Genomic DNA, 57,158 nt, shown 5'->3' with positions numbered 1-57,158 from the left:
CACTGAAGGGGGTAGGGAAGGGGAAGAGGAAGTGGCTGCGGCAAACGCCCCCTAGAGGGCAGAGCGGCCCCTGGCTGGGGGCACTGACCCCCGCCTTACTCTCCACCTCCCGCCCTCGCCCTCGGGAAGGACACTCACTGCAGGGCAGCCTGTAGGCGTGGAGTCTGCACTGTGAGCTCCTCAGCCACACAGGTGAGCAGGGAGGTGGCCGGGAGACAGGGACATCTGGTGGAGCCGCAGCCCCTCCTCTTCTGCTGGGGGCAGGGTGGGCCAGCTGCCCCCCCAGGGCTCTGGCTGGGCATCCAAAGAGCTTGCAAGAGACCACGGGGAAGGCGGGCTCAGGCCAGCAGTTTCTGAGCTTGTCTCCACCACGACTCCTTTTACTATTTGCACAACTCTTCCCCTCCCACCCTGCCCTCCCTGCGTTTCAAAAAAAACGATGGTCTATCAGGAAAATGACGCCAGTGAAGCAATATGCAAACAACCAAAGTTCCATGGCACTGGACTGATGCGATCCTGACCCCAAACAGGAAGTTTCGCCCTCTTGATTTGCCTGACTCACCTTCTTTTAGGTCAGTGTGGGGTTTCTGCTGAGCTTCCTGAAGTACGTAACACAGCCCCCAGCTCTTATCTATTAGGTTTTTCTGTTACAGGTACAGCCCAATTCTAACTAGTGTAGGAAAATGAAAAGGGCTGCAGGCAGACTTCAGGTGAGACTGAAACCAGGTCCCTGGTGACAGTCCCCCAACATGGCACCCTGGGGCTCTCTGTTCTCTTCTGGCTTCGTCCTCAGGTCCCCAGACAGCTGCCAGCAGCTCCAGGGCTACACCCCCTCTGGTCCGAGTCCAGAGAGATGGAGTCGCGTCAGCCTGAGTCCACGGGGTCACTCTGACCTGACCAACTGGGTCCCTAGGCCCTCCCCAATCCCTCCCACAGCTGCGGGCACTGATGTTCTGACTGGCTATCCGTGGGTCCCACGCCCCATACCTGCGTCCGAACCCCCCAGAACACATGTACAGGGCGACCCCCGGGGGGACGGCACCAGGGCGCCTTCCTCCAGTGCTGCCCTCCCAGACGCCAGCTGGGTCCCACAGTCTCAGGCGCTGGGGGCAGTGAGCCCCTGCCATGTTCCGTGAGGACTGCAGAACCACCCGCCATCGCTGGAGGAGAGCTCTGGGCTTCTTCCTCAGGAAGGACATTCCTGGGTGCTTCCCCGTCCGAGGGGACAGCCAGGGATGGTCACTGCAGCTCTGGTTTCTAGCCTCCATTGAGGAGGCTCTTTGGAGGCACTGGTGTGTTTCACATCTGTGTCAATCCCCTCTGTCGTGGGGTCCCTGCCCAGAGCCCCTCTCTTCTAGGTGGGCATGGTGCTCCTGCTGCCACCTCTTGATGTCACCAAACCTGCCTGGGTCCTGCCCAGTATTTGTGACAACCAGCAAATCTCCACAAACACTCAGGTTCCTGGGAACATGACACAGGTTGGAAGTGGGACAGCCAGGGACACAAGAGAAGACAAGCAATGGTGTCGGGCATTGCTGCTTCCCAAGTCCCTCCCCTCCTTGTCCCTCCCGACATCTCTCAGGCACCGGGCACACTCGGTTGGGGTGAGCTCCTTCCCATCCAGGGGGCTGCAGGAGGGCCGCCAGGGATCCCTGCTTGGGTGAGGCCTGGTCGCCTCACCCCCTGCTGTGTCTCTCTCGAGGCCGTGGGACAGCACACTCCCGCAGCTCCCAGCTGTCCTCAGGCCCCGGGGCCACCCTTCCCCTCCCCTTCCTCCGAGAACACCACACAGCCCGACACCGAGGCACACACCCCACACCCCACAAAGAATCACAGCACAGGTCTTGGCAAAACAATTTGATTGTTTAAAAAATAAATGTTACATTTGACATACAAAAAGGCATTTAAAAAACCTTTGGAAAAGGCATTTGTTGTGAATGTGTCTCATCATCTCAGACCTTGTTAAGTTTCCAGTATTTCCACGAAAACCAGTGGTGGTTTCCCTCGCTGAGGAAGAGCATGGTGCATTCTTGCTGCTTGGCAGTGCGTGGCCCTCACGCTCACGCCCCCCACCCCACAGGGCACGGTCCCTCCCTCTGCTCCCCACCGGGCAGAGGACCCCACCCAGATGCGCTGGGGCCCCACCCCTGCCTCGTTCTGCCGCTGCTGCCGCCTCTCGGCTCTGCTCCAACTGGACCTCCGAGGCGGGAATCCAGCTCTCGCTCAGGCACGGGCAGGGACGCGCTCCTGGGACGCAGCAGAGGCTCTGCCCTGGGGTCTGCTGTCAGCCAGCTCTTGCGGGCGAACAGACGGGGAGGGGCAGACTGTACTCGGCATGTCCCGGAGAAATGGAGGCAAACGAGGTTCTTGATTGTCAGCTAATCCGGGGTCCTCTCCTCTGGCACTCCTGCACCTCCTAACACTTTATAATGGACCCGTCTAGACTTCTGGGGGCTAAAGCTAAGGATCAAAACTGTTCACACTTTCAAAGCTAACTACTGGCCATTCGAATACACCCGATACAGGTCTCAGCAAGTGAAAATGTGTCTCCCCCTCCCACGCCAGGGACAGAAAAGACGCAGAGATGGCCTTGGAGACACGTGAAAGACAAGGGTTTGAAACAAGGTCATCCTTGGGAATCAAATACGCAGAAGCGTAATTAATCCCAATCTCCCTTCCCACTCCTGGGTCACACACAGACACGCGAGTCCCCACGGACCTGCTTTGCAAACGGGGGCACTCCCAGAAGTTGGCTGGAGGGAGCTTTCATCCACGGGATCATTTTCCCCATGGCTTGCTGCGGTGTTGGGAATGCGGCCTCAACTTCCTCGGCCGCCCTGTCTTGTGCTGGTGACGGCGTGGGTCTGCACTTTGCTCGGCGACGAGCCCCGGGGAGCCTCCGTCTCTCACTCGCACCCCACCCGGGGCTGGCTGCCGACCGAGGCCTGGAGAAGCCAGTGTGCGCGTGTTCCTGGAAGGCTTCTGCCGTCGCGAGTCTCCCAAGAACACGTGCTGCCGCGGGTTCCCGCTCTCTTCACCCGGGTGGAGACGCGTTTTGCAGGGAAGACCGATAAACACGGGGGCGGGGAGTTCTGCTCTGGAAGGGGCGGGAAGTGGGGTTTTCATTTCATGTGGAGACTGCACAGTATGCAGCAAAGGGAGGCAAAGGACACGCAGCGTCCGACGCAAACCCTCGTGCAAGCAAGTGAAGATGGAAACGGGCCTGCACTGACTGCTGCCTGGGCTGGCGCTGCCCGGCCAGAGGGCGGGAGATAAGAGCAGGCAGGACCATCACGGGAGTAAATCTGTGCTTCAACTAGGCAACTCCAATCACTGCGGTTAAAACGCTCGGAGCCCCAAGGGCAGAGCAGCACCAACTGAGATGTTCTTATTGCGTTATCAGTGTAGACGCCCTCTCGGGTTCCGGTTAGCTGCCAGATGCTGGTAAGGTTGGAAGAGCTACCTTCTTCCCCGTGGAAATGTCGGTTGAACAATGCGATTAGCACCTGTCCAACCGCTAAGGCCTCTTCGTGGCTGGTGGCGCTCAGGCTGGAACAGTCTCGGGGGAGGGAACTCGCTGAGGCAGACACTCTTCAGTCCCCAGAGTGGATGGCCGGGGGTGAATGGCCCCCCGTGGACCACGTGGCCCGGGACATCTGGAGGCAACAGACCTTCCTCGGCCCTTTCCCCCTCCAGAGTCTCATCTGCAGGGTGAACAGGTGCGATGACAACCAGCCACCACAGCCACCCAGCTTTCCCACCGTGGAGTGGGGTCCACGGGAGCCCCGTGTGCTTAGGATGAAGACAGGGCTGGGTACAGCTGCTGCAGAAGCTGCTTATGGGAGGCGGCATCTTTCTCACAGGAAAAGATATTTGTTCCTGAAAACTAAATTCTCGGAATTAGCCCCTGATGGAAGCCTCTGCCTTCCTTCTCCGTCACACGCTCCCTGCTCCGCCTGGGCCCTGAGAGACCCGGGACAGGAGCAGCTCGCAGAGCGGGCGGCTCTCCCGCACCAGGGAGCCCAGCCCTGCGCCTTGGAGCATTCGAGGGAATATTCTGGGACGTGAGTCCAAATGGTAGGATGCTTTGGTTATGCTGCTAACTTGGGGGCCCAAGAGTGGGAAGAAGCATTGTCTGAAGGGAAACAAGCAACGGGGAAAAGCAACAAGAAGAGACTATTTCAACTTGCAGTTAGCAGAAAAACTTGCCCCCAGATTGGGAACAGAATCGGCCTGCGACAGCCTAGAAGGCCCCTCGCGTCCTTCCGTGCCCCGAATGATCAGACTGCTTGCTCTGGAGATGCTGGCCAGCACGGGCTCCCAAAGGAGGGGCCCTTCTGCCCTCACGGCCCCCAGTGCACACGTGGGCCCCTCACGCGGAATCACCGGTCCCGACCGCAGCCGGGACGCTGGTGACTGCGGCTGCACAGCAGGGCGTCTGGGAACTCAGCTCTGGGATCCTAGACACCTGGGCTCAACCGGGCGGCTCCCTGTCCTGTTGTCTTCAGACAGCAGTTCCCTAACCTGGGCTCCAGGTCCAAACTCATCAGGGGACAGGATCCCAGCGCCCACCTCACGGGGTTGTCAGCGGCTCAGGCAAGATCCCGCCCGAGGGCCGGGCAGCCCACGGCACAGCCTCTGCGCCCACCCGAGGCCTGCGTGGTCCGGCCTCCCCGTGCGGGCTGGGCGCAGGCCCTCCATGCAGAACTGGGGAGACAAGGGGACTAGAGTGAGGTTTTGCAAAATCTGTATCAAGTCGATTTAGTGAATTACAAGCAGCATTTTTTTTTTTTTTTTTGAGACAGTCTCACTTTATCACCCGGGCTAGAGTGCCGTGGCGTCAGCCTAGCTCCCAGCAACCTCAAACTCCTGGGCTCAAGCAATCCTCCTGCCTCAGCCTCCCGAGTAGCTGGGACTACAGGCATGCGCCACCATGCCCGGCTAATTTTTTCTATATATTTTTAGTTGGCCAATTAATTTCTTTCTACTTTTAGTAGAGACAGGGGTCTCGCTCTTGCTCAGGCTGATTTCGAACTCCTGACCTGGATCCATCCGCCTGCCTCAGCCTCCCAGAGTGCTAGGATTACAGGTGTGAGCCACCGCGCCCAACCAAGAAAATTTTTTTAAAAAGGAAAACTAGAAAACAGAGGGTGCCTCAGGCCCCACAGGTAAGAAATTCTTCATAAAACTTGCTTGAGACAGAGACTGATGCAGAAAATGGGTTGAGGCACGGCGGAGACACGTTCTGGTGTGGATCATGGCCTGAACAGCGTGGGAGCCGCCAGCCCGGGGGCTCCTGGTTCTGAGGCTCTCCCCTTCCTAGCGCAGGGGGGCAGGAGAAGGGCTGGGTGGGAGCAGAGGAATTGGGACCTGCCCAGTGTGGTTTTCAGGGAGCACTTGATTCTGGAAAGGAGCCTGTGGCATTCTGGCCCCGCCCACTCCCATGCACGCACTGGCCGCAGATAAACGGTACACGCCGAGGCAAGTCATGCCTCTGAGTAAGAACAGGACATTCTAGGCCCAGGCCGGGCGGTGACTCACTATTATTCAGAAACGGTGACATCAGGGGCCTGCTCACCCTTGATCCTGGGGGGATACTTGGGCATGTGAAGGCCCCTTTCTCTCTGGTGTTGCAAGCGCAGAGGAGCAAGTTCCTGAAGAACAGACGGGGAGTGCTGGAGCCAGGCACCCAGAGGGGCAGCACGGCCGGGAACCTGCCACCAGGGGAGCCACCACCCCAGACGCCAGGCGGCGGGACGGTGCAAGGGCTCCCCCATGTGGCCAGAGGCGGGACTTTGACCGCAAGCTCGGCGCCAGAGCCGGCCTGGCCCGGCCCGGCCGACAGAAAGGGAGGCCTCTGGGCAGGGCACGTGGTTCTGTCTGGCCAAGGGTAGCTCTCTGGGTATAAAGAGATGCTCCGTCTGGCCTGGGTCAAAGTGCCCGTCCTACGAGAGCCGCTGGCCCAGGAACCATTTCACAGGCCCACGTCTCAAAGGGACGCCGGAATTCTTTCAAATCCCATAGCCTTGAAGAAAGTGTAAACAACCCAAAGCAGAGAAACAGACCTGGTGACGCTCCTTCTCACCAAACGAAGGCCCTCTCCCGGAACGTTCCGCAGGACGTGAAACTGCGCCTGCCTGGCACAGAGTGTGACTTTAAGGTAGGGGAAGTCACACAGCAAAATCTGCCTCAACCCTTCAGAGTCGGGTCTCAGGGGCGTGACTATGTGGGAAGTTGAACAAACAAAATGATAGGTGTCCTGGGAATTTTGCTTTTTGTTGTTTTTTAAAAGAATTTCAGAACCCTTCTTGGGGGGTTCAGAAAAGCAGGTGTTACCGGCCTGTGGCTTCTCAGGAGCGGAGACCCCGTTGCTTGCAGCCTGTGCTTGCAGAGAAGCTGCCTATTCCCAGTCCCAGGGTGCCGGGGAGGTGGCAGGAGAGACCAGCAGGAGGTAGCGGACTGTCACCACTGAGAAGCACAGTGAGAAGGGCTGGCTGCAGCCCTGTAACCCGCCGAGTAAGGCCCTGAAAAGGCTGTGGGCAGCTGCTGCCCACCAGGGAGGCCGGGCTCTTTTTCTCGTATGGTCGGATCAGACCCACCTGGACACACATCTTTCCCGCCAAGTGAGCTGTCGCCTTCGGTAAATGATTTAACTGGATCTTTACAAGAGAGGCTACAGAGAGTGGAAATGCCCACCTGGGAGTCCCCTGAGACGTAAGTTGCCCTCTTACATTGGGGATCCCTGTAACGGCCTGACCATCTGTACCCAGCGTGCTCCAGAGAAGGAGGCCAGCTTGAGAGAGGACGGAGGGCAGGGGTCCTTCCCTTGCAGAGCAGTTCAGCAACTGAGAAAGGGACCTCCCAACGACAGCTGTAAGATTTCTGGAAACTTTTGACTAGTATTTGCTGCCCTATTCCCTCATCGCCCCTTGTCTCTCTAGAAATCTGAGCAACAGCAAAGCAGCAGGGAGGGACCGGGAACACCCACTGCACCGTCAGGGTGGAGGAGAGAGGGAGGGGCCAGCAGGTGGGGGCCGCTGGAAGAGACAGAGGCTGACTGTGCAGAGGCTCTGGGAGGGGCAGCTGGAGGAAGCACAGCCCCAACCTGCTCAAGGCCTCAGAACGGTCCCAGCGTCCCTGCTTTGCACAGGGCGCTGCCCTCCCCTGGGTGCCTTTGCGTCCTTCTCTCCGCCAATCGCACTCTTCTTTTGCACGGGAGCCAGTTCCAAGGATCCCCCGCGCCAGGAAACTCCAGGAAACCCCGATTAAGCTCAGCCCACGGAGTTCCCTCTTCTGAACCTGGGAGCTTTCGCTCTTTCCTATTTGGGGCAGGCTGATGTTAACACGTGACTGCCATAGGCCTTTTCTTAAGGGTTCCCTCCCGACCTGGATCTGAAGCTTCCTGAGAGCAGATTCCACTTCTCCCTTGTGTCTGCACCTACCCACCACAGCCGGACAGGGCGACTGCCAGAGGCACTGGGACAGGGCCCGTCCTGCCCTCTCTGGGGCCTGACTCCGGGGCGTCAGATTCCAGAGAGCCGGGGCACACTGGGCAGGTGGCGGGGCTAAGAGGGCAGGGAACGAGGCAGGTGGGGACAGCTCGGCAGTGGAGCGGGCAGAGGGAAAAGGCACCATCATCCCAGGAATGCCTCGTAGTCCATGTACCAAACCAGCTGGCCAGAAGTAGGCAGGACGCCCGAGATGGGCCACTTCTTGGGCTCGTGGCCCACACGGCTCACCAGCAGGGTGATCTCACGCTTCATCCTGCCCATGACCAGGACCGCCACCTTCTTGGCGCGGTTGATGAGCGGCAGGCTGAGGCTCATGCGGTGGTGCGGCCGGAGGGGGCTCTTCGTCAGCACCACCAGCTGCTCGCCGTCCAGGCCGGCGGGCGACTGCGGGAAGAGCGAGGCCGTGTGCCCGTCGGTGCCCATGCCCAGCAGCACCAGGTCGAAGCTGCTGTTGGCCACCAGGGCTGAGATCTCCCTGGCGTAGACCTGGGGGCCCTGGTCCTCCTCGGCGCAGAGCCGCTGGTGCAGGTGCACGGGCATGGGGTGGATGTTGTAGTAGGGGACCCTGATGTGCTGCAGCAGGTGAGCCTGCAGGCCCTGGAAGTTTGACTCCGGGTCCGAAAGTGGGACGCAGCGCTCGTCGACCAGCCACAGGTGCGTGTGGGCCCAGGGGAAGCCATAGTGCCCCGTGGCCAGCTCCTGGAACAGGGCCACCGGGCTGGAGCCGCCCGACAGCGCCAGGTGGAACTCGCCGAAGCGCTGCACGGCCCGCACAGCCGTGGCCTCCATGTCGTCGGCCAGCTTAGCGATCAGCTCCTCGGGCCAGGCTGAGATCAGCGGGCTCTCTCGGTACTTGGCCCTGAGGACCTGGAACTCACTGGGCACCGGGACAGACCCTGGCCCGGGCACCAGCTGCTCCAGCTGCTGCTGGGAAAAGGACAACTGGCTGCCACTGATCTCAAAGTCCAACAGGTGGCCACTCTCAGCTCCTCCCGGGTAGAGGCGTGGGACCTCTCGGGCCAGGCTGTCCAGCACAGGGGTCCAGAAGACCCAGGAGGCCAGCAGGTTCTCCGTGGTGATGAAGGAGTCCTTCCGGCAGTGGAAGATATGCGCCAAGAGGACGGAGTAGGCGTCCCGCTCCCTCGAGGGACTGTAGGCGTAGTAGTCGGACAGGGGGCGGCCAAAGAGACGCAGCCCCGGCCGGTCCTCCATCTCCACCCAGCTCTCGGAGGGCAGCGAGGGCCTGAACAGGTTCCTGCTGACCAGCACGGCGGGGCTGCCCAGCTCGCCGTGCCCGATGTGGAAGACGATCTGTCGGGGCAGGCACGGGCTCTGCTCCGGGGCCCAGTGCTTTTCGCTCTGGACACAATATGCCCGGTTCTTGAACAAGACCCGGACGTAGCCCACTCTCTCGTCCAAGGCCTTGCCAGACGTCAGGATGAACGGAACACCCTCCCAGCGGAGGTTGTCGATGTGGACGAGGACACCTGGGGTGAGGGGAATGGCAGAAGGTGATGCACCTGCAGGACTAGGTGCCCGGCCCTCTCCTCTGCAACCCCCTCCCCTGCAGGCCTCTCCTCTACAGTCTCTCCTCTGCAGCCCCTCCTCTGCAGCCCTCTCCTCTGCAGGCCTCTCCCCTGCAGCCTCTCCTCTGGAGCCCCCTCCCCTGCAGGCCTCTCCCCTGCAGCCTCTCCTCTGGAGCCCCCTCCCCTGCAGGCCTCTCCTCTGCAGCCTCTCCTCTGGAGCCCCCTCCCCTGCAGGCCTCTCCTCTGCAGCCTCTCCTCTGCAGCCCTCTCCCCTGCAGCCTCTCCTCTGGAGCCCCCTCCCCTGCAGCCTCTCCTCTGGAGCCCCCTCCCCTGCAGCCTCTCCTCTGGAGCCCCCTCCCCTGCAGCCTCTCCTCTTCAGCCCTCTCCTCTGCAGGCCTCTCCTCTGCAGCCCCCTCCCCTGCAGGCCTCTCCTCTGCAGCCCTCTCCTCTGCAGCCTCTCCTCTGGAGCCCCCTCCCCTGCAGCCTCTCCTCTGGAGCCCCCTCCCCTGCAGCCTCTCCTCTGGAGCCCCCTCCCCTGCAGCCTCTCCTCTTCAGCCCTCTCCTCTGCAGGCCTCTCCTCTGCAGCCCTCTCCTCTGCAGGCCTCTCCTCTACAGTCTCTCCCCTGCAGCCCCTCCTCTGCAGCCCCCTCCTCTGCAGGCCTCTCCTCTGCAGCCCTCTCCTCTGCAGCCCCCTCCTCTGCAGGCCTCTCCTCTGCAGCCCTCTCCTCTGCAGCCCCCTCCTCTGCAGCCTCTCCTCTGCAGCCCCTCCTCTGGGTACCACCACCCTGCCAGCCCCTTGCCTTGCCACGCTCAGCCCTCACCTTCCATCCATTCCATCATCTTCTCTTCCTAGTCAGTGTTCAAAACATAGTCTCTGGGGCTGTGTCTGCGGCCTGGACACCTACCTCCCTTGAAGCCCCTCTTAAAATCATGGTCCCTGGCAGAGGAGAACCAGGCTGACACCCCCAACCTGGAGTCTCATGGTGGGCGGGGGTACAGAGAGGCACTTCCCTCCCTTCCCTCCCGTTTGTGCAGCAAACTGGACGCACCTGAAGCGAGGTCAGGTACGGGGTGGGGGCAGGGCCCTGCCCAGAGGCCCAGGGCAGTGTGCAGGGTGCGGGGGCTGTGGGGGACAGGGGACATGGTGGTAAGAGTCAGATGCTGCCTAGACCCACGCCCAAGTTCTGCTCCTGGTTTAGCGTCCACGACTTCGCTAAGCCTCACGTTGCCTTACTGTGAAAGGGGGACAGTAACGTACCTATGTCACGGCTTGTGCACGTGGGGATTAAGCGAGATAAAGTGCCCGGCGCATAGTGCGGCTCTCGGTGTGTGCTTACTACCTGCTGAGGAGCTTCCCTCCCCCAGAAAGCTCTGAGCCTTTCAAACTGCCCAGAGACGCCCTGCCATCTGCAGACCAGCGTGGTGCCCGCCCAGGCGGAGTGTGTCCGGCTGAGGCTGGGCAGAAGGTCTGCAGCCCCACGTGGGAGGCCAGAAGTGAGCCGGGTGAGGGCAGGAGCCGGGGCTGAGCCTTGGCCCGCAAACCCTCAGGACACATCTCGGACTTGGACCGAACTGGGCTGATGCGAGAACCAGCCGCTGGGATGCCCTTCCCCCAGACAGCGCCCACAGGCGGCCTGCCGCTTTAGGCGGGCACAAGGCCAGAGCGGCCGGGGAACGCCATCCTTGTGCAGCTGGGGGTGAGGGGGCCCGGCAGCCCCGCCTGGGGCCAGGGCCCACCTGCAAAGGTCGGCGTCAGGCTGTGGAAGCTGTCCGGCTTCTGCTGCTCCCTGCGCACCTGCTCGCCGTACGTCCGGTACTGGCCCACGACGGCGCTGCCCCTCTGCAGGCCCCGCAGCGCCTGGAAGACCTGAAGCTTGAGCCGCAGCACGGCCTCCGCGTCGCCGACACTGCGCGGCAGCTCCATGGCCACGAGCGTGAGGACCTCGGTCAGGTGGTTCTGGAGGATGTCCCGAATGACGCCGTACTCCTCGTAGAAGCTGGTGCGACCTGAGCGGGGTGGGGGTGGGGCGTCACGAGGGGCCAACGGGTCGGATTTCCCCAAGCTGAGATGCTCCAAGACCCCCGCCCCACACACTGGACCTGCGCCCTCATCCCGCCGTCCAAAGAGCCCACAAAACCACGCACGCCAGAGGCAACCCCAACAAGAGAAGGCAGGGACGAATTGCAGCCGCCTCCATTTGATGAGAACTGTTCTACCGAGAGAAGGCGTCAAATCCTTGGTCCTCTCCAGGCACGTGCACGGGGAAGGCTCCAGCCCCTGCAAAGGCCAGGCTGCACCTGCAGCTGTGTGGCCGGCCCGCTGCCCCGCCCTCCCTACGCGTGTCCCCGGCCAGCAGAAAGTTTTGGCAGCAAGAAGCCAAGGTACGGCCCTCCGTGAGGACCCCCGAGTCTGCCTGCCGCTTACTAGCGTGTGATCTTGGCCGGGGCGTTTGACTCTTGTTTCTGCGTCCTGCCTTAGGTGGGGCTAACAAATGCCACCCGATCCTACATGCCAGGTGATGTGCAGGGAAGTGGGAGGGACGGATAGTGGGCAGGAGAAAAAAGGAAGGAAATAAAATTATAGACCGATGATGACAGAGGTAACAGGAAGCCCCTCCGAGACCTGAAGAGTCAGCCCCGCAAAGGGCCAGGGACAGAGCATCCCAGGTGGAGGGACCTTCAAGTGCCAGGGACCTTTCCCCGAGGCAGGAAGGAACTGGGTGAGTGAGCAAGCGGGGAGGACGAGACGAGGGAGGGGGCCCAGGGGCCCAGCAGGGCGCGGCGAGGAGGCTGGCCTTGTGTCTAAGCTCCAGGGGAAGCCCTGGAGGGTGTGAGGTAGAGACGAGGCCATCTGCTCCATATTTAGAACGGTCCCCGGCCTGCTGGGGGAGAATGGGTGTGGAAGCAGGGAAACCGAGGAACGGGCCACGCAGCTGCCCAGGGGAGAGACGACAGGGCTTGAAGGAAAGTGTCCCTACAGCAGGAGCACTCCTGAAGCATCGGGGTGGCAGGAAGGGGAGATGCACCCCGGAGTCAGAACGGACTGGACGTGCTGATGGACAGGAAGAGCCTTAGCAAAAAGACGGCCCCAAAGATGAGCCCTGGAACTGGTGCCTGAGCAGTGGTGGCCTGACAGACGGTGGTGGCATTTACAGACATGGGAAGGCTGGGAGAGGAGAGGCTCGATGGAAGGAAAACCATGCATTCCGTTTAAGTAGGTTTAAGCTTACGACATACAGCTGGAGACGTCAAGTTGGCAGGTGCACAGGGGCACTGTGAGGGTGAAAGGAAGTAGCTCCTAGAGAACACGGAGCACGCAGCCCTGAGGCTGACTGCGGGCCTGGCACGGCGCTGAGCCCGGACACGGGCCACTCTTCCCCACACTCACAAAGACCCCCTGCAGCAGGCGCCACGGTCACTCTGGCTCTGCAGTCCGGGAAGGAGGCAAATGGCCAGGGCCAGTCAGGGCAGGGGCAGGAGCTGGTTTGCTGCCTGCCCCACTCTGCTCCCTCCTCCGAGGCTCCCTCCAACATGAGTGCCAACTGTCAGGGACTCAAATGCACACGACAGTCTCAGAGCTCAGGGTTCAAGTGCACGCCACCAAGTCCAAGTCCACGCATGCCTTACACACAGAGAGCCCGACGTCATGACATGGAGAGTGACCACTTCTCACATGCTTCTGCATGCACATCTGTAACATGGGATCAGTGTGTTCGCCCAGCTAACTCCTACTCATCCTTAAGGTCTCAGCTGCCAGAAGCTTTGGCCTAGCCCTCCTGAGGAGCCCGGTCGTCTCCTAGCCCACCTGACTGTAAGTCAGCACCTATTTCTCTCTTCTCTACTACCCTGAAGCTCCATCAGAGTAGGAACTGTATCTACCGTCCCAAAGCTGCGTCCCTGGCTCCTAACACAGTGCTCCTCATGCAGCTACAGAAGAGAGAATGAAGACACAGGTGTCATCATGGATAAATCTCAAAAACCTGGCCGGGCGCGGTGGCTCACCGTGGCTCAAAAGCCAGCTATTGAAATTCTAATTTCCAATTGCCTTCTTTGAAGTTCTGTTTATTCTGGTCACTTTGCACCCTATTTCCAAATTAATTTTTATTTTATCAAAGTCATCATGTTTCTTTCTCACAACATCAGGTTTTTGAGATTTTTTTTTTTTTTGAGACAAAGTCTCACTCTGTTGGTCGGGATAGAGTGCCATGATGGTGTCAGCCTAGCTCACAGCAACCTCAAACTCCTGGGCTCAAGCAATCCTCCTGCCTCAGCCTCCTGAGTATCTGGGACTACAGGCGAGTGGCACCATGCCTGGCTAATTTTTTCTATACATATTTTTAGTTGGCCAATTAATTTCTTTCTATTTATAGTAGAGACGGGGGTCTCGCTCTTGCTCAGGCTGGTTTCGAACTCCTGACCTTGAGAGATCTGCCTGCCTTGGCCTCCCAGAGTGCTAGGATTACAGGCGTGAGCCACCGCGCCCGGCCTTGATGAAGTTCTTTTTTAAAAACTGGGTGGTAGGTGCATTGGTGTTCGTTGTATCATACCTCTATATATCTTACATGTATTTTGTAAACATTAGTTTTACCCAGTATCTAGTTAATATTTAATTCCAACAGATAAAAAATAGTGGATCCCATTCATTCCTGCTGGGCCTGCCACACTCCTTCCCAGCGGCCACCCTGGCTGGGGGCCAGTCCAGAGCTGCCTGCCCTGGCTGGCCAGCAGCGGGCCCCCTCGGGCTGGCCGTATAGCAGGCAGGACCCGGCCTCGGCCGGCAGAACCACCCGCCCCAGTTCAGCCCAACATGCCGCTCCCGACAGCAGCGCCCGTGTCGAGGGGCAAGAAATGAAGCTGGCGGCCGCCCACAGGGAGGCACCCTCTTCCCCGGGGACAGAAACCTGTTTTGTTCTCAGCCAGAGCTTGAGGGCACAGCTGTGGCCAGGGATGCTAACCCTGAAATGAGCAGGACAGTCCAACTGGATCGTGCAACGAAAATGGCAAGCGTGTGAGAAGACAGTGGCTGAGCTCCCCTAGCTCCCCAGCGTCTGGTCCTCCATGTTTTTACGATATTGTTGAGAAGACATTAACAAAAAGATAATAATGATAATAACAATGTACGTATATTAGTCCATTTGTTCCTCCCAATAATGACATATAAGGAGGATCTACTAACACCCTGATGTTAAAATGTAAGGAGTCGGAGGTTCGGAGAAGTTAGGTAACTTGCCCAAGGTCACACAGCTGGCAAAGAGGTAAAAATGAGATTCAAGCCCAGGCAGCTGGCCCCGGAGCCTGCAATCCTGACCACGGAGACATCCATCTCCCTTTTAAGTTCCTACTGCGAACTCTGCGTGAAGCCGCAGGAGCTCAGCTGGCTCTCAGGAGCGGAGCCCAGGGGTGGGGAAGAAGCCAGCCGAGCTGAGCGCTCTAGGTCAGAGGCTGGGCTCCAACGCCTACCGGGGCAGCAGCAGTGAGGAGGACGGGGTCAGGCTGGTGTCCCCCGAGGGGACAGTCAGACACTCAGCTGCAGTCAGGTGGCGCCTCACGGGAGTGTGGGCCCAGGATGACCACATCTTTCATTGTTTCCAGGAGAATGTAAACGTTTGTATGGTTAAGTATAATCTCCCATGATTTTTAAATGTGCACAAATAATTCAGATTTTTTAAAAATGCTGTGTGTCTCAGAGTAACGTGGGGGGGGCGCGGCTCTGCCCCGGGCCACATCCCGGCCAGGGGAGCAGCGCGAACAGACGGGTGGTGCAGACTGCCGCGGGGCGCCCGGCTGGCAGAAGCAGCCGGTTTGTGACTCAGAACAGCAGAAACTGGGAACAGATGGAAAGGGCCCTGGAAACTAGACCAAGGAGTTTAAGGAGCGTTTAAGATTTCTTGGCCTCAAACAGTTAAACAGAGTCATGATCCAGCAATTCCGCTCCCAGGTTCACACTCAGGAGAAATAAAAACATATGTCCATGTGAAAACTTGTACACAAATGTTCGTTGCGGCATTATTCATGATACCCAAAGAGTAGGTACAACCCAAATGCCCACCAGCGGTTGACTGGATAAATAAAACATGGCAATATCCCTACAGTAAAATGTTATTCCGCAATAAAAAGTAATGAAGTACTCATACATGTTACGATGTGGATAACTTTGAAACTATCGTGCTAAGTGACACAAGCCAAATGCCAAAAGCCACATATTGTAAGATCCCATTTATAAGAAATGTCCAGAAGAGGCCAATCCACAGAGAGAATGTAGGTTAGTGGTTGCCAGGGGCTGGGGGCAGAGGGAATCCAGGGGATGACAACTAAGGGGTACGAGGTGTCTTTTTGGAGTGATTGTAAAATTGTGATGGGTACACAACTTTGTGACTAGACTAAAACCCATTGAATTGTACACTTTAAATGGGCATTTACACTTCACATGTATGGCATGTGAGTTATAGCTCAGTAAAACTTTTTTAAAAAGTTTAAAGCAGGAAAGTGGAACCGTGAAGAGGAGCATCTGGGAAAATGAAGCCATCTACGATCTGCAAGATGAACTGACAGAGACGGGGCCTGGGGCGATGAAACCAACCAGGCAGGCTTTGCGGCAATCAAAGGAAGTGACAGTGAACTACAAAGACATTATTTAGTATCAGGATAAAAACTACTTGGGGACTGGCTGGATGCAAGAATGGTGGTACAGAGTCGTGACCCAGAGTGTGGTCTCTGCTGCCACCGCAGGTATGGAAGAGCAATAGTCACCGTACCTCCCCTGTAGGGCTGGTGTGAAGATCAAGGAGTTAACTAACATATATGCAGGGCGTGGAACAAGAGGAAGCACTGATCAATATTGGTTGGCATTTTTGCTATTTATCATAGAGCCGTAAGAGAGGGGCCACCAGCCACGCCACTCAGAACACTGTGACCCCTGGGACATAAGGAAGTTAGAATAAGTAGCTGGCATTTCAGGAGACAAAGGCAATGATGGTTTTGAAACCTCCCTCTATACAATCACAGAAAGGTCATAAGGTGGTAGCTGCAGTAAGGGCCTGCTCTGCAATGGTGCAGGCACAGTTAATATATATATAACCAGCCACTGTTCTCATGCTTGCTTTCCCATAGTTGCTTACTCAGCTCAGGAGTCACAAAGCTGACGGTGGTGAAGATTCTTACCCTGCTTCACTGCCCCCGCAGATAATGCCACCCTTGTGAAACCTAAGGCTGGTCCCCAGATATCTTCCAGACCCTGCATTCCACGGAACTGACTCAACCGGTCTTGCGTGCTGGGAACTGACTCAGCACACGAAGACACATTCTGCTTCCTGACCCTGCCCAAGTTCACCCCCAGCCAGTCAGCAGACCCAGTTCCCTCCCCCTTGGCCTGCCAAGCCACCTCTACAAACCCTGGCTACCAAATTCCCAGGGAGGCGGATTCGAGAAATCCCTCCCGCCCCCTTGCACGGCGCCTGCGATAGGAAGCTCTTTCCCCACGGTCACCCCTGCTGTCTCAGGGTATTGGCTTCCTCCTGAGCAGCGGGCAATGAATCTGGCTGGGCTGCTACGGTTTTAGTTCTAAACCTGCTGAACCCGAAGTAACGATGCAACGTCCCAGGAAAATGTCTCGAAGGCAGCTGGAAGCGTAGGACCAGGGCTTGGAGAGACCGTGGACGCTGGAGATGAACTGGATTTCCTTAAACCTAAAACGCCATCAGCGGTGGAAGCACCGACACTGTGCGACCGCTGGGAGAGAAATGGGCTGCCAGTGCCCAGGTGGCACCCCGGCAAGAGCAAGCCCAGCCTCCGAGAGGCCCAAGGATGAAGAATGAGTGCCTTGGAATCAATGAATTACAGCGGATCTACACGTACAGAGGATAGTTACAGCTTTAAAAACAGATGAATTTTTGATGGAGAGAAAGCAATAGAGTCCTCAAAAAGCCTGTTATCTGCTTACTATTCATTAATTTAGCAAATCCCTAAGTGGCCCTTTTCCTATTTTTATCCTATCTCAGTTCTCAGGGAGAATGCATTGCGGGTTTACTACCCGCTGGGTTAAAGAGAGCTTCCTTTATTCCTTAATTTCAAGCTTCAGGGGGTGCGCCTGTGCTTAACACAGCCTATGGATTTATGGGCTCCGCTCCTCTCCTGGCCAGCTCTGTCTGCAGAGTTTCAGAGCACCCCACAGGGAGCAGACCGCGCTGGACGTAGGGCAGGAGGTTGGGGGCCAGTCCTCACGCTGACATCCGACATGTTAATCTTTTCTAGTGACTGCCAGTTATTGTGGACCGGTTTTTCCTAAAAACGATCTGTTTAATAATATATTGGCTCCTAGTATGTTTTCCTAGGTTGAAAGTTGAGGGTTAAAACCCATCAGTGCATGAAAAGAATAGAAAAAAGCACAACCAGGTACGCCGATGGGAAGAAAGGCCCGCGTAAACTGGGCCCCCACCTGTACAAATCCAGAGCTGGTTCAGGGTCACAGGCTGGCAAAGCAGCGGGGACCCGCTGCTCTGCCCCCGGTCACACGGCTCAGTCTGATATGAGGGAACAACCGCTGGAAAGTGCTGTTTGCCCTTTGGCTGCAAAAGTACACTCACAGCGAAAATATTTTTTTAATGCTCATAAATGCTCTAGAATTAGATAGTGGGACTATAACTTTGTGAATATACTAGAAGCCACTTAATTTCATACTGCAGAAGGGGACATTTTATGGTGTGTGAATTGTATCTCAATTTTTTAAAAAAACAAAGTAGCATTTAAAATAGCAAAAAACTAGAAACAACCAAACTGCCTAGTAACAGAATTCATACCACATAGTCTAATGGTATGAATTTTAAATACATATATGAGAGTGTGCATGTGTGTGTGTGAGAGAGAGAGAAACATTGGGTGAAGAACGGACATAAAAGAGCACCACAGCCCAGTACAGGTCTGTATATAACAATGCAGTTTGTGTCACGTGGAAAGCAGACACTGTCAGGACACTGCTGCTACCTCTCCTTGCAAACTTGGAAGGAGAACAACATTTCCATTTGTAAAGTATTTCCGTGTACATTATCTGATTTAATCCTTAAAACCACCCCAAGAGAGAGGGAGCAGGGGTTATCAGCATTATACAGAGGTGTGCTGAAGGTCACAGCCTTCGGAACCGGGACCAGAAACCCCCCACCCGCCATGGCCTCCACATTGTGGGAGATCCAGGTTTTCCCAGCAAAAACAGATATTTAACAAAAAAAAAAAAAAGTGAAAAATGAAAACAACTAAAAGCCAGCTGCAATTGCTACCAACACCTTCTGGGATTACTAAAAATAAAAAGAGGTGAGGGCCAAGGAGAGCACGGTGTGCTGGCTGGCTGGCTGCTCTCCGGACAGGAGGCCGGGCAGCTGCCCTGGGCTCACCTTGCAGACACGCTGCAGATGGGGCGGGAAGGGGAGCCGGCCCTGCTGAGCGAGCTCCCAGCCCCTTCTGGCAGGCCAGGCTGGAAGGCAGGACAGCTGGTGTGTGCCTGGGAGGACCCTGGCTGCCGCGGTCCCTCGGTGAGAGGCACTGAACGGTCACTCCAACACCAGAGGTGAGCGTGCACCAGGCTCCTCTCGCCAGTGTCCAGACAGGGACCCTCCCAAGCAGGGGCATCCTCAGGAAATCTCCCTCTTTGCCCTGATTTAAAAAAAAAAAAGAAAGAAAGAAAGCCTTTTCCCCAGAGGGGAAACTAGGGCAGCAGAGAGACTGCTCCTGGGTACACCGTGGCCGACTGCTGAGGGCCTGGCCGGAGAGGGACGCGGTGCCGCGCAGTGGTTAGAAGCCTGGGTTCTGAGGGGCCAGAGACCTTGGCTCAAATTCCAGCACTCCCAGAAGAAAAGGCAGCCCGACCCAGACAGCTGAACGCTTGCCCATCAGTGACAAGGCCCCTCCTGTCTGCAGAGCCTTTCCCAATGCCTTGATGAGGGCCAGCCAGGGCCATCTCCCCAAAGAGGCCAAGTGACTGTCCTTCTATGGCCCATGCTGCTGTTTCAGGAGACCTCAGCCAGGGTACCCAGGGTGTCTGTGACTCCAGGGGGCTCGCTGGACTGGCACTCCTGGGAGGAGCACCCCGGGTCAGACTGAGAGGGAGCTGAGCGCTGGATCACTTCTTCCTTTCCTCCCCCCACCTCCCCCCTCCGGCCTGTGAAGCAGCCTTGACTCTGCAGCAAACTCCTCTGGGCCAGAGGCTGCAGCAGAGAAAAGCACCCGCGCAGAGCCGGGGAAGCCAGCCTCCACCCATCTGGACGCGTGTGAAGCGGGGGTGGGGTAAGACGTTCAGATGACCTTGCAGCTCAGAAGTCCCTGTCCCAGAGTCTGCAGCAGCTCTGGACCAGGAAAGCTCCACTTCCCAGGCCTGGCTTGCAGCCCCCTCCCTTCCCAGCACTAGGGTGTGGCCTAGGCTGCCACCAGGTGCCAGGTTAGTCCAGTGCTGCTTCTGCATAGGAGTCAGCTAGGGTCGCACAACTGCAAGGTAGGGGGGTAAGCTGGGGATCTGCCCGACCCCTTGGCAGGGTCAGAATGTGAGGGGTGGAGGGAATGCAGGGAGAATGGCCCGTGTACTTTGTCCTGCCCAATGGCCAGACTGCAGGGCTCTGAACCCTGTCTTGGGAACGTTCTGCCCACGCTGAGTCCCACCGCAGCGGCACGTGCCTGCTAAGCCCACGGAACGCCAGCAGGAGGGCAGTCTTAGCCCCTGCCTGCTTCCCACCCCTGCCCTGACGTGCCGGGCACCGCGCTGCTGGCCCTGGTGGGGTGGGCTGCAGCTCTGCAGCCCTGTCCCTTTTCTCCAGCCTGAACTACAGACAGGGGCTCCCTGAGGGGACAGAGTGGAGCAGTGCTAGGGCCACCAGGGCTGACCAGGCCACCTTCTTGGGATGCAGGCAAAACTTGTCCTCTGGCATACAGGTGCATAGAAGAGAGAGAGAGCACACACATTCTCTTGCCAAGCACCCCCTTGTCCAGAGGCCCACTGCTGTGGGGAATGGGCACAGCAGCAGGTAGTCAGTCATTCATTCCTTGTCACTGACTATTCAGGGCCTGCGTATGCAACTGGCAGGTAAACAGGCCGACCTGGGAAACCCGAGCCCCAGGACAGCTGCAGTCCTGGTGACCACTCTGGCAAGGACAGTGGCTGAACTGGCCACTCTGGCCACACCTCACCAGCTGCAATCCACTCGGTCTGGTGGATGCCCTGCTGCTTGTCCCACTCCTGGGCTCCCTTTGCCTCTGGGCTGAAGGCACAGAGTCCAGCTGCGTGAAAAGGCATGGTGCTCTGGGTCTTAGGAGCAGTGGGACCCTCCCCCCCCAGAACCCCACACTGCAGGCAAAGGTAGGCCTGTGCTCTGGCCCCCACAGCAGCCTTGAAGACAGAGCCCCAGGTGCCTTTCCCTGCCAGACGTTGGGGACAGCCAGCCCCAGCGGTTGTGCTGCTGTTCAAATAGCAAACAGACCTACCCAGGCCTCTGCCTGTCTTTCTGCCACATCTTCTCTTTTCTTTCCTCCCAAATGCAAAGGTAACTGTGCTAGGATAATCAGGCCTGCAGCCTGCCCAGCCCCTGGCTCCACAGGGGCCCTACAGAGAACCCACAAACGACAGGAGACACCAAGAAGGAAACAGGGTGGGAGGATTGGAAGAAATAAGAGGTCATTGTGCCAATGAGCGACTGTGGACATGATGGCTCTTCCGCAGCCCAGGGTGGGCACAGGAAGGAGCTCCAGAAAGGGAGGGGGAGAGGAGTCCTGGTTTCCCAGTCCCGCCAGGGACGGGGCCAAGAACAGGCAGAAGAGGCGCAGGCTCCGCCGCTGGCCCGCAGCGGGTGGCAGGGCTGCGCTCCCTTCCCGCTCCAGGCTCTCTGCACCGGATCTGCAGCTCATCTCTCTGCAGGTGAAGCAAGGACAAAGCACACATGGCTGCCAGGACATCACACACACACAGGCACAGCAGGAAACCCATGGCCTGGGCCCTTGCTGAGGACCAGGAGGGGACATTTGAAGGGCTGGGGGAGGATTCCCCAAGGGCCCGCTGTAGGGGACAGGGCCTCTTTGCCCATGCGGGTTCCGAGGGGAGAAACCCAGCACCTTCTCGGCACAGCGATGTCCTTCAAGGCCTGGCTCGGGATGTCCTGCCTGGCCTCCTGCTCCCCACGGCACTGCCTGCACGCACACCCGCTTTGGAGTCTGTGCCACCATCAGAGTGTGGTTAGACTGTCCCTCCCTCAGACTCAGAGAGTCCATGCAGAATTAGGGGACGGAGGCTGCGTTTTAGACCTCGAGCAGCACCTCAGCCCCGCAGAGAGCTTCTAGCACTAAATACGCATTCAGAGAGGAGGAAGGGAAGCTGAAGAGAGTGACCAAGGGGAAAAGAAAATGGCAAAGAGAAAGAACGAGGTGAAGAGAGAAAGGGAGACAGACCTCCTAGTCCCCCAGGTCTGAGGGCGCTGGGCCCGCCCCTCCAGCCAGGTGCACACTGCGGGCTGGGGCTGGGGGGCCACGGCCTCCAGTGCCCCCACTGCAGCTGCAAAGGCAGTCACGGGGTCGGGGCACTGGTGCTGCCGAGCCTGGGTGCTCGAGCCGGACCGCTGCCCCCACTTCCTGCCATGGGACCTTGGCCAGGTCACCAAACCTCATCTGCAAGAGGAGCCCACCTCATCTGGCTGTTGGGGGACTAAATACACAGTAAGAATCAGCTTTTATTACAACTGAGTAAGGACCGATGCTTCACATATACAGTCAATGCTCAAAACATTTGTAACATCACAGAATGCCAGAGCTTGAAGGGACCTGAGCTGCCATCATGTACACAACTGGCTGGTGTCACAGGCGAGGGAAGTGTGTGCCGGGGTCACCAAGCCACCTTTTAGCACACACGGGCCTAACACTGGGGCCCCCGACTCCCAGGACAATGCTGTTCATTTGGTGTTTATTCGATACTTCCATGGTGTGTGGCAGGAGCCAGGGAGATGCCTTCCTGGTGGGACAGACAGATGGGACAAGGACAAGACCAGGGTAATGGGAGCAGGGGCCGTGCAGGGAGGCGCGTGGTGCCGTGGGAGATGCAAAAGGGAGCAGGCGTTGCAGGTGCTCCGACTTCCTGGCATGCCCGGAGCTGAGAGCTAACAGCTGAGAGGGCCTAGGGGGAGGCAGGAACAGCGGAGCCCCCCAGGCAAGGGCTCCTGCAAGTACAAGAGTCAGAGGAGCCCTCATGCGGCTCTGACCGCCTCCACCATGTCACGCTCATGTAAACCCGGGGTAACTTCCAGCACCGACTGCCACCTGCTCCCGCACCTGTGCCAGGCTTATGACACGGGGCCACCCGTTCCCCACAGGCACAGTGGCTACCTGGGCTTTGCCAGCAGGCGCCCTGGACACACGGCAGGCCCTGGAGGAGCCCACACACCAGCAGAAAACTTCCCTCCGAGACGCACCGGACAAGGTGCCGAGGCCCGGCCCAGGCCCTGGCCCCGCGGGGCCCAACGCCTCGCTGCAGGCTGGCAGAGGCCAGGGACCCGCAGCGCGCTGGGCCGCTCACGCACCTGCCGCGTCCACACTCTCCTTCACCACGATCTCCACCCGCTCCACGTGGTGCCGGTTCCAGAGGCCGTCCAAAGCCTTGCGGTTCTGGTCTCGGAAAGGCAGGATCTGCGCCACGGCCTGTCAAGGAAGAGGACTGGTTGCCGCAGGTTCTTGTCACGGTGAAGGAGGAGCCGGGACCCCAGCAGGGCTGCAGACCTCTCCATCCGCTACTCGGAGGAGAAGGTGCCGTCTGAGCAACAGTTCCTGGACTTTAGGGTTTCACAGCCCAGGAAAGACCCCAAAAACTTTTAAGTGGCCTCCACGGGGTTTCCAGGTTTTACTTTGCCAAGAAAGAAAATAGTTTAAATTACCTATCTTCTATTATTATTAACGTTTAATAAAATTAAGCTATTTTAACACCAAAAATGTAGCAAGAAAAGTTTTCAACTGAACACATTCAGTATTTTTCCTCATTTTGCCATAATCGAGTGAAAGCCTCACCAGGACGGCACGGGTCTGAGACCACTATTTGGGAACATTGTTACGGGCAGCTCCAAACAGGGTGGCATGAAAGTCATGGCTCTGTCCTAGACGGCCGTCTGTGTCCCCATGGCCCGGGGCCCGCCAGCCTCTGCACCCAAGAACACAGCTGCTGGCATACTCTCTGCTGGGGTTTCTGGGCCTGGATGCCGAAGGGGCTCCGAGGCACATCCAAGTGAACCGGCCAGCTGACTGGCGTGCCCCATGAGGTCAGCCCCATGCTCCTGCCCCTGGGCTTGGCTGGAAAGCAAAGCCTTAGGGTCCCACTGCTCCCTGTTTGGTTTTGAGATCTTGTTACCAGCCTGTGGCCCAAAACAGAACTTGGGGAAAAAAAGATTTTGAAAAACGGCAGATGGGTGCAGGGTAAGAAAGCTAATTCTAATTCCCACAGCACACCTAACTGGGAGCCAGGTGCAGAGCCCAGAGTCCCGGGACCACCTCTAACAGAGGATGCAGGGCCATGCTTAGGAATCAGAGCCCAGACCCTAGCTTGGAAACAAAGAGGACCAAGGATTCACAAAGAACAGGAGAGCCCAGACGCACGGACAAGGACCGAACAGTCCTGCCCACCGCTCACGGCTTTTCCTTTGCCCCTCACCTGCTGCCCACCTTCGAGACCAGGGAAGTGCAGGTTTCATGACGCCCTCAGGCCTGATTCTACCATTAGTGGTGTGGGCCTGTTGATGGGGTCCACTGGCTCACCCCAACTCCGGCAGGCTCCAAGCTGATGCTCACCTGCTTGCCCAGGTAATGGTCCACCCGGTACATCTCCTCCTCCTGGAAAAAGCTCCTGAGCTCTGTGGCCAGCTGCTGGGCTGACAGGTGGTCATGGCCAAAGGGTTTCTCAAGGACCACCCGCAGCCAGGCGCCAGGGCCGGGACGACAGCTGCTGTTGATGTTGCGGGCGATGTCTGCATAGGCGAAGGGTGGCACAGAGAAGTAGAAAATCCTGCCAGCCTCCCGGAGGCCTTCGTGCTGGATCTGCGCCTCAATGTCCTTGCCCAGAGCCTGGTAGTCCTCAGTTGTCTTCAGTTGGCGGTACTGGCTCAGCCGCAGGAACTGATCCTTGCGTTCGGCACAGTGACTGGGTGCCATGTCCTTGGGGCAGGAGAGGGATTCCAGGGCCTTGGCCATGAGCTCTCGGCCCTGCTCGGGGGCTGTCAGGGCAGCCCCATGGAAGCTAAAACTGTGGCCCTTCCCCGCCTCATCCAGGTAGAGCTGGAACAGCCCCTGCCATAGGTACTTCTTAGCCAGGTCCCCTGTTGCTCCCAACAGGATTATGGAGACATGTCCCTGGGGCTCCTGGGCCTGCAGGCAGCCCAGCAGGGCCATGCACAGGGCCACTGTGAGCATCTTCCAAGTGCCTGGGGGCCTGGGGGGCCTGGAAAGACACAAGGAACAAGGAAGGATCAGACACACACAGAAGCAAACACATTTCTTGGGCATCAAACATTTCCTGCCTGGCAAGAAACAGCTACATGTTTCTTGAGAAAATGTCACAGGCCCATAGCTTCCCCCTCCTGGGCAGCTTGGCTTCCATGCCAGGCAGTGAGTGAGTAGGGAGCATGCCTCACAAACAGGGACTGTGCCTGGGTAAGTCGTAGGCCACTTGCTAGAGATGGGCCGTTTTGCTGCCAGGAGCATGTGAGGGAAAGTGGCACAAGCCCCCTGGGAGGCCCGTGGGGCCGGGAGTGGAGAGCTGTCCATCTTATGACAAGGCCAGCCTCAACCAGGAGCAGCACAGGACACCAGGACCAGCAGGGCAGCCCCAGCCAGGAACGATGGTGGCAGGCCCTCAGACGACGGCTGGACTGCGAGAGCATGTGACCACCTCTTCTCGCCTCTCCTTTTCCCCATGTCTACTAGGCTGCGAGTACAAAATGACGACTAAATAATTGCCACAGCACAGCGATTACAAACATAGACTCTGGAACCAACTGCCTGAGTCTGAATCCCAGCTCAACCCCTTAGTAACTGGACAATTATTTAACCTGGCTGTACCTCGGTTTTCTCATTTGAAATGGGGGCAATAGTGGTACCTACATCACGGAGTTGTTATCAAGATAAAATAAGTTGCTGTTTATAATACGCTTAGGTCAGTGCCTACCACCTGTTAAGCACCATGAAGCTGTAGCTGTCATGATAAAACAGCTATAACAGCAGCAAACACTTAATGCTCGCCTGAGCCAAACACCAAACTATGTAGTTATGGGCATTAGACCTCACTGAATCCAGACAAGAATCCTGAACAGAACCACATGGGTGGGTTCTATCATAGTCCCCCCTTTTACAGATGGAAAGCTGAGGTTCAGGTAGATGAAGTTCCCTGGTGAGAAAGTGGGGAGCTGGGCTGACACCAGGCACCCCGGTTCCTGAGCCGCACGTGCAGCAGCTGCGTGCTACGACCTCCCCGAGGTGAGCCCCCCACCTGGCCGGTTTTCAGCCTCATTTGAAGTAGCTGACGTGTATGAGTGGCCTGGGTCAGGTCACACCTGCACCGCAGTATTTGTTTTTCTGGCTTTCTGTTCTGGCCACGTTTGCAGGGCTCACCGTGCTGAATTCTTACTCCACAGCTCTAGGTTCAGTTTCCCACCAAGGCCGGACTTGGAGGGAAGGGTAGAAGGGAGGAGGAAAGTCGTGATGGCCAGCGCCACAGTGGAAATGGGGCGGCCTGGGGTGGAGTAGTAAAGAAGGAACTAAGATTACTGATTTAGCACCTAATAATATATGCCTGGCATCCTCCCAGATAAAGGATTAGCTAACTCTTCAACAACCTTAGGAGGCTGTAACCTGGTAATACAAATAGGGAAACTGAGGTTTAAAGTGATAACTGGACTTATAAAAGGCCCCACAGAAAGGCCAGCTTACCTTCCCCCCATCCCCCTGTGATACAAGAGGACCAAATCACCTCTGGACCTGCCATCAGACCCCCTCCTCCACCTCTCCCTTTGCCTCCTCTAATCTCTCTGGAGATCCATCCCCAAGATGGCCCTAGCGCATGGCCAAACCACGATGAGGACCCAATGACAGTGTCTGCGCCAGTGCCTACAGGACCCCCGACATTTCCATCACTGCAGCTTTACCTGGAGGGGCAAGGGACCACGTGAGTGGCTACCCCACCTTCCTCCCCCACCTTTCATCTGCATTCACCCCAAACACAGAAATGGACCACAAGACCATTCTACTTTCTTCTGCTTTCCAATCCCTGTCCTTGGTCCTTCAAGCATTTCTTTTCTCAACTGGCAGTCGCCTGTCTGGAGGGAAGGAAAAGCTGCAAGGTCAGTGCAGGAGAGAGGCAGTGAGAAACCTGAAGCCCAGAGAACAGCCTGCAGAAGGAGGAGCGCCAGCTGGCGGGCTGCGACTCAGAGCTCCTGACCGGAGCCTGGTAGCCAGGGCCCTGGACGTGCCTGGCACAAGAGGAGGAGCTCAGGCAGCTCCGGGTGCCAGGATGGGCAAGTAGGGGAGCCCCAAGGGCCAGCACCACTGCCCCCCTCCCCAGAATGCCACAGACAGCTGTGTTGCGTGGCTGCCTGGCCCGAACCGACGCCTGGCTCTCTGTTTACTCCCGCTCTGACTCTGAAGTTTTACGGTAACTCTCCCTGACCAGGCCTGTTCCCGGTCCCCAGTTCTAGGTTAGCTTCCCTTATCTCTTGACTATGTTCCCAGCAGTCCTTTAAACAAATCCAAGATATCGGGTATTTCAAAACAGTTGCTTACTCCGAGGTTGCAAAACAACTCTTTCCTAAACGGGTGTGGGTGGTATGTGTGTGCATTTGTTTTTTTATTAGCAGATTTCTTCATCTTAACAGTGCTTTTCACACTTTAACGTGCATTTGCATCTCATGGGGAGCTTTTTAAAATACAGATTCTGATGCAGAAGGTCTGGCAGGGGTCTGTGGTGCTGACAGCTGGTCCAAAGAGCACACTTTGGGGAGCACGCTCTGCAATGCTGAGCAGTGAGTTCTAGAGCAATGGCTCTTGGCAGAGGAGGGCGTCAGAATCGAGACACGCACTGAACCTCCTACTCCCTTCGCCGAGACGGAGAAGTTCTGATTCAGTAGGTTCGGGGCAGGTCCTGACACAGGTATTTCAAAACAGCCCCAAATGGCTTAATTTGCCCACCCCCTGCAAAAACCGGTTGCCAACTACTGACGACACCTGCTCACCAAGCAGTCGGCGAGTGCCGGACAACCTAGACGCACCCTCTCCGTCCTTCCTCGCGGCAGTCTGTGAGGGAGGCTCGGTGAAGATTCTCATTTTACAGGTGAGGAAACTGGGAGGTAAAATAAACTGTGAAGTGACAGGCCGGGGCCCTCAGGCTCTGTGCTTCCTTGGCCAAGGAGAAGAACGTGGGATCGTTCTTCCAGAGGAGCCGGGCTCCAGGCCACTTCCCCGCTGTCCGACCTAGCAGTACATGCAGCATATGAAATCCGTTTGGGCCCACGTTTCCTCGTCTGTAAAACAGGGCTAATACCAGCCACCTAAAGGGGAGGAGGGTTATGAGGATTAACTGGGATGATACTGGTGACAAAAACATATACAAGTGTTAATTAAATATAAAGTACCTCGGGGCCCCAAAGGTAGCATAATACCCTTGCTGTCAGGAAAACCCTGTCTGTGCAGATCTCCTGCAGCAGCAGCGCCAAGCCCTGCAGACGGCACTGAAGACAGACGCTGGGAGAACAGTCCTTATGCCGCAGGAGATGGGGGGGGGGCTCTCATTTGAGAGGTTTTCTTGAAGCGCTTCTCCCTCCTGCCTCCCTGCCTGCTCCGAGAGGGCTGTGAAATAAATCTCCCAAAATTGCATGCCTGAAGTTAGCCCAAAAGCATGGAAATGGCCCTCCAATGGCTGATCCAACTATGAATCCCTTCTTTTGTTTGAAACGAATAAGTCAAAAAAAGCCTGAGTGAGAAGTGTGAGAAGCTGTAGGAGAGGTCAGGGTATGAGATCGGGAACTAGAGTACGTGGTGATCCTTGCCCAGGCTGTATGAACAAGCACATGACCTTGAACAAGTCATTTCACCTGGCCAGGCCTCAGTTTCCTCATCTAGAAAATGACAGGCTGAGCTAAAGGATCTCTGTGATGTTCATATTTTACTACCCCTAAGTCCCATGTCTTCCAAGGATGGGAGATCCCCTCCCTGTTGTCAGGGAGATGCCCTCCGCCGTTCTACAAGGGCAGGTAAGTGCCTAGAGCCTCAGACCAACGCAGCTGGGCAGGGAAACAGAGAACTAAAATAGGAAGCAGAGAGCTGACGACTGTGCGTCATTCAGAAGTTAAGACAAAATCCTTTGAAGTTATGACTTAAGTGCGTGGAGGATGCAATTTCATTTACAATTCTTATTCAAAATACTTGCCAGAAATACACTCACTACAAAATACAGTGCCGTGGGGGCTCCCGTAGGTAGGTGGAAAAGGCGTTCTTCTGACAGGCTCGTCTTAGAGTTAGGGCTGACTGTGGGCGCACGTACCCAGTCCCCAGCACCCTTCACTGTCCCCAGCTCCAAGCCCCAGAGGCTCCTACCAGTCCTTCTGGGAGAGACTCACCTGTTAAAGAAGGTCTCTGCTAACATCCCAGAAGGTGGCAACACTGACTGGGCCAGCCAGGGGGTTTGGATCAGAATCCAAGTTCTGGTCTGTGTTTTTGCCCAGGTGGAAGAGGCAGGTCTGGTCGGCACCCAAGCAGCTGTCCCTGCCCAGGCCCGACACAGACTGACCCAGCTGGTGCCACAGCTCCAGCTGCACAGAGTTTCCGGTAAACCAAAGGAGGAAGCAGTTCTAATCCTCTGCGCCCGGCAGACAAGGGGTAAGAGGGTGGTGGGAAGGAGCCGGAAGGTAAAGGTCAGTGGCAGCTGCCACCTTGTCCCCCCCCAGCTTTGACGATGCTACCTTCTGAGTACAAGGCAGGAAGAAAGCAACTTTTTTTCAAATGAGTTGGGAATTTTTTAAAGATGATGTATATGGGAGTAAAACAAGAATTCAAACTAAATACCATTTTAAACTGGGCATAAGGTGATGTGCCCAGTCCTTTTTGTCATGGCCGCACCATGTATTTTTCCTGCACTCTTCCCTTCCTGTTCTGGCCCTTCTGTGCCAAATGCGTCCAGGCAGTGGCGAGTCATTCCCACCTGCAGGTCCCAATCCCGGGTCTCTATAATTAGGGATGTGCATTGGAGCAACTTTGTATGGCACACAAGATTCGAATGCTCGATTTCCAGGAATTTTTCAAGCCGGTTGTTAAACACAGCCGTAATTATCAAAAATGGAATTATATAAATTTATAATTAAGTTATATTTAAATCAAAGGTAATAAATGCTCAACGCTCATCACTTCCTAATCATGTGACGGCATTTTACTAATATCTGTGCTCTTGACATTATTTACATCTACTGTATCTACACGGTGAAGACATTCTATAACCGTGTGTTTGAAATAGGTCAACATGGCAATAGTGACACCACAGATGTTGGCAAAGGTTTTAAATCAGGTTTCCCACCACCAAACCCCAGCCCCTACAGAGTTAGCCGTTAAACATTTCCCAGCACACAACTGCCTGTACTCCTGTCTTTATTTCCAGCCTGGATTTCTCCCCCCAAACTCCAGACTCACATGTTCAACAGCTATTCTGACAGCATTAGTTGGATGTATACCAGACTTAACATGTAAAAAATTGAACTGATTTATCTCCCAACTTGCTTCAAATGCAGTTTTCCCCATTCTCAATAAATGGCAATTCTATCCCTCCAAGTGTTCAGACCAGAAACCTTGGGGTCGTCTGACCTGTCAGCAAATCCCAGTTTCTACCTTCAAAATGTATCTAGAATACAAGGCACCATCATCTCTGTCTGGATTACCGTAGGACCCTCCTAACTGGCCTCCAGCATCTACCTCTGGACCTTCTATACCTGAACCTCAACTCAGCAGCAGAGTGACCTTTTTATAGTGTTGGTCAGATCACATCATCCTCATTTCAGAGGTCCACAGGGTCTACACGCTCTGGCCTCCCACCCGTTACCTCTTTGTGCTCTTCTCCTACTATTCTGCTCCTCTCCAGGCCTCAGCCACCAATGCTCCCGCTGCAGGGACTTTGCACCTGCTGTTCTCTCTGCCTGGCCTAGTCCCACCCCCTCCTGCAGGTGTCCACATGGTTCACTTCCCCACTAACTTCAGTCCTTTGCTGAAATGTCACCTGCTCGGTGAGCCGTTCTCAAACCACTCTGTAAAACTGTAAACCCCCACCCCCATCCTCCTCCCTGCTGGATTTCTCTCTGTGGTACATACCACTTTCCCAACATACTCTGTGATAATTACATTTATTTTGCTTGTTGTCTGCCACTCTTCCCCGCAAGAATGTAGGCGCCAATGAGGACAGGGATTTTTGTTTTGCTCTCAGCAGTACCTCCAGTACCCTGATCAGGGCCTGGCATACAGAAGGCGCTCTATAAATATTTGCTGAATGAACAAATAAACTCCATTTGCATAGGACCTCTGTCATTTCTGCATTTGAATGATGGTGCTAAGGAATAACTTCAAGCACTGTGACAAAGCACACATCAGCGGCAGCTTACTACTTGTAACAATACTATACTAATAACAAAATAGTTATTTATAGAGTACTTAGCTCCATGCCAAATGCTAGGCTGAGAGTTTGACATGCCTCATACCATTTAATTCTTGCCACAGTCCTGTGAGGTAGGTACTATTATTATCCCCATTTTAGCAGTACGTAGGGTGGAAGCGAAGGTGCAGAGAGGTAAAATAACTTCCTAAAGGTCAGGCAGCTTAGAGGTGATAGGATTTTAATATAGGCAGTCTGGTTCCAGAGCTAACCTCCCACCCACCTGCAAAATGTGACTACACCCCCAAATGGCAAGAAATAAAACATTTTATTAGATACTGGTTCTGCTTCTCTAAAGGACTGGAATAAGAGTGGTTCTAAGCCAGATAGGCTATTTCTCTGCTCCATGAAGTCAAGCTGCCCTGAACACTAAATGGCTGCAACTGGCCTCTGCCTCCCAGGGCCACTTTGCCTAACTGTGATTCATGCTCCTCCCTTCTGAAGCCATGAAGACATCATGCCGAAGCCTGAGTTAGCTTGTTAAAACCTGGAAAGCCCTCGGGGGCTAGTTTCTAGAGAACTGGTTAAGTGAGAGAACTCTGGATTCAATTCTTTGCTGTGACCCCAGACGAGTTATTTGACCTCTCTATCTCAACCACAGAATGAGAAAATTAGTCCACACAAGCACAAAATGAGATAAGCCACCTAAGTTTAGCACAATGCTTGGCATACAGTAAGCACTCAAGAAATGTTAGCTTCTCTCATTAAGCCATTAACATCATGAATGCAGGCCTCCTTGCTAGCTTCCTGGAACTGCTGTAAAACCAATTAACCATTCAAACAGAAAAAAAGGCCAAGGAACAACTAACTCATGGCCAGCTTGTCCAATCATACTGATGAAAGATTAAAGGGATATAATGCATATTCTAAAATATGACTATTCTATACTTTGCCTCATCTGCTACCTTTCACGAGCCAGGGGCCTGTTGGGGGTGGGCAAGGATCTCAGACTCATGATCTTTTCAGAAGTTCTCCTTTTGGCTAAACATTCCAGGTTGAGTGAGCTGGTTTTCAGAGATCCAGAGGGAGAGGTTTGCCTCTGGAAAAACAGTCTTGGAAACGCTGTTTGAAACCTGAGGGCCAATGCCAAAGATTAAGCATACCCCAAGAGGAAAAGCATGGAGCTGCCACTCTCCTTGGACTCAGTTCCAGGAAGCCTGGGAAAAGGGACGCGCTGGCCCCCCGAGGCTCCCCGGAAGGGGCCCGGCCGCCGGCCACCGAGCCGCCACCAGCCCGCACGGCCGCCGGGGCGCGCAGCGCAGAGCGAGGGCCGCGGGGCTGCGAGCGACGCGCGCGCGGCCGGCTCGGGCCGGCGGACGGGCCCCGCGCACGGAGGCCGCGGCGACGGCACGCGGGGGCGGCAGCTTACTGCGTCTCGCTCGTAGCGCCGGCCGCTGCTCCGGGAAGTGGCCGGGCGGCGCTGCGGGCCGGGCTGCGCCAGGCCGAGCCCGCTCCAGGGGCTTCCCGGCGCGGGCCTGACAGCGCCCCGGGCCCGCGCCTCCTCTTCCGCCGGCCGCCCGGCAGGTGCGCGCGCCGCGGCCCCGCGCCTCTCGGCCGCTCGGGTTTCGCCCGCGGAGCCGGGGGCGGCGAGAGGCGCGGCCGCCGCGCGCCAGGTCTCAGGCCACCGCGGCCTCGCCCCGGGGCCGGGGCCCGGGCACGCGCGCGCGCACTGGGGCCCGGGCCCCCAGGCGCGCGCGGGGCGGGGGGCCGGGGGCGCGCGGAGGCGGGGCGGGCAAGGCCACGCCCCCAGCTCGCGGTGGCCGGGCCGGGGCGGGGCCTCGGGGCAGTGCCGGGTCGGCCCCCAGCCGCCGCGCCGAGCCTGCCCTCCGGGCGCAGCCCTGCGCTCCCGCCCGCCGCCTGCTGCGCCTGCGGCGCGCGCGCCCGGAAGGGCGGGGGAGGGTGGCTGTGTCGTGGAGGAGACCCGGGAGGCGGCGGCGGCGGGCTCCCCCGGGATCTGACACCGGCTCCGGGACTCGCCCGAGCCTCGCTCCTGCCCATGTGTAGGATGAGTGGCTTGGTCCGTCCCGTATTCAGTATCCAGGGGGTCAGAGTGCACACCCCGCCACACCTCCACCTGTCAGCGTCACAGCTCTGCTTACACCACTTGCGTGACCTTGACACTCAGTGTCTTCATCTGTAGGATGGGGACAATGGGAACGGCCAGGGGCCGTCTGGCGGGGGATACGTGCATAGTAAGTGGTGGCCTGTACCTTCGAGACAGCGCCCGGAACGAGGCCTTCTCTGCAGGGCGAGCGGCGGCGTGTAGATGAGGTTCCCGTCAGCTGCCTCACAGCACCCGGGGGATGGTAACTCCGAGCCCCCATCCTGCTCCTCGTGCCTGTCAAGCTGTGTGTGACCCTCACCCTGCCCCAACCCCGTGCCCGCGTCTCTTGTACCCTCGAGCTCTGTCAGTGCCCTGGGTGGCCCCTGCTGTTGAAGAGGCAGCCGCTCTTTCCTCTGCTGCCCTTCCTCAGCAGGTGACCTTGGGCTAATTGAGGCAGGGCTCCTGACGTAGGTGCCCCATCCCCACTCCTGCAGCGTCTGGCCTCTGTCCCTTCTTCAGACCCACCTGCAGCCTCCTCCAAGACAGAAGGACACCTGGTCACCTCTGCTGCAGAACGCTGGACCCCCCAAGGGAGGGATTCTGACCTGAGAGAGAACTGCAGCAGCTTTCTATTTCATGGTGGTTCGGCTAGGGGTGGCAGCGCCAGGAACTAGCAGAGGGAACTCAGCAGTGGCCAGCAGGACTGTGTGAGGCCAACAGGCGTGATTACCACACAGGATGTTGGGCAAGGGGGTTCCCAGGAAGGCTGGGAAGCCAAAGGGGGGCTGGGCGCCACTGTCACCAGAGCTAGGGGTGGTCTGGGCACCGGCCAAGGGCTGGATTTAGGTCATACTGAGTGGGCCTGGGGGGGGTTGCCAAAAGCCAGCACCCTCTGGGCCGGCTCCACAGCTGGCTGTGAGCAGGAGGATTCAGGGCAGGGGCCAGCCAAGCCGGGCTCTGTTGATGCCGGGACTCCTGGCCCGGAGCCTGTCCCATATGCCATCACCTGAGTGCGTCATGCACCCACACGCTATGAGGACCAGGGCCAAGGAAGGCGCAGATGGGAGTGGGCAGGTGCCCAGAGACCCAGAAGAATTGAGGGTCTCACACATGCTGCCATCACAAGGGTGACTTTCTGTTACCTTGAGGGCATCTTTTAAAATGCCCCCAAACCGAGGCATCTGTAACCAGCTTACTGAGAAAATGCCTGCGTGTCCACTTACTTAGGTCTCACTGGGGCGGGCTCTGAGGAAGGAATGAGCCCAGGGTGTCACCTCTGCTCTCCGCACTGGTACTGCCACTCCCAGACAACTCGGAGATGTTTCATTTCTCTGCCTCTCCTTCCTCGCCTTGTCTCCAACGGAGTCCCATGCTGCCTCTGTACCTGCTAGTCTGATCTGGGCAATTGCTTTGTTTTCTTTCCATCATGAAAACAATGTGGTCATGCTAAACCCCAGTCACCTAGGTGTGAGAATATTGTTCCCCCAAAACCAAAACCCTAAAACCTGCCCACATGGGCCCCAAGATGGGCTCCCGCACCTTTGCCTGTCTGAAGCTTTTCTCATTTCTGTGCCAACTGCACCTACGAGGGACCAGGTATGCCCAGAACCCCACCAAGGAAGCCAGAGGAGAGGAGAGACGCCCCATGGAGCAGGTGTGGGAGTGTCTGGACCAGACTAGTGTCTGCAGTTTATCTTAATGCTTGATAAGGAGCACCCTGGGGCTCTGTTTATGAAGCTGATTTTGGAGGATTTTTCTTCCTGGTCCTTAAACTGTGGGGTAGGCAGAAGTCAGGGTTAATTCAGCCTGTTTTGCAGACATGGAAAGTGAGACCCGGGGAGATGAATGACTCACAGCGATGTCTGTGGAGTTAGAAATAAAATCACGTTGCAGTTTCTATTTTCAGGTGCCACTCCCTAAGGCAGCTCTCGGCTTCTTGCTTTTCGCAGGGTGTGGGGAGGGGAGGGAACAGGTAGATTTTCAGCCAAGAGTAGATCTTTTCATCCCGAGACATGAGAAACCTCTTTTTTATTTTTTAAGATTGGCTTCCTAAAGTAGAGATACGTAATAGTTTTCTATCGCTGCCATAACAGTTTAGCACAATGTAGTGGTTTAAACAACACGACTTTATTATCTTGCAGTGCTGGGGGTCAGAAGCCTGACGTGGGTCTCACTGGGCTAAAATCATGGGTCAGTGGGGCTGAGTTCCTTGCTGGAGGAGCCATTTTCTGGCCAACGCAGAATTCAGCTCCTTGTGGTTTTAGGACTGAAATCCCCGTTTCTTTGCTGGCTTCAGCAGAAGGCCATTCCCAGCTTCTAGAGGCCACCAGGTTCCTTGTCTAGGGGCCCCTTCCCCCATCTTCAAGGCCAGCGATAGAAGGTCCAGTGCTTTGTGTCTCCCCTCCTTTTTGACCCAGGTGGGGAAGGGTCTCTGCTTCTAAGGACTCACATGGTTTAGATTGTGGGGCACGTGAGTATAATCCAGGATAATCTACTTATCTCAGAGACCACACCCTTAATCACACCTGCGTGGTCCCTTTGGTAAGGTAACACAGTCACAGGTTCCAGGCATCAGGGCCTGGACATCTTTAGGGAGTCATTATTCTGCCTACCCACAAATTATAAATTTACAAATTCTAATCCTTTGTGATTATCCAAGACATTTATCACATAATTTTTTTATAATAGCTTTATTGAAATATAATTCACAAACTATACAATTTACCCATTTGAAGTGTACAATTCAATGGTTTTAGTATGTTCACAGAGTTGTGCAATAATAACCACCATCAATTTTAGAACATTTTTGTTGCCCAGACAAGAAACCCTGTACCCATTAGCAGTCACTCCCTATTTTCCGCCAACCCTCTGTGTCTTAGGCAATCACTACTCTAATTCTGTCTGTATGGATTTGCCGATACTGGGCATTTCATATAAATGAATCATACAATATGTGGCCTTTTGTCTAAACATGTGTGTCTGTATAATGTTTTCAAAGTTTATCCATATTGTGGCATATATCAGTGCTTCATTCCTGTTTATTGCTAGATAATATATAATTGTATGTACTGCATACTCAAATTTTTTTATTTTTTTATTTTTTTATAATTTTATTTTTTTATTTTTCTACCTAAAGCAAAGCAGCAAGTATGCATACTCAAATTTTAAAGAAAAAAAATAAAAGAAGTAAAAAAAAGATATTTAATTGTATGAATATACCACAGTTTGTCAATCCATTCATTCATTGGTTGATGAACATTTGAATTGTTTCCACTTTGACTATTATGAATAGTGAGTGCAGTGTGAACACACATGTAAATGTTTTTGTGTGGACATATGTTTTCAGTTCTCTTGGGTACACACTTAGGAGTGGAAGAGCCAGGTCACATGCTAATTCTGTTTGACCATTGGAGGAATTGCCAGACTGTTTTGCAAAGTGGCTGCACCATTCCCTCTTCCCACCAGCAATGTACAAGGATTCCAGTTTCTCCACATCCTCACCAACTCTTGTTACCTGACTTTTTTATTATAGCTGTAGGGGCCAAGGAGGAAAGTTCCCCTTGGCCCTCTGAAGGTTTGCTTAAAAAGCAACTGGCAAGAGGCAGATTAACTGGAAAAAAGGCATAGAAATTTATTTAATCTATATACACAGGAACCTTTTTTTTTTTTATCCTTTGGTTCAACAAACCATTTCTACTGGTCCAGTAGAAATATGACTAGGCAAAAAAGTATGTATGCTCTCGTGCTAATCCGAGTAGGGCGACCCAGCAAGCCTTGTCTGTCCGGATTCTTCTTGGCCTCTCTGTGTGGCATTCCTTCCTTCTGGGTGTGGGGCAGGACCCTCTCTGGAATGGGGGTCTTCTGTCCTACAGTCAAACAAGGTTCTGGTTTCTGTGACCTGCCTTAGGGAGAAGGGATTCTTATTTCTGTGGCTTGCCTCGGGGGAGAATGGGCCTGAGACAGGAGAGCAGGAGAAGGTCAGAGAAAAACTTTTGCTTCTGAGTCCTTCTTTTTGGGGGTGTTATTTTCTGAGTCCCAGCAGAGCCATCCTGGTGGGTATGAAGTGGGGGTTCACTGCAATCTTGATTTGCATTTCCCCGATGGCATGTGATGTTGGACATCTTTTCCTGTGGCTTATTGGCCATTTGAGTGTCTTCCTTGGAGAAGTGTCTAGTGATATTCTTTGCCCATTTTTCAACTGGGTTATGTCTTTTTTATTGAGTACTTAGAGTTCTTTGTATAGTCTAGATACAAGTCCCTTACCAAACGTATGATTTGCAAAACTTTTCTGCCATTCTGTGGGTTGCCTTTTCACTTTCTTGGTGGTGTCCTTTAAGGCATAAAGCCTTTAATTCTGATGATGTCCAATTTATCTATTTATTTTTGTTGCTTGTGCTTTTGGTGGTGTAGCTAATGAGGCTTTGCTCAATCCAATGTCATGAAGATTTATGCTGGTATTCTCTTCTAAGAGTTTAATATTTTGGGCTCTTACATGTAGGTTTTTGATCACTTTCAGTTAATTTTTGTAAAGGATGAGAGGTTGGGTGTCTAACTTCCTTCTTTTGCATGGGGGTATCCAGTTGTTGAACTATCGTGGGGAGTGTTTGCTCCAGAAGCCTTTGCATGGCTGGATATACCACACGGACGTGACCAGAGAGCCTCCCTGGTGCAGTGAGGCAGACCCTAGAAGACCAATGCCAGGCAAATAATAGACCCTTAAAGGGTGTTTGCCAAATGAGCATGGTACAAGCTGGGCAGCCAGAGCCACCAGGTCTGGGTGCTAGAGTCCCCTTTGCCCTGCACGTGGCTCTGAGTGCTTCTGACTTGACCAATCTGAAGGGGTCTGCTGGTGCCCCCAAGGGGAAAGGGACAAACTCCCCATGCTACTACTGCCTGAGTCCCAAATTTTTTTTTGAAGGCTGCCTGGGGGAGGGAGGGGGAAGGGAAAAGGAGAGAGGAGCTTGGGGAGCAGCTGGCCTGGATGTGAACCAGGATAGGTGCCCTGGAGTAACGGAGAGAAAGGCACCTGCACTCAAGGTCGACATTTCTTGCCTGGAGCTTCAAGAGGCAAGAGCAGGGAAAAGCTCTTGGCTGGCAGATAAAATGAAAAGATAACAGTGCTGGCAGCCACCCCAGACATCTCTGCACCAGCAAAAGCTGCACCGTACCCTTCAGGCCAAGTGGAGAAGCAGCCTGGGGACAGCCGAGTGATGGGTGAGCCTGGGGTCCGGGGGAAGGCCAGGGCACCCTTGCAGGGGAAACGCGGTGGTCAGCAGGGCCTCACGAGACAGGGGCTGGCTTCCCGTTCGCTTCTCCAGGAAGCAGGCGCCGTCTGCCTTTCCCCAGCCCTGACACTGCAGTGGCCTGGTCTGGGGCCAGGAGCTGGGAAGCCTCGAGTGAGCCGGCAGTTCCCCGGTGGCTGCAGGGTGGGGGCGGAAGACGGCTCTGCGTTCCCGGGGGGCCCTTGCCCTCCTCTGCCCTCCAGTGCTGGACATGCAGGTAAGGTCCCCTCGGGCATGCAGCCAACGCCACGTGCCAGGCACTGTGCCAGGCTCAGGGCACAGCAGCACACCAGGCCCTCCTCTCAAGGAGCTCATTTTCTGCTCCACGTAGGTGTGCACGGTGGGGACACAGACAATAACAAGTGAGTGAATCATTACAGAGCGCCACAAATGCTCCCAAGAAATTAAAGCCGAGTAATGGTACGGAATGTCCGATTGGGTCCTTAAGGGTGGCCTCTCCAAGAGGTGACATTTGACTGAGGCTCGGGGGAAAGAGGCCAGTTGTGCAAGAGCTGGGGGAAGCGCGTTCCAGGCAGAGAGAACAGCACGTACGAAGGCCCGGGCGGGCAATGCGTGGCCTGGCGGGAGAACTGGCAGCAGGTCAGCGTGGTGGGGGCGCCGAGCAGAGGGCCAGGGCCACGCCGCGCAGGCCACAGTGGGAATCATGGGTTTTGTTCTAATTTGTAACAGAAGGTTCTGGGGAATTTTAAATAAGAGAGTGACATGATCAGTTTTCACCTTAGAAAAGTCCTTCGGGCTCCTGGGTCACAGGCCCAGGGGAGAAGCTTGTGGGGTCGGTGTGGGGAGGCCCCAGAGGGTCCCACAGGCTAGGTGCACGCACAACTCAGGGGTGTTTGAAAATGAAGGTTTAATTATTAAACCAGGTGTGGCAAAGGCCAAGCGATCAAGAGACAACCATCATCAAAAGACGGTTTGTTATACTCACAGACCCCAAGACGAGGGGCACACCCCGCCATGGGCAGGGCACCAGGGAAGCAGCAGAGGGGTCAGGAGGCAGCGGGAACCAGGGGACACGTGGGCAAAGCCTTTGTTGTGGTTTTGGGGGAAGGGACATCAAGCAGGCTGAGCAGGCTCAGGGTGGCTAGTGGGAGTAATTCCTGTGGGCTCCGGGCGAGGAGCTGCCCCTGGCTGTCTGATACTGGCCTTGGGGTGATCAGGGCAGGTGACAGTGGCCCTGGCGTGAGACCCTGCTAAGGAGGTGCTGAGTGTGGGCTTGGGGTGGGTTGATACTAAAGGGGGGCTCCCAGGCAGGTCCTCCACTATCTCTAGGAATTGGCTAGGGCTGGGAGGGACAGTCCCTACAGGGTGAGCAAGGCTGCAGATGTCAAAGCATCGGAAACACAAAGTCGACACAGAGAGGGCACCTGTATTCGTGGAGAGAGAGGCGAGGGAGAGGAAACTGGCAGGATCTGCAGATGGATTAGATGTAGGTGACCAGGGAACAGGAAGAATCAAGGATGCTGCCTGGGCTTCTGGCTTAAGCAACTGGGTCCCCTGGTTCTAGAATCAAGTCTCTGGGGGGCCAGGAGACACAGCTACCCTCTGGGAGCTTAACCTGTCATAGGGGAGCTCAGCTGCAAGTAGAGAGAGTAGGAAAGTCAAGTCAGTGACAGTAAGCTCCCTTAAGTAGAAGCATACCTTGCCTTTGCTGACAGATATGTTGCTAAAAAGTAATGCAGAACGTGAAAATTCATGCTAACCATTTAGAAATCACATTTCCCCCATGCACGTGTATTGTCATTTCGGCAACCATGATTCAGGTTGGCTTTCCCCCGTCCAAGGCCTAGGATGCTTCTGTGATGAGCGTCTCTGTTGCTATAGTCCCAGAATCTAATGATTCAAGGAACAAATCTTGAATTGTGTCAGAAGATCTCTTCACAGGAATTTAAGACAGGCCTTTGAAAAAAAGATAGATTCTTTGACCCTGTAAGTAATTGCCGTCTAACGTTTTTTTTTGTTTAGTTAGATCTTATTTTATTAAATTCAATTATATGTAACAGTAAATAACTTAATATTTTTAAGTCAAGGTTAAGAAAACAGAGCGCCCATATGACATAAAGGAAGCCTTCAATAAAACACGTTTCTGTGATTTGTTTTGATGGCACGGCCTCCACAAAAGGCAGGACTAGTGATGTTTTTATATCTGTTTCAAAGCTGCAAAAGAGCTCCTTCCCTAGAACATAACCTTAACCTGGCAAGGGACTCAAGGAGCTGCAGATGTTAAAACACCTAAACTTAACACTCTTGAATTCTTGCTAATTAAGATGTCACACAGCATCTACTATGCAGATGGAACTATTGATTGCTGGTGAGAAATTTGATTGTGTGGTTTGGGGCAGGTGAGGAAGGACTCAGACTCGTGTGGCTTTTCCTGGCCAATCTGCCTGCACCCTGGAGCATGCTCCAGAGTCACATCAGCTGAAATTCACACGCATGAAATGATCATACGGCCCCTGCAAACATCATTGCTATTGTTTTCCAGCCCTTCTATTTTGTGGGGATTGTTTTGTCATCTAGACCATAAACACTTTGCAGGCAAGAAGTCTGGTGGCTACTGTATCTTATTAACGTAAACCCTTCCCCAGCACCCAGCACCAGGCTCTCCTTAATATATGTTTGTTGGTTAAATAGGTGCATTAATTAATGTAGCGTAGTTTTTAGCTGGCGGATCTTTGTCAGATCAACTATTATTTTTTTACATATGCAAAAAAAATCACATTTGGTTATATGTCAAAGAACACTACCAAGAGAGGGAAAAGACAGCCCATAGAACAGGAGAAAATATTTGCCAATCATTTGCAAATATTTGCAAATCTGATAAGGGATTGCTATTCAGAATATATAAAGGACTCCTACAACTCAACAGCAAAAAAAAAAAAAAAAAAAAAAACCAAACAGCCCAATTAAAAAGTGGGCAAAGGACTTGAACAGACTTTTTCACAGAAGATATACAAATGAGCCAATGAGTGCATAAATAGATGCTCAACATTGTTAGTCATTAGGGAAATGCAAATCAAAACCACCATGAGGCACCATTTCACATCCACTGGAGTGGCTATGATACAAACAAACAAACAAACAAAACACTGATAATAATCCTCGTTAGCAAGGACGTAGAGAAATTAGAAACCTCGTGCATGGCTGATGAGATAGTATAATAGTGTAACTACTATAAAATAGTAGTAACTACTATAAAATAGTGTAACTACTATAAAAATTGTTTAGCAGTTCCTTAAAAAGTTAAATAAGGAATTATTATACCATCAAGCAATTCCTATCCTAGGTGTATGCCCAAAAGAACTGAAGGCACAGACTCAGAAACTTGTACACTAATGCCTACTGCAGCAATATTCACAATAGTCAAAAGGTGGACACAACTCAAGTGTCTGTAAACAGATGAATGGATAAACAAAAATGGTACATCCATACAATGGAATAGTACTCGCCACAAAAAGGAATAAAATTCTGACACATGCCACAACATAGATGAAACTAGAAATTGTTATGCTGGGTAAAAGAAGTCAATCACAAAAGACAAATGTATGATTCCATTTGTATGATTCCAACTGTATGATTCCACTTGTGTGAGGTCCCTAAAACAGGCAAATTTCTAGAGACAGACAGTAGAGTGTTGGATGCCAGGGGCTTGGGGGAGGAGAAATAGACAGTGTGTAATGGGAACGGACGGAATTTCCGTTTGGGAAAATGAAAAGTTGTGGAGATAGATGGTGGTGACGGTCACTTAACATTGTAAAAACTTAATGCCACTGAATTGTACACTCAAAAATGATCAAAACAGTAAATTTTATATTTGAATATTTTACAACAAGAAAATACTTATAATCAAGATTCCTGCCGATAAAAAAATATTTTTAAAAATTACCGAAAAGAAAAGACAAGCCACGTTTGGGGCAGCATCCCATGGGTGAGAAGCTAAGGGGCACTCGGCTTGTGCCGTGGGCTTTAACCCGGGAACCAGTCTGGCTCTCTCTGTGGGATAAGGAGGGGCCCAGCTGCCAGCTGGTCATCTGTCCACTTTGGTAAGGGGAAGGGTAGGCACGTGGACGTTTGATCACCGTGGCCGACACCTGTCAGAGCTGGGACCCCAGCCAAGTTCGCATGGGAAAAACACGAATATCTTCAAGGGCCAGGAACACGCCTTCATTTCTGCGTCCCTCTCCGCACTTGGACCACGCCTGTCCATCTGCAATTTCAGTGTAAAGGGTAATTATGTGTCACCCTAACCCCCTTTGCCTTCCTTACGAGTCCAGTACGGGAGAATGCGGAGTACGTTGAACGTAAAAGGCGTCTGAAATTCAGACATATGCCAGAATCTCTGAAACACTTTATTTCCAGAACCCATGCGAGGGGGTACCATGCAAGGAATGTTTTCCTAACTCTTCTAGAATTAAGCGCCCCTGGATGAGGCTCCAAATGAGCTTGTCTATAGTAAGTTCCAGGACGCTGGGTAAAGTTAGCCCGGGAGGCTCCCAGGTACTTGAAATCCGAATCACAAATAGACCACTAATGAGCGCTGCAGTTAGAACTGGTTCCACACACACAGGTATTTAGAGGTGAGGCAGGAAGTGCGAATGGAACCCTAAATAGTGCATGTGCTAATTGTGCTTCCCTGCAAGTGGGGGATTAACCCTGATGGATGTTTTTTTTGAGCTTTTGTGTGTAACTAGTGCTGTTGAACAAATGGGACTTGTTAGGTGCAAAAGAAAACAACTTAATCTTCCCCCATTCTGGCTCTAAACCTGTTTGAATGTTCTTCTTGGCCCCTTGGATAAAAATCTAAGAGAAGCCCCAACTCTCCTGGTCTCTTTCTCCAATCAGTATTGAAAATGTCCAGTCCCATATAAAAGTCAAAACACCCAAGTGATGGTTTTTCCAACCCCAACTCCCGGTGGGGAGGGAGCAGGGAGGGGGAGCAGAGAGGGGGGGTCCTCTTTCCCCAGGCACCCACCTGCTTGCCAATGGCACTTGCTGGCTCCCCCAGGCTTGCAACGGGGAAGGGGACAGGTGAGGGTTAACGGGACAGGTAGGTCGCAGGCTGGCCTGCTGCTCACGCTAGGCACCTTAGAGGGTCTTTCAAGACTCCTTCCATGCAAGGTTCTCACAGCTGCTGTTCTTTGTTGTTGTTGTTGTTGTTGCTGCTGCTCTTTTATTTGTAATTCCACCTCCAGCTCTTGGGGGATGATTGTGTTAAACCCCTGCATTCTCCTCCCACCCCGGGTGGTCTGGTTGGGAGGATCTAACACCCTCCCAGACCAGCACCTGGTCCCAAACATCTCCCACCTCAGACTGTCAGGGAAGGAGTGTCACCACCAGGGCTGCCTGAGCCAGGTGCCCCCTGCCCAGGCCTCTCAGGTGGGAGTCGCACCCTGGCCATTGCATCCTGGGCCTGGGGACAATGCCAGCTAGAGGTAAGGAGGAAGTGTCCCCCTCCTCCTCCCCCACAGGTGGGGGTGGGGCATACTTGCAAGACACTGACCAGCCTTGTCTACAAACATTCTTTCCCTAATCTCAAGTTTGCCAGATCTTTTTTTCTCCCTCAAAGTAGCTGTTGAGCTAACAGATGCAAAACTCCCCTTTGACCCTTCCTTGCCCATTCCCTGGGTCATCCTCACCTTACTCTGGAATTGGGAATAATGGTTGGTGACTAAAAACCAGGCCCCTCAACTTACATGGGGCCCAAGTCCTATTTTAATGTCCCATTATTCAGGCTTTTTAATGCCCAAACAATGGAGTGCAGGGTGAGGATTTCCTTTTTTCATATTTTAACAGTTTTGCTATTAATCTAAAAGCAGTTCAACAGTTTTGCTGTCAATCTAAAAGAGGTGAAAAATTCTGAGCGGAACTCGAGGGACCCATGTGAATCATTGAGCAATTTCAGAAGGCCCAGAAGGTCGCTCAAAACCACGAGTCACTGGTAAGAGCTCTGGCAGCTAACAGCCCACGTGGTGCATCGAGGAGCCAGAATTTTCCTCCGTTGGATGAGTTTCGTCAGCTATATTTGTGATCTCATGGGCGCCCTTATTCTAGGTACTGCAATACAGGTGTGGTACCCTTCCTCCCCTAACCTAATTACGAAGAAGCTGGGTACCATCTCAGGCCGTCTCAGCACACATTTATCACCCCAGAGAGCAAGCATGCATTGGCAGCCACCCTCCCCTGTCACTGTATGCTCCTGTCTCAGCACCAGGCCTGGCACTTTGGGACGTAGTAGACAAAGCCTGATTTGAATTACAACCTCAGGGTGAAGTGGAGAGGTCCACAGAGACCAGGAATTTGCTCACCAAGGAATTTACTCTTCCCCTTAAAAACATTCATTTTAATTAGATTTCAGATGTAAAAAAAATCAATCTCTGCTCTTTTATTTTATTACTCTTCTGTTATATTAGATTGTGCCCTTGGTGGCTTAGAACCATAATGAGTGAAGTCAATAAAATAAAATAGCAGGCACATTAAAACCGCCTGTATTTTTTAAAAGTGGACCCCTAACGTCCTCCACCAGAAAAGGCTGGGTTTTCTAATCTATAAGGTGAGAGGACATAGTGTTCTGTCGAGGCTACTTGCCTACCCAATGTCCATTCTCCCTTCTGCATTGGGAACCGACCCTTGAGTTTATTCTGCATGGCAATGTATACAAGCTTCTCTTGCAGCCGAATGTGGCCATGTGCCTAAGTTCTGGTCAATGAAGTATAAGCAGAAGGTGTCAGATAGGATTTATGAAAGAGGGGACAGACGACAGACGGCTGGCGTGCTTTTTTCTTTCTTTTTGAGACAGAGTCTCGCTTTGTTTCCCAGGCTAGAGTGAGTGCAGTGGCATTAGCCTAGCTCACAGCAACCTCCAACTCCTGAGCTCAAGCAATCCTCCTGCCTCAGCCTCCCGAGTAGCTGGGACTACAGGCATGCGCCGCCATGCCTGGCTAAATTATTTTCCTGTATATATTAGTTGACCAATTAATTTCTTTCTACTTCTAGTAGAGATAGGGTCTCGCTCTTGCTCAGGCTGGTTTCAAACTCCTGACCTCAAGCAGTCCTCCCGCCTCGGCCTCCCAGAGTGCTAGGATTATAGGCGTGAGCCACCATGCCCGGCCTGGCATGTGCTTTTTAAGTATTCTTCACTCCCCTGCCTCTTGCTTTTTGCCTGGGATGCTGATGCAACAGCTGGAGTTCCAGCAACTCAATCGACTCATGAAGCAACTCTAAGAATGGAAGTCACAGGTTAAGGGTGGTAGAAGAGAAAGGTAGGAAGAGCCAAGGTCTCTAATGAAACTAATAATACTAATAGAGCCATCATAACAGGGACTTTTGACCTCTGGAATACTTTTAGATGAAAGAGAAATAAAATTCTATTTTGTTTAAGACTTTATCCATGGCTTCTGTCATTTACACAATCTTCTATGGCTACATCTGTTATAAAGGATCACTTAAGGCACCTGTCGTTTTATTTTACCCACTGTGGAAGGAAGTCTCTCTAAAATGTATTGCATTCTCTCTTGCCTTCTTAAACCAATCATATAGCGAACATAGGGTTGCTACATAAAATACAGGAGGCCTGGCTAAATTTGAATTTCAGATAAACGATGAATTATTTTTTAGTATAAGTATGTCCCATGCAATATTTGGGACATGGTTTTACTAAAAAATAATTCATTGTTCATCTGAAATTCAAATTTAACTGGGAGTCCTGCAGTTTTATTTGCTAACTCGGCCAGCCCTAACCAAACAGACTTTTTCTGCTGATTCCTACGGTCCCGTGTGCGGTGATGCATAGGGAGCCTGTTAAGGCATATACGGCTCCTAGCCCCAGTCTGAGACGGGCGCAGGTTGCCGTGGTTTTCATTCCTGTATTCTCGTTCTGCTCTTTATAATGTTTCTGTCTCTTCCCTGGCTGCCAGCCTATCGATCGCCCCGCCTGCTGCCCTGGGCGTGCCTGTCTGTCTGTTGTGGCCCCTCCGAGCTTGCGACGCGCCCCGGTACTCTGTGGGTGAGCCGTGCTCAGAGCGCGTGCCCTGCAGCTGGAAGCCTGGATGGACTCTCAGTCCCCCTGCTTGTAGCTCTGTGACCTTGGGCAAGTCATTTGACCTGTCTGAGCCCGGACTCCCTTGCACATATGTGAGGGAGAGTCAGAGCTGCGCCATGGGCCGTGCGAGGGTTAAATGTGTTTAATACGGAGACTACATGGGGCGGGGGGGCGGCGCCTGGCCCTTAGTAAGCACTCAGCAAATGCGAGCAATTGCCATGCGGGGAGCTCAGCAACCGGATAATTAGGCTGGATAAACAGGATCTAAGGAGCGAGCTTCTATGAGTAAAGCATGAGCAATAAGGATGTTGAGGTCCCTGAGAGGCAGAGGCGGAAGGGAGGCTAGGAGCTGGGCCCCCAAGTCCAGGGGGAACGGAGGAGTGCCATCCAGACCAGTGCACGATGCGTGGGAGAGCAGGTATCGTCATGGGCTGAACTGTGCTCCCCCAGATTCACATACTGAAGCCCGAATCCCCAGTATGCCAGATTGTGACTATGTTTGGACATAGGGCATGGGATCCTTTTTTAATTTATTTTGAGACAGACTCTCACTCTGTTGCCTGGGCTAGAGTGCCGTTGCATCAGCCCAGCTCACAGCAACCTCAAACTCCTGGGCTCAAGCGATCCTCCTGCCTCAGCCTCCCAGGTAGCAGGGACTACAGACGCTCGCCACCATGCCCGGCTAATTTGTTGTGTCTATTTTTAGTTGCCTGGCTAATTTTTTCTATTTTTTAGTAGCGACGGGGTCTTGCTCTTGCTCCGCCGGCTGGTCTCAAACTCCTGACCTCAAGTGATCCTCCAGCCTTGGCCTCCCAGAGGGCTAGGATGACAGGCGTGAGCCACCGCGCCCGGCTGATGTAGGGTCTTTAAAGAGGTAACTGAGTTAAAATAAGCTCATGAGAGTGGGTCCTAATGCAACACGACTGGTGTCCTTATAAGAAGGGATCAGGACACAGACGACACACGCAGAGGGACAGCCATGTGAGGACGCAGGGAGAAGGTGGCCGTCTACACGCCAAGGAGACAGGCCTCGGGAGAAGCCAGCCCTGCGCACACCTTGATCTCGGACTTGGGCGTCCAGAACTGTGAGGGAATGAACCTGTGCTGCTCTGTTACAGCAGCTGGGTGACAGACCGACAGTGGTACAGTGTCAAAACAGAGGGCTGTGGGAAGACAGCAGCAGACCCAGCACCTGAAGCGGTCACGCATCCCTTCACCCAGTAGACAGCAGTGTCGCCGTCGTGCTATTGCTCGCTGATGTCAGGTGCTCCAGGCACAGGCTGGCGGTGAAGGCAGCGGTGGCTCTAGTGGGAGGAGACAGAGAGCACGCGTGAGCTGACACCCAGACTCGGTGCCGCGGCTGCCTGGGAGGGTGGGGGGCAGGGACGGCTCCCAGGGAAGAGGTCAGAGGAGGCCACTCTCAGGCGAGGGTGCTGGGCCGACACCTGGAGGGGAGAAGGGGCCAGGTAGGTGTTTTAAAGGCGCCACAGGAGGCGGGTGCAGCTGGAGCAGAGCGTGCAGAAGGGCGGCCGGGGGACGCAGCGGGCGGCAGTGGGACTGCACGGCCCCCCGGCCTGGGTGAGGCTTCTGTGCTTCATTCTAAGACGAGGGGCAGCTCCGAAGTGGCGTAGAATTGCAGAGGCAGGGGTTGCTCAAGCCAGACTGTCCTTCCAGCCTGGGTGTCGTGGAACGGCCGGTGCCGCCTCTGCAAGCCGACCCGGGGAGCTGTAACAGGGGCTGCGGGAAGGCAGCTTTCACTTACGGGGGTGTGAGAAGTCCCCAGGAGGCGGAGGTCACGGGGTTGCCTGGAATCAACGAACAGTTCCACTGGGCACAGAGAAGAAAGGGAATGTGCTCCTTCCTTCCTTCCTTCATTTACAAATATGTACGGAGTCCTACTGAGTGCCAGGCACTGTTCTAGCCCTGGGGACTCCAAGGGACTGGAATGGCCAACTTCTCTGCCTCGGGGGAGCCTATATTCTAGTGCAGACAGGCAAAGAGTAAACTAGTGAGTGTATACGGTGTCCGGTGCTGATAAACACACTAAGAGGAGACATAGCTGAGCAAGGAAGAGAGTGGCTCCGAGGGGCTGGTGTGCTGTCGTGGGTATACACCAAGAGGCAGGGGTCCGGTGGGCAGAGTGAAAGCTGCTTGTGGCTAAGGGGGTCGTGTCAAGGACCCCAGAAAGGCTTCTCTGCAATAGAAATATTTTTCATTCGGCTGCTAGGACTTGAAAATGCGCCCGTCATTCCTTTGCAGTGGAAGTGTCTTCATTCTTCTGTTCAACATGAACACCTTTGGGAAGAATCTCGCTTAAGCCAGTTAACTCCCAGCATCTTTGCAAAGATACATTAAGAGTCTAAGGAGTGCAAGGTGTACCTGGGTTTGGTTCAGGGAAAAGGGAGAGGAGGCAGCGAAGACATCACCCAGCGTGCACAGAATCTGACCTCTCCACTGCTCATGCATGGCAGGCGCGCGACAAATACTTGTAAAAATGAACCACTGAGAAAACCCAGAGAGTGCAGACACGTAAGCTGGCCCATCTGGTATTTGAACATCTGTGGGTGGTGGCCATCCCATAGCTGAGGATGATGAAGAAACAAGAGGAGGAAATAGTATGAGAGTTTGGGGTTGGAAGGGTTTTTACTGATCACACAATGCGTGTGGCTTTGTCATCGCTGTGCCCACACATGGCACTGCTCAGAGCAGAAGGAACTCCGGGCGGTCGCAGTTACCAACACGAGCGATGTAAGGGGTTCTCCTCCCCGGCAACTGTGGTTTTGTGTTGGTGGAGAAAAGGCCGAGCGGGTTGAGGTCATCAACGAAGGCTCTTTACTCATCCGGAAGGAAAAGCCACCGTGATGCGTTCGACTTTCTCCAGCCTCAGCCCAGATGTTTTGCATCTAGAGGTCCAGGGACTTTTTATGATTTAAGACACAGGGGCTCCCCGGAATTGATGGCAACCGTGGGGGCCCATCTAGGCCAGCGCTAGTGTTCGGGCAGCGCCACTCCCCGTCATTCAGGGGCTCTGCTTCATCCTAAAAAGGAAAAGGCTGTGCAGCCAACTCTGGAGGTGATATTTTAGAACCACTTCCAGACAGAACACTTGCCCTAGGTTTAACCTAGTTTTCTCCTGCTGAACTGAAAATAAAAGAGGCAGTGGAAATGTTGCCTATTAACCCCTCAGAAGGCAGCGGCAGAAAGACCTTGGCCAAATCTGCCTTTCACCTCTGTGTGTGCAAACTGCTCGTTGCCACTACAGGAGACCCAAATGGGAATTAGACTACATGCATTTTTTTTTTTTTAATCAAGATCTAAGTTTTCAAAGCTGTGACATCTCAGGTATAGAAAAAAAAATAAAAATGAAGATCTAAGTTGACAGGGTCATTTGCATCCCATAGCTGCGAGGATTTAGGAGCTAAGAAGAAAGCAAGCATGTGTCAGAAACTTGCTCTTAGACAAAGGGAAAGGGTGACCAGATTTGTTAAAACAAACATGGCGTGGGAAAGGGGGAGGTCAAATGTGAGGACCTGCAACGTTGACAGTGTCCAAAAGACCACTGTTGTCCCTAAGTTTCTTCTTTCTTTTGGATTTAAAAGTGAGTGCTCGTTTCCTGTTAATTATTGCCCCGACAGATGTTCGGTGAATCATGACTGACCAAAGCAGATGTGCAGCAGCATCGCTCTTCCATTCGTAAGATGACCTCATGTGCAGACCTGCACAGTGAACTTCGCTGAGCCTTCCCCATGTGCAGAAAGGCAGCGGCGGCCCTCCCTGGTCAGGACGGCCAAGGAGGATGCCCAAAGTTAGATCGGCATGGAGCATACCCCCAGAAACACCCAGCAAGTACCAGTAAAAGACACAAATCAGAGACGTGGGTTGGATAGAAAATCAACGGTGTGAAGTTGAGACAGAGACGAATCTGCAGCCCCCGCACGGCTAAGCAAAGTGTGGTTAAGAGCACAAATTCTGGAGCCAGATGGCCTAAACCCTGCCACTGACTAGCCGTGTGATCTTTTTGTGCCTTAGTTTCCCCAACTGTAAAATGGAGGAGATCATAGTACCTGCCTCCGGGGGTTGGTGTAAGAATTAAGTGTCAACGCAAATGAGAACTAGAAAAAGACCGAGCGTTCTATGGATGTAGCTACTAACTTCTCAGGGACAAGGAAGTCCAAGCTATGGCACCTCTGAGGATTGAGATGGGGGTGGTGGCCATCGCATTTCATTGCTGTTGTAATCGTATGAAAATTTTCACTGGGTGATGTAGTGGGTGGAAGGATGGCCCCCAAAAGATCTGTCCAGCTAGAACCTGTGAAGGTGACCTTGTTGGCAGAGGTGATTAAGTTAAGGATCTGGGGATGGGATCATTCGGGATTAAGGTGGGCCTTCGATGCAATAGCAAGTGTCTTTGTAAGAGAATAGACACCAGAGAAGGGACCAAGACTCACAGGGGGACACACACGAAGACAGAGGCAGAGATTGGCGTGATAGGCCCACCAGCCCGAGAACACCAGGGGTTGCCGGCAACCGCCAGGAGCTGGAGCGGGGCCCTCGACGGCCTCCCTCTGAGCCTCCAGAAGGATCCAACACGCTGATACCTTGATTTTGGACTTTTGGCCTCAGAACTGTGAGACAACACATTTCTGTTGTGTGAAGCCGCCAAGTCTGTGGTCATTTGTTAGGGCAGCCCAGGGAATGGAAGGCAAATGGCATTCTGGGTTTCAGAGCTGGAGGGAACCAAAGAAATGCCTCCTTTGGATGCCGAGCCTGTGTCTGGTCTCGCCTCTGGATGCAGGAAAACTACTTGGCATTTTCCCCACTTTCAAAGAGTTGAAATGCCTTGGCTTCAGTCTGCATATCATCTGTGACATCATCTGTGAAGAGGAAACTGAGTCGCAGAGCAGAGAGGTGACGGTCAAGGTCACGGGAGGAAGGGGCAGAGGCAGACCACCTGCCCCAGAGGGTGGGATGACAGGGATGGCGAGAGGGCCGCAGGATGAAGAACCTGAAGACCCAGACCCTAATCCAGGCACTGCATCCTGCTGGCCAGGTGACCTTGAGCAAGGCCCGGCCACTTCTCGGGTCTCAGGTTTCCCGTCCATGGGACGGAAGGATTGGGCGACAGGCTCTCTGGGGTCCCTTCTGCTCTGATGCCCCATGGGTCTGTGGCCTCCCACACTGCCCCCTGCCCCCAGCACAGCAGCCGAGGTGCAGCAAGGGGACCGCAGCTGGCCCTTGGCCCTGCCCGCCGGCATAGCGCAGGCTGCGCGGCCTCACCTGCCTGCCAAAGCCCTCAAGCGAGGAAGGAGGGTGAGGGCGGCCAGCAGGACTATGTGTCCGCGTTGGCCATGGTGCACTGCAGCAGCGTGGCCGTGTCCCAGCCAGGATGTGGGCAGCAGAGCCTCCCCGCCTCCTCTGTTTGGAAACAAGTCACACACTCCTGGTCTCACTTCAGTAATGAAAAGTACACAGAATTGGTGCAATTGGTCCTTCTGAACAATTTATTTGGAAGGGGAGTTTTAGTTCCCCCTGCCAAAAAAAACAGACACACACACACACACACACACACACGCACACACACTTTCTCCTTTATTGTCCTTTCCCTGAGTTTGCAATAAATTCCCAACCTGGGAATACCCACATCTCCCCTCACCCTCCTCTACCTCTCGGTGTATCCATTCTGCACTATCCCTTGTGGATTATATTGGAATGCGCTATTTTAACCACATCTGCATTTAAAGTGCTTCTCCTCTCCCGGAATTTTCTCAATTAGATCCCTGTCTCAATCTTAAATGATATTAATTTGCACAGAGGCAGGAGCAGAAATTTTAAGAATCGTAGACGTGTCAAGAAAAAAATCGACACTTGGTGGCCATCTCCTACATTTCACCTGCACGCACATTTTTTAAAATGGGGTTTTCTTGAAGGAAAGCAAAAGTAGAGATTTCTCCAACCGTTGAGAACTTGCCAGCGGTTGAGGAGGAATTTTCCTCTTCTTCTTTTCACCCTGGGTCTACCTGTGTCCTTCTCAACTTGTCTGAGACAGAGCGGGCTGTCGCTCACTGCCGCTGCCCCTTCCTGCGCACCAGGCTCCCATCCTCAAAGTTCTGAACAAGTCCCACCTTCTCCAAAATTAAGGATTAAGGATCCTGCAGAGCTTCGATCTTCTTCTTCTTCTTCTTCTTTTTTTTTTTTCTTTTTACAAGAAAAGCAGCTTCAGGCGAACAAATGTAAGAAGTGGAGCAAAGCCTGGGGACTAGTTGCAAGGGAGCGTGGGGCAGGAGTTTGGGGATGTGTCTCCATAGGAGTGGGCATCTTGCAGTGTCAGGGGTTTAAATTAAACTGGGGGGCGGGGAGGAGGAGAGACCTTCTCCGCCACCTGCAGCGTTGACTCCGGGCATCACTTCGGTGCAGGGACCCAGCTGACACTTCTTATTTCGGTCCCGCCTCTCCCGCAGCAGTCTGCAACTTGCGGGCGTCCAGGCAGGACGGCAGCAGCTGAGCAGAGGAGAGAGGTAACTTTCAGGGAGGGATGTGTTGGTTTCTGGACGCTAGATCAGCTCCTCTGCAGGCTCCTTGGATAGCTGGCAGAAAGATGCCTTTTCCTTTGGGATTTAAAAAGCTTTCTCCCCTAAGAAGCTGGAGTCCTCTCCCTGCACTTTTGCAAAACTCCGGGCTCAGTAAACTCCATCCAGGTCCTCCCCCCATGGCTTCCCAACAGAGCAATAGAGGGAGAGCTGAGTCAGTTGCTCATGGGAGTAAAATTTTTAGAAATAATTTTTAAATGCCGTTGGATTTCTTTTTTAAACATTTTCGGGTTTCTTTCTTATGTTGGTTTTGTGTTTGTACTTTGTGTTTTAATTCAGCTGCAAAGAGCATAAGTTTGTGGAGGAAATTTTGGTGGGGGTTTTATGATTTAAAGAAAAAAAAATCTACTCCATTGCAGTCCCGCTGCAGTCCCAGAAACCTGGTTTAACTGCAGAGGATATCACGGTGCAGTCTGCCTCTCCTCTCTACCCTTGCCGGAGCCTGATTGCCATCGCCCGACTTCTCCCAGCTCCCCCCACCCCCAATCTCCTTGCCCACCCACCCTCTGCAAAGGACCCCGGTAAGTGTGTTGATGATGTCCGCGACAGTTGGGGTTTGAAGGAGAATTTGGACACTGCAGCTTTAAGAATGCCGTACTGCGAAATCTTTCTCCTTCAAGTGACTGCAGAACTGCAGCAGCAGCAACAGCAGCAGTGGCGGGAGGAGGCTGCTGGAGGAAGAGGAGGAGGAGGAGGAGGAGGAGGAAGGGGAGGAAGAGGAGGAGGAAGGAGGGAGGGAAGGGGATGCTGCCCACTCTCGGGTCAGCTTGTCGGGCACCTCGGACTGGGAAGCGCTCAGCCCCGGGCAAATCCAGAGCACAGTCAGAGACGTTCACTTTCTCGGTTAGTTCCCCACATGTTGGGGGCGGGGACCCTTCAGACTTACCGACGAGTTTGAGCTGGGTCCTGGCCTTGGTGCGTGCCATCCTGCCGTGTGCGTTTGTGTCTGGTTAAATGGCCCTTGGAGCCATGTGGAATTGGGCTGGAGAATGCAGGGCTGATCTCTACCTCGATCTTTCTCCAGCCTGGCTTGAATCCTGGGATCGCAGAGGCAGCCCTCACTGCCTTATTAATCGGGGGTGGAGGTTTTCTCCTTTCAGATTTACTGAGAGGAGCTTTGGAGGGAAACTCGAAATAGAATGATTTGTGACCTCGGGGGCAGAGGCTGCAGCATGTAAGAGCGGGATGCTCCCCTTCCGTGTTGGTAGCAGATGCTGAACGCTGACTTGCTGGGGGCCAGGCGGCAGGAGAGGGGCTCCGCAAAGGGCTCCTCTAGACGGGACTGCACCAAAGTGGTGGAAAGCACACTCTGGCAGGGGCTCTTTCTAGGGAAATGCACGAGCAGCCTGAGGCACCTGAGCTGTGGTCTCTGGGGCCCAGACTCCTGCACACCCAGCCAAAGAGCCCCCCCAGTTGCTTACTCGGTCGGTGCCGGCTGGAGGAGCTCCCAGGCTGGCACTGCTGGCGTGGCATTCCCAGACATGTGGTGCTCAGAGCAGCTCTGCATTGGGGGTGTCGTTGTGCAGTGCCAACGGTGGCATCTCCCCGGGTGGTCCCAGGCACTGGAGGGCTGAGCCCCTTGTAATTCCTCCCAAGGCAAAAGGTATCCTTTTACAAAGCGATTTTAGGTCGCACAATACAATCAGCTCAAAGGATGTGCAGCAAACCTCTCAGATATAAATTATCCAGGCAAGCCCTTGAAACAGCAACTAGGCGGTTCTAACAGCCGAGGCTGGAGGAGAGACATGACCTCCGTGAGTCCCTACCTGGTGCTCTGGTTCTAACCATAGATAGGAGATGACTTGGAGGCACAGCCTTAGGAAACCTGCTGGCACTCTGGCTGAGGCATTGGCACTCCTTGGGGCACGAGAGGTGCTCATATGAAACTCTGCAGGCATCTGGGGAATGCAGGCTCATAGACAGATACCTTATGGGGTCTTAGACAGCATAATCACCTAGACTGGAAAAGCACTCTGCAGGCTGAACGAAACTCCCTCCCCCCAAATTAGGAGTGTCTTTCTACTGGCTGCTTTCATGGTCGCCATTCTCTCCTCCTAGCCCTGTCTCTTGCTCAATTTTTTAATACTTTCCTCATATATTTAAAACCATCTTGGACTTCTGCCCATAAATCTGCAGCAACTTTAACTTTCCAGACTCACATCCTTGGGCACAAAGATTTTGAGCCCACTGCACCCAGACTAGTCACTGGGGTCCCACGCACCAGGGTCTTTTGAGGTCAGTGTCATGGGGTGCTAAAGAGGGAGCCTCGCGCACCCGTGCATCAGGCCGAACCCTGACCCACCCCAACCCCGGAAGCTGCTGGGATGGACTGTTTGTGGACTTGTAGTTTCCCCCTGACATACCTGGGGCTTGTGTAATGAGCTACTCAGTATGAAATGAACAAGGGGGCCTGCCTTGGCTTCTACAAGCTTCTCATGGCCAGATGCCTCCTTCCCCCAGGCAGGTGCTGTCTGTGCTGAAGTGACCACATCAAGGTGGCTGGGAAGAGGAGGTGCAGCCTCCAAGTTGATCTGAGGCCCTCGGAGATGGGCAGGTGTGTTTTGGGAGGGGTGGGGGTTAGCTCCTGGAGACCCCTGAACACCTTCCTGTTTCGGGCAGCAGAACAGGGACACCGGCTGCAGAGAGGCTGGCACAGCAAATGCTGGCCCAGGACAGTGGGGCCCGGCGTGGCTTAGGTTTCCTCTGCAGAAAAGCCAATGCAGTGAGTGCATGACGGCCACCACCCCTCCCCGTTCCCCCCAGACAGAACTACTAGCTTTGGGTGCCCTTGTCCTCGCCCAGGTGTCAGATCCCCAAGGCCCGATATGTGACCCCACAGTAACATCCAGGGTTACGTGGGCCTGGGTGGGGCTTGAAAAAGAATTCTCTGTCTTTCCCTCCCCCAGAGTCCTCAGAGCTGGGTGCAGCATTGTCCGGTAATTGTTGGGGGGAAATGAGGCTACAGCTGCTCCCACAACTAGATGGGGGCTGTGAATGGGAGGGGCTGTAGAGGGGTGTCGTTTTGGTCAGAGGTGCCAGGTGGCCATCCATCCCGTGGACAGGGCTCCCAGGGACACCTCCCAATGCATCAGTGCTGACTCAGGGGCTTTTCTCCAGCTCGCCCCCACCCCCCCTTGCAACTGTCCCGGCGCGGCCAGCCAAGCCCTCGCCGCCCGGCTCTGCTCGCTGGTCTCCTTGCGCAGGGCAGTTGGAACCCAAGCTGCTGCAGGCCCTCCCCCGCCCTCCGCGCCGCCTGCCCGCCGCCGGGGCCAAGTCAGCAGTGCTGACTGCTGCGGGGCTGCAGCAGCCGCCGGCGATGCGGAGACCCTGCACCACCGCTCCGGGCGGCGCGCCCCAGCCGCCGCGCGTCCCGACGGCCACCTCCTGGCGGCTGCGCGCAGCCAGCGCCCGGACCAGACCGGCGGCGGCGCTGATTGGTGCAGTGAGTGAGTCTCTGGCTTTATTTAGACCACCTTTTCTTGACGACGCTACTTCATTGGAGTTGAGGGCTGGGAGCAGGAGGCAGCCTTCTCCGTGGGAAGGATGGCGAATGGGGAGTTCTGCTTCTCGGTGCTCGTACCAACTGGCGTTGTGCATCCGTGGACGGGCCATGGCACGGGCGCTTCCGCGCTGAGCGCCCACCAAGTGCGGGGCCCGCTTCTGGGACGCTCCGTGGAAGAAGGAGCGGACCCTCGGAAGGCTTAGGAAGGCTTCGCGGCCAGCCAGGGGAGCTGTGTCCTGGGCCTGGCTGGGATCTTCCGCCTGAACCGCGGACTCCAGTTTGGAAGGCAAGGCTGCCTTTCTGATTGGGGGGTAAGGAAGAGGTTCCCAACTCAGCCATCCTCTTGGGTGAGGGCAAAGGGACCTTCTGGGACTCCATTGGTGGATGTTCCCACTCATGATTTCTGGGACAGCCTATGCAGACAAATGGAGGCTCAAAGGCGGTGGGATAAAGGATTTGGCCCCCAGTGTCGTGTAGTTAGTTGCCAGAAGGTTGAACTTGGATGCGGAGGAAGTCCAGCTTCCCCTGCAGAGGGAAACCGAGCCAGCAAATGTGGGTGGGGTCCCAGAGCTGCTGGCCTGCCTGGGCTATGTGATGGGCTTCGGTGGCCTAGGACCTGGGACAGAGAGAAGGCGCCCCAGGGGGTCCAGACGGCACCTTCTGCCCAGAATAGCAGCCTCTGGTGCGAGTCTTTATGACAGCTGCATGAAAATGCTGCCCAACCAGTCCCCAGGGACTCTTTCTTGGCAAGAGCCCCGACTCCCAGCAAGATGAGAGGTGATGTCACACCGCGCACAGGAGCCCGCTCCTCTGGGGTTGCTCGCAGTTGTGAGATAGTTTGCAGACGGAGGCCTCTCACTGTCCGGGACCCGAACTTCCGCTGGGAGGACCTCTGTCCTGTCCCCACGCTTTAGGCTGGGTGTCTCTACCCTGGCGGCTGCCCTTGGAGCCTGCATTGCACTGGGAAGGGA

At 54.3% G+C, this 57,158-nt stretch overlaps 1 protein-coding gene across 5 annotated transcripts; it reads right to left on the bottom strand.

The window, feature by feature from the left end:
- Positions 1–1,842: 1,842 nt before the first annotated feature.
- H6PD (hexose-6-phosphate dehydrogenase/glucose 1-dehydrogenase) lies at positions 1,843–33,441 on the bottom strand. 5 transcript variants are annotated; one of them, XM_012791464.3, is made up of 6 exons: positions 30,114–31,976; positions 28,645–28,883; positions 23,831–24,476; positions 22,576–22,693; positions 10,775–11,044; positions 1,843–8,998 (listed from the first exon to the last, which is right to left on the bottom strand). In XM_012791464.3, exons 2-6 carry the CDS (start codon positions 28,668–28,670, stop codon positions 7,635–7,637), a joined length of 2,424 nt encoding a protein of 807 aa, XP_012646918.2. In that variant the 5' UTR covers positions 28,671–28,883; positions 30,114–31,976; the 3' UTR covers positions 1,843–7,634. The 5 variants fall into 5 exon arrangements, with proteins under 5 accessions (XP_012646918.2, XP_012646922.2, XP_012646921.2 ...); XM_012791468.2 differs by lacking the exons at positions 28,645–28,883; positions 30,114–31,976 and adding an exon at positions 33,286–33,441; XM_012791467.3 differs by lacking the exons at positions 28,645–28,883; positions 30,114–31,976 and adding an exon at positions 32,086–32,376.
- Between the last annotated feature and the right edge of the window lie 23,717 nt (positions 33,442–57,158).

This window comes from Microcebus murinus, chromosome 2 (assembly GCF_040939455.1).
Source record: "Microcebus murinus isolate Inina chromosome 2, M.murinus_Inina_mat1.0, whole genome shotgun sequence".
NCBI lineage: Eukaryota > Metazoa > Chordata > Mammalia > Primates > Cheirogaleidae > Microcebus > Microcebus murinus.
The sequence above is the reverse complement of the archived record's forward strand: the minus strand, read 5'-3'. Positions and strand labels throughout refer to the sequence as shown.

Excerpts from the sequence above, each read along its gene's own strand:
- H6PD (XM_012791464.3), bottom strand. The coding sequence starts at position 28,670 with ATGTTAGCAGAGACCTTCTTTAACAG. Across the intron at positions 22,694-23,830 it reads ACCATTACCTGGGCAAGCAG|GCCGTGGCGCAGATCCTGCC; the intron begins GTGAGCATCAGC and ends CTTCCTTGACAG. Across the intron at positions 8,999-10,774 it reads CCTGACGCCGACCTTTGCAG|GTGTCCTCGTCCACATCGAC; the intron begins GTGGGCCCTGGC and ends CCCTCACCCCAG.